Here is a 72,089-nt window from a genome sequence, read left to right as displayed (position 1 = left end):
TGTTTAACGACTCCATACTCTAACAGTTACAATTTTCAATACATCTTCTCTCTTCTCTATCTATAATAAGGAAACTTTTAATATGTCACTAATTTTTAAAAAAATTTAGCTGACATAACAAACACCTTTTAATGAAAAAGTCTTTATGTATGGATTATAAAACAGTAAAACGTTTCACTCTTTAAAACACAAGGTTTATGGTCGCTTTCTAGTCTAGCCCGAGGGACTTTTTCGTAACTTTGCACATGATGTGGTATTTAATTTCAACTATAAAGAGTTCAGACTGCGTGTTGTGGCGGTTGCATTTGAATATACATTGTTTGGTATATGTTTTTAGTATCAGACGATATTTATGTATAAACTGTCTACGCAGTTACTACTTATTACGTAGTACATACATACATAATGTTGTACATTTAAAAATTTTGAAAACGCGATATTTAAAGAAAACATGATATTTTTAAAAATAACGTTATTTTTGCTGATTTTTTTTTGAAGAAGCGAGAAAACCCTCATATGAACGAGCACATTGGCTCCCCCATAGAAGGTAAAACCTCGGGTAATCAAGTCCCCCGAGCGCGAGACCTGGTATCGGGTGAATTGCGCATTATGTGCACTCTCTAGTCATACTCTCCTTTTGAAGAATTTGGCATAGCCAAAGATTGAACCCGGGTGGTGCGCTTCATTGGGCAAATCGGTGACCACTTAGACAACTAATTTTTTCATTTCTTTATTTATATCAAAACCAAATACTAACATCATGATGCATTATAGTGTTTTATTTAACTCTCCCCAAAAAACAAATATATCTATTGGCACGCGCGTTGCATTGCAACATTTAACGTCTTTAGTGAAACGTCTTTATCCAGGTAAAAAGCTCTGTTTCGTATATAATTAATTGCGTGTTGTTCGTAAAATAATTTTGAATTCAACGGTGATGACAGGGAAACGTAACTCGTGGCGAAAAAAATCCTATCAAAAAATGTAGTGAGTCTTATTCAATAATTATTAATAATTATTATATTATATCTATATATCTAAATGAGAGAGTGTAAATGTTACATTTTAAATTTTAACCCTCAAATTACGTTATCTATATATAACTAAATATTGACTCCCACCTCCATTAATTAGTTTATTAACTCCATGAATTTAACTTTTTTTTTTACCCATCTTCACCACTTAACTCCATGGTAATTCAATTATATTAAAAAAATCTATAATACAGGTGGTAAAAGTCACTCGGTAATTGAAAAATTATTTATAATATTAATCAATTTTTTTTTTATCTATATACAAGTACATCTATATTACTTCCGGAAGTCATTAAAGGTATTTGTACTTAGGTTTGTTTTTTAAAAATCAAAATCAATTGTCATAATCTATCACTGTATAACCGCCACGTTCATCTCCTACCTTCAATGACGTGTGCCGACGCCGGCAAATGGGCTCGCAACCTACATGCAATCGGCCGCCGGGTCTCCTCCTCTAAGGATGCAATTGTAGGTTACATTCCCTTCAATTCCGGTGACGGTCCGTTCGCCTTCCTCATAGATCTGACCCGCCATTATTAATTCCGGTAATTAATACGATTCTGTTTGTAGAATTAAATTTTGATTCGTAACTCCCTTAAATTAAGTTGGGAATTTGTTATGAAAGCCCTTTCAAATGCCTTTTCAATTATGATTTTCAGGTCTGATGCTGTTCATCGTGTTCCATCTAGGCCTATAAATTGTTATCATATATAGTAGTATTATCCCTTATCAAGCACAATCCATATTGCATTATTATACATTATTAAGCACAACCCATCTTCAAATGGCACTACCTACTGAAAACTCCATTGCCCAGGCCGTTCAGCGCACTTATGTTTACCTTGATGAATTGCAGGTAGGTCAGGACGCGGTCGTTAAGGTCATGATCTGTAGGACATGGGATACGCACACAGTCTACGGCAAATATCTCAGCACTGATTTTATAGCTTCTGATGAGAAGGTGCATTTTCCCAGTTACATTGTTTATTATTTTGTATATAATCATATTTATCTATATGTATAGAATAGTTATCCTCTGGCTGTTATCTCCATGTCCCCATGTATTTGTGTTGGTTAATTTTCAAAAGCACCATATACTACATTTATACAGGCTGGTGCTGTCCATTAGTAGTGTTTCATTTTTTGCCCGCTATATAATACATCAAACATGTTTTACATATATGTGTGTCTATATATATATATATATATATATATATATATATATATATATATATATATATATATATATATATATATATATATATATATATATATATATATTTGGGTAGGTTTCTTTGTTTATAAATACATATATGTGTGCACATATACATCAGAAGTAGATGTTTATTTTAAGATACAATTGCCTGCCATTACATGTTTCACAATTCTTCCTGTTTCTAACAGTTTGTGGTTGTTGCCTATAAAAAAATATGTATTAGACAAACGCAGCTGCTAGAGTAGGGCTGTCTTATTTTTTCTTTATTTTGAAAAATGTGTCACTCTAGGCCCTCATTTTATATGTATAATGCTGACATGTATCCCATGTTGTTTAGGGGAATGTTGTTCAGTTGACTGCCAAAAACACTGTAGCCCATTGTTTTATTCCAAGGCTCAAAGAGGGCTCAGTGTATTTGTTAAAGAATTTTGAAGTGATTTCGAATAGAGACACTTACCGTATACTGAAGGACAACAAGTTCCTTATCCAGTTGCAGGGATCCACCTTTCTCAGGAGACAAGCAATCGAAGGTTTATCCGGGTTCATCCGCCATCCTTTCAAGTGCATTGCATTTGACGCCTTGGAACCTACCGAGGGAAAATACTTGATTGGTATGCCTTTTAAAGTTTCCTCACCTACTTCTGTTAAAAGTTTACTCCACAGACAGTAGACCCTAACTTATCAAATTTGACATAGATGCTGTTGGATGTGTTCTTAATGTGGGCTCACCCCAGAACCCTAAACAGGGCACCAGCGCTCTAGAATTCGAGCTTGCAAACGAACGGTACTTAACACATGCAGCTGGCTATTTGATTACTAAACATACTACTTACATATTATTCCCTAATTTGATGTTACCCCTTCTTTGGGTTTGCAGGGGTCAACGAGTAAGGGTCACATTGTGGGGAAACCTTGGGAGTTCTTTCCTGCAGAAGAAGCCACCGTCACCCGGCCAATATTGCATCATTTTGAGCTCCGTTTCCGTGAAACAAAACCACTACGGTATTCTCCACTTCTAAGTCCATTCCTCGATGTACTATTACATTGCAAATACTCATCCATTGCCGGCCTACCTCTGCAGGTACTAAGGCACTCTCAAGCACATAGTCCACTATGATTCTAGATGACGCCGAAATACCAACCCTCACTGATTTCATCAACAAAATAAGGTTTATGTCGGTTCATTACGTAACATATTGTTTGCATAACAAATCTAAAAATGCTACTAAACACAAGAAAATATTTTGTTCAGCGGAGTCCAGCTATATGATGATGAGGAAGAACCACTTGCCGGGCACCATTACTCGCCCCTCAAAGAGGATACGCTTGCTGATCTCCTCGCGCTAGCCCGGAAAGGGAAACACAATTCCGTAAGCTTACCTACAAATGCCGTCTCCCCTATTGTTATCATCCACTTTTGTTTACCCACATATAATATAAGCAAGTTGACTTCTTAAATTGTAGGCTGACGTTTTCAAGTGTAAAGTTGAACTCATGAATATTCGCATGAAGAACGGGTGGCATTACACCACCTGCAGTATTTGTCAGGCGAAAAAGGGCATAACGCAGCAGTTTGGTGGCTATTGGTGTGAATCATGCGCCAAGCTTGTCCCTGAGCCAATTACACGGTATTTAATATCTAAACCTATCCTCCTATCAACAACTCGAGCAACGCTTTCCCGCTGGTTAATTATTCAATGGTAAACGTTACATTCGGCTTCATGTAACATTTCCAGGTTCAGGGTACAATGCGAAGTCCGCGATGCGACTGCGGAAACTGTTATTGTTTTCTTCGATGAAACCGCTGAACAGTTGACTCAGACTACAGCACCATGTTTGATGGCTGAACAAGACGAAGTAAGAGCCTGCTTTTTCGCCTCTTATTTTTCTTTGTTACTAACCCCATCTTATTTTTGCATAAACATAGGAAACCTGCACAACCGTGTTACCAAATGCACTCGCAAATCTATTGGGCACCACACAGGTTGTATTGATAAAGACAGGCTCCCATTATGAGCATGGGATGTTTAAAAGTTTCAATTGCATTAAGGTTTACTTGGATGAGCCGGTACCCGAAATCCCACCTACTTTGGATGTTACAGAGGATACCATACCTGCAGTTGCTGAATCCGTTGCTGAATCGAGCACTCCACTTCATTCAACCTCAAAGGGGGTTAAGCGTGAAATCGATGTGCCTACTCCACCCAAGGATTCGGAGCGTCCAAGCGGTCGAAGGTAACCAACTACTTAATTTGGTTATGCACACCCATACACAAATCTACAGCCACGCGTCAAAAATTGTGCATGTGCTTTCCCAGTATCGGTCTCAGTGTTATACTAATTATTGTATTGACCTACAGGTTTATTGTAACGTCTAATTCGGAAGACGAGCATCCCCCCAAAATAGCAACCGGTGAAGACAAGGAGGTCCAGAAAAATGAATAAAAAGGGAGATGCACCCCTAAAATAAATGACTCCACAAACAGAGTTATAATTTGATGCTTTTACGTTTGTAAGCACAATTTCGTTTTCCGTTATGTTCTTGGCGTGTTTCGCCTGCAACAAATAACATTATCCCCCCTGGTTTTGAATGTTTTCAATAAAATTTGTATTGGTACAATTTTCCATTATGTTTGTGATGTTGTTTTTTATCTCTTTGCATTATGGTTACCTTTGTGTATCGCATGCTCATTGTTCAGTTGCCCAACTACTAATAATAAGTACCTATCTCTTTAGAATGCGAACGTGTATCCATGCATTGTACACATATTGATTTCACCATATATGGCATTTGTTTGTTTGCGGTTATTCTGATCCCGTTATCGACTCAAGGCCCTTATATAGCTGTGTATGCTCAGCTAGCTAATAAAGGCCGAAGTAAATATCAGATGTGAATCAAAACCAACTGGTTTTTATCCATGTATGCATGTTTTATAGGATTGGTTTGTTTGCGTTGGATTTAGCCATGTTTATTTTGAACATGGTTAACTTAAATATATAAATGGCCGTGTAGAGGCAACGACCCACATAACCTGACCACACGGCATTCTCATACTTCAGTTTATGATGGGCTGAACCTTTAGGGTTTCGTGTAGAACATACATCGGCGCCACACTTGACAGATCACATGATTTCTCAGATTATTAAAGAGCTAAATCTCCACTTCTCCAGCTACCAATGGCTTACATTGCCCTATTCTTCCAAGGTATGCCCTCCAACCTATATATTCAGTTAACTCGGGGCTATTTTCTAAATCTATATATATAATTCCTGAAGTGATTAAATGTATTTGTATAATTCCTAAATGTATATGTATAATATTTTTACAAAGCAGCTGGCTAATTGTGGTTTCTATGCTTACAGTTACTTTACACAACTGGACGTGGGAAGATAATATGATGCCTCATGGTCCCCTTTTCCAACCCTTGGTATCCTTTTCACCCTTTGCATTAATAACCTCCCCTCCTATTAAATGTGAAAAGGAAAATGAAAGACCATATGGAAAGGAGAAGTCTCTACTCATATTTAATTCTCACTATATATAAGTCTAAGTTTGCAGAAGTATCACCCAATGTGATGACCCGGAAATTTCTGACCAAATTTAAACTTAATCTTTGTATGATTAACATTTCCGACACGAAAAGCAAAGTCTGTAAAACTGAATCTCAAAATTTTTGAACTACTTTTATATATTTAAATACCCTTCGATTGTTTTCGATGATTCGCTAACAATTATATGTAAATAGATACATATATACTATAACTTGAAAAGGTAACAATGTATTAATTGTTTGATACCGTACATTAAACTTATTGGTTTAAATAACTATTTGAATATATATATGATAAGTTGAAATATTTATCATTAAAATTTATTTATAAATAACTTCCAATGTGTATTTAAAAACTGATTTATGTATATTAAAAAGATATATACATATATATAATTTCAAGTTATTTAGTAAACGATAGTAACATTCGTTTATTGATTCGATTGATATTTAGATAAGTTAACTAAAGCATTTAAGATGAACTAGTAAAACACTAACTTGCTACAGTATTTTCAAATTGCTACAGTACCCAAAATGCTACAGTGTTTTCGAAAATCACTATTTGCTACAGTGAAATTGACTTGCTATAGTGACTTGCTACAGTGAAAACACTATTTTAAAATGTATTTCAACAAATAGTGAGACGATGATTTATAGAAGTAAATGACCAAAACACTCAAATGTATAAGTTATATTTTGAGAGGTATAATTTAGGGATAATCTAAGTCTATATTTTGACAAGTGTACGTGTTACAAAACGTAAAATGCTAGTTTTCTAAGCGTACGAAAATGCGTTCGAAAAACCGAAACCGGGACATAAGTCACGTAATGACGTACGATTTATCGGAACAAAAATTACAAGTCAACTATGCACGTGAATTTAATATAATATATAATTAATTATTTAAATTAAATATATTATATATATTATAATATTATGTCGACAAGCAAGAAAACAAGCAACTTTGAGCTGTCACCAGGGGCCATGCGATCGCATGGGTTCCCCTCACATATGCCATGCGATCGCATGGCAAGGATTTCCAGGAGACATTATAAAGCTCGATCATTTGGCCAATATATATCCTCAATCTATCTTTTTTTTTTTACTCCGTATTATTATTATTATAATTATTATTATTATTATAATAATAATAATTATTATTATTATTATTATTAAGATTATTATTATTATTAATCTTATTATTATTAGTAGTATTATTATACATAAAATACTACGACGAGGTCTTGAGCGTGTCACTTTCAAAATGGGTTTTGAGCGGGATAGAGCTAACAAAATTATGGGTTATTGCCAAGGAGGTTATGGGTAATGTTCGGGGGTATATTTGTGAATCAAATCTAGTATTTATCATCTCCCTTACGTCTACGTACTTTTCTGCAATATTGAATCACAATATTGATACGTTGAGATCTACGGTTATTTGATACTCTGAGTTTCGATCACATTTTGGTGAACGACTTTATATGCTGCTAAGGTGAGTTTCATAAGATCCCTTTTACTCTCTACATTTTTGGGCTGAGAATACATGCAAATGCTTTATTAACCGATATACAATATTTATATGTGTGAGTTTCATTGATCCTTTTTTTAATTGCTTTCGCAATATATATTTTTGGGCTGAGAATACATGCACTTTATTTTAAACGCAATGGATACAAGTACATACTAAATTCTACACTGAGTTTGAACCAAAAATCGCTTAGCTTTGGTAACTGTTAACTGCCAGTTATAAGAACTGGTGGGCGCGAGTAGTAGTATATGGATCCATAGGGCTTGATATCCTCGTCCGAGCTAGAGCGCTAGCCTTTTAACGGACGTATGCTATTTGAGAAGCGTACACGTTGGTTGGCGTGTATTATTAAGATGATTATACAAAGGGTACAAATTATATATACGTTAAGTTTAGTTACCAGGGTGCTCAATTTCGTAGAATATTTTGATAAACGTTTCTGGATTGAACAACTGAAATCTTGTGATCCACCTTTATATACAGATTATGCGCAACATTAAAACTATGAACTCACCAACCTTTGTGTTGACACTTGTTAGCATGTTTATTCTCAGGTTTCCTAGAAGTCTTCCGCTGTTTGCTTAGATGTTAAACAAGCTATGTGCATGGAGTCTTACATGACATATTTTTCAAGGAGACGTTGCATTCACCAAATCATCACCATGTATCTTATTTTGACTGCATTGTCAACGGAAATACTGTTGTAAACTATTATTTATGGTGATTGTCTATATGTAGAAATTATCAGATGTCGAAAACCTTTGATTTAAATATTCATTTATGGTGTGCCTTTTCAAAAGAATGCAATGTTTACAAAATGTATCATATAGAGGTCAAATACCTCGCAATGAAATCAATGAATGACGTGTTTGTCCATATCGATTTGGAGCGATCGTCACACCCAATATCTCACATGGCAGGCAACCAATTTGGATCCTCCCACACACACATGACTTCAGGTACGATATACATTCCTCAAAAGGTTTAATCAATTTTCTCGCATTTGATACATATGAATTCCTCATTTGTTATTTCATTGTGATTATCAGGCTCTAGCACCCGTCTAACACATACAGGATTTGCTAATTGCTCACTATTGATTTACTCATCGGAAACCAGAACAGGAGTAGGAAAAACACAACCGTATTGCGTTCTCAAATTAACTGAACCATTCGTTCTAGAATCAGGTTACTTCTAAACATTGTAAAAATATATTTTGATGGCATATAATATGGCTCTGGTCAGCCACCATTGCTTTCAAATTAACCATTTCCCGCGCAGGGAACCCCATAGCCACCGAAGAGCTCCTATCCTTCTCCAACATTCTAGACCATTCTATCAATATAGTATCCATCAGCCCGCCTAAGCATGGTCACGTACAGAGTTTTGTTGGCCTTCGATATATTGACCCGGCAGTCCCTACGCACCCCGGTAAGTCTAAATGAAAGGAGTCCATATTCTGGGTATTTGTAAATCATGTCAAAGTATTTCAGCACACATTGTTCGCTTCTACTAACACGAACCCTGCATTTGATCTATGCATTTATCGCGTAGGACAACTAAAAGCCAACGACAGATTACTATCGTTCTCTGATTTCCTTCACCATAACCTCATTATAGAATCATCCAACACGAGGATGCATGGCCATATTCAGAGTTTTGTTGGTCTGAAAATTATTGACCGCCCTGTTCCGCCTTACGCTGGTGATTCTATATTCTAGGCTACAACTTTTAAAGTTAAAAAGTTTACACATATTGTGCATATAGGAATTATAGATATTCAGCCTTTTTATAAATGATGTTAACGTATTCCAACACACAGCATTCACTTACAACAACGCAAGCCCTACATTTGATCTGCGTATTACTCCTGCAGGAAAACTTAAGACCAACGAAAGCTTGCTATCTTTTTCCGATATCCTTCACCATAGCCTCATTATAGAAGCAGCCAACACAAAGATTGTAGCGACCCCGACAAATCGTCAAATGACGGCGTCATCTACGTATGGTCCCATTTCATGGTCGTAAGTCTTTATAACAAAGTTTGACCGAAAAGTATGTCGCATTCATTTCATAAATAAGGGTGTTTCAAAGTTTACAAAAGTAGTTTCCATAACAAGTACATAACAATGTTTAAAGTTTGTATGAAACACGTGTGACACGATTAAAAGTAGTCAAAAAGACGCTCCACGTATGCAAGTATACTCGACATCCAATGCAAGTATCAAAAAGTATGAGCGGAAGCATATATCACCTAAGTTCAAGGACCTGAGAAGAACATAGAGAATCTGTCAACGAAAACGTTGGTGAAATCATAGGTTTAAATAAGTAAGTGAGTAAAAGTAAGTTGAACCACAAGATTTGCAACATCGATAAAGTCATAGTACATTCTAAAAGTTAATATTCACGAGCACTCAATTATCAAAGCTTAACATTCCATCCGTTGAACCCCGTAATAATAGTGTTAGAACATACACTGTTTCCCGAAAATATATTTCACCCGTAGACGGTAGCGAACCGTCCGAAGTGAGGGTTTGTCAAACCCATATGGCCATATAACATAAGTTCTCGCTTACACCATTTGATGTAACTAATGATAATCGAATTGAGGATTTGTGTTCAAACTCGTATGTAGAATGTTTGTTTTCCCTGTACTTGTGTTCACGTAGTTTAAAAGAACGTTTATGTTTTCTCATCCCAAAAGTAAGTTCAAAAAGAGTAAAAGTGGGACTATGATCTCACCTTGTATGCACGAACCAAAAAGTACTTCGACAAGTAACGTGTGCAAAGAACAATGCTAGTCTTGACCTAAACAAATAGGTTGTATCAATAACGATAGTCACGAAGGGTCAAAGATGTTCAATTAGTCCTATGGCTCGTTACGACTCGATTATATTAGCATGTGAATCAACTAGTCAAGTTTCATGCAAGATACAAGTAAATAATCATGTTAGAAAGGTTGTATAAGTATTTGGTTAAGTTTGACAAAAAGTCAAACTTGGTCGGGTCAAAGTCAACGGAAAGGTCAACATGGTCGGGTCGGGTCTCGGACAAATTTTCTATGCTAGTTATTCATATATAAGCATGTTAAAACAAGTTGCACGTGAATTTGAGGTCTAGAACATGCCAAACATTTTTCGTCAAAAGACTAAGCGAACAGCCAGTTTTAGGCCATTAGGACGGCGTCCCAGATGACTGGACGGCGTCCTATATTGAAGAGTGGGACGGCGTCCTGAGAACCTAGACGGCGTCCAGGTATTAGAAGTGGGACGGCGTCCTGAGTTTCTGGACGGCGTCCTGGTTGGTTTCCAGGCCCTGTTTGCTGCAACTCTAAGTGCACGAACCAACAATCAAACCAACCCAAATTACAAACCGCAAACAATTAGAACATGTATTTTATATCACCGGAAAGGTAATTTGACGAGGAAAACACCTAGACACATTTCATCAAGCAATTCAACACTTACACACCCCAAAACCGCATTTAAACGTCCATAATCAAAGTTCAAGTTCCAAATATGCATTTCATGATTCGGGCAACCGTTTTACATGTATGATATGCCGTTTCGAAGGTGATCAAACACACATTGCAACAAAACACTTAACAACAATATCTCATAGCATTTGACGCATCAAAAGTTCATGTAAAGCATATCAAACCCTAATCCAAGTCACAAAATCACTAATCATGTTCTTGGAGTTTCCTTAATCAACCTATACATCAACATGAAGCTAATGATGCTAGTAACACTTTTAAAACATGCACTTTAACAATCTAACAACATTTGATCATCCAAAATCAAGGATTTAGCAAGCAATTTTCATAATGAACTAGTTACACCAAAAACAACAAATCGAGCATACAAATTACATACACGACATCACAATGAGCCATAGACACTAATTAACATACTTTTAAGTCAAGAACACGAATTTAAAGAAATCTAGTGTTTTAGAAATGTTACCCAAAAGTGATGAAGTTGGTATCAAATCGAAGAGGATGAAGAGAGGATCACGAATATGTATTTTGTTTTGTTGCTAGCTCCTTATTCCGGATTTAGATGATGAATTTGTGTTTGAATGTTGAGAGGATTTGAAAGTAGTAAAAAGAGGAAGAGGAGGTGAAATGAATGGATGAAAAGGGGTTGACTCTTTGACCTAGTCAAATGTTTCAACCTTTGGCAAGTTTGGTCCCTCAACTTTAAACCGGGTGCGGGAATTACCTAAACGAGATAATTCAACGCATATTAACGGGATGTGTTATAAACATATAACGGAATTTAAATAGTTAAACGGAAAAGTAAACGGAAAAAGGCGGGATGTTACATTACCTACACCTTAAAAGAAATTTCGTCCCGAAATTTAGGTAGGCGTAGTAGTCGTTGTTTCTTCCTCGGAATCTGACGTTTCCGGGACCGGGAATAGATGAGGGTGTTTCTTTCGCATTTGATCTTCCCTTTCCCAAGTAAACTCGGGTCCTCTTTTGGCGTTCCATCGGACCTTAACAATCGGGATCCGGCTTTGTTTTAATTCCTTCTCGACGTAGTCCACAATTTCAACCGGTTCCTCCACAAAATGGAGTTTGTCATTAATAGTAAGTTCCTCGAGAGGGACGACGATATCGGGCTCGGCGAGACACTTCTTCAAGTTAGATACATGAAAAGTAGGATGGACGGAGCTTAGTTGAGGCGGAAGGTTTAAACGATAAGCAACGGTTCCAATACGCTCTAAGATTTCGAAAGGACCAACGTACCGCGGATTTAGTTTCCCACGTTTCCCAAAACGGATGACACCTTTCCAAGGTGCGACTTTTAACATGACGCGGTCACCGACTTGAAATTCGAGGTCCTTGCGTCTTTTGTCGGTATAGCATTTTTGACGACTCCGGGCCGTCCGAAGCCTATCTCGGATTTGAAGAATCTTTTCGGTTGTTTCGTGAATGAGTTCGGGCCCGGAAATTTGCACGTCACCCACTTCGGCCCAACAAAGAGGAGAGCGACATTTTCGACCATATAACGCTTCAAAAGGTGCGGCCTTAATACTCGCGTGATAACTATTATTGTAAGAGAATTCGGCGAGAGGTAAGTGATTGTCCCAAGCTTTTCCAAAATCAACAACGCAGGCTCGTAACATATCCTCTAAGGTTTGTATTGTACGTTCACTTTGCCCATCGGTTTGGGGATGATATGCGGTGCTCATGTCCAAACGCGTTCCCAACGCTTCTTGTAACGTACGCCAAAATCTAGAAACGAAACGACCATCTCGGTCGGAGATAATCGATAACGGTACTCCGTGTCGGGCTACAATCTCTTTAATGTAAAGTCGTACAAGTTTCTCCATTTTGTCGGTTTCTTTCATGGCGAGAAAGTGCGCGGATTTGGTGAGACGGTCAACAATGACCCAAATTGTATCATAACCGCCCGACGTTTTCGGTAGTTTGGTGATAAAATCCATCGTGATCCTTTCCCACTTCCATTGCGGGATCTCGGGTTGTTGAAGTAACCCGGACGGTCTTTGGTGTTCGGCTTTGACTTTAGCGCAAGTCAAACAATTGGCGACGTATCTAGCAACCTCCTTTTTGATGTTCGGCCACCAATATTGTTCTTTAAGGTCATGGTACATCTTATTGGCGCCGGGATGAATCGAGTATCGTGATTTGTGGGTTTCGTCTAGGATGAGGTTTCGTAGATCGCCATATCTAGGCACCCAAATTTTTCCGGCGTAATATCGAAGTCCGGTCTCCTTAACTTCGAATCGGGAGACGAGAATGTTTAAAAGTTCGCGTGCGATGTTGTTGTCCTTAAGAGCTTCATCTTGGGCTACCCGAATTTGGCTATTAAGGTTGGAGTGGATGGTGATATTCAAAGCTCGGACACGAAGAGGCACCGCTCTTTCCTTTCGACTTAAGGCATCGGCCACTACATTTGCCTTCCCGGGGTGGTAACGAAGCTCGCAATTATAATCGTTCAAGGTCTCAATCCACCTTCGTTGTCTCATGTTTAGTTGCTTTTGATCGAAGATATGTTGGAGACTTTTGTGATCGGTAAAGATAGTACTCTTGGTACCAAGAAGATGATGTCTCCATAGCTTAAGTGCAAAGGTGACGGCACCGAGTTCAAGATCATGTGTCGTGTAGTTTCGTTCGTGAACCTTGAGTTGTCGAGAGGCATAAGCAATGACTTTCTTTCGTTGCATTAGTACACACCCATAACCGTTTTTCGAGGCATCACAATATACAACAAAATCGTCATTGCCTTCGGGAAGTGACAAGATAGGAGCGGTGGTTAGTTTAGTTTTCAAGATTTGGAAAGCGGTTTCTTGTTCGGATGTCCAAACGAATTTTCGTTCCTTGTGAGTTAACGCGGTTAAAGGACGAGCGATTAGGGAGAAGTCCTTGATGAATTTACGATAGTATCCGGCGAGACCCAAGAATTGACGAATTTGAGTAGGAGTAGTAGGAGTCTCCCATTTACTAATGGCTTCGATTTTTGCGGGATCGACTTTAATGCCTTGATCACTTACAACATGACCAAGAAATTGAACTTCCTTTAACCAAAATTCACACTTGGAGAACTTGGCATATAGTTGCTCTTTTCTCAAGAGCTCGAGCACGAGTCGGAGATGTTCTTTGTGTTCCTCTTCGTTTTTAGAATAGATCAAAATATCATCAATGAACACGATAACGAATTTGTCGAGGTAAGGTTTGCACACGCGGTTCATGAGATCCATGAACACCGCCGGTGCGTTAGTGAGACCGAAAGGCATGACAAGGAATTCATAACTACCATAACGAGTCCGGAAAGCGGTTTTGGAGACATCTTCCCCCTTAACCCTTAGTTGATGATAACCCGAGCGGAGATCGATTTTCGAATATACACAAGACCCTTGTAGTTGATCAAAGAGGTCATCGATGCGAGGAAGAGGATATCGGTTCTTAACCGTCAATTTATTTAGTTCACGATAATCAATGCACATTCGTAGGGATCCGTCTTTCTTCTTGACGAACAAAATCGGAGCGCCCCATGGTGAATGGCTAGGTTGAATGAAACCACGGTCAAGTAGCTCTTGGATTTGACTTTGCAATTCTTGTAATTCGGATGGAGCGAGTCTATACGGTGCACGCGCTACGGGTGCGGCTCCTGGAATAAGATCGATTTGAAATTCAACCGGTCGATGAGGTGGAAGACCCGGTAATTCGTCGGGAAATACATCGGAAAAGTCACTAACAATTGGCACATCTTCGATGCGCTTTTCGTCGGCCTCGACTTTCTTAACGTGAGCAAGAATCGCGAAACAACCCTTGCGAAGTAGCTTTCGAACTTTAAGGCACGAAACGAGATTGAGTCCGGTGCAATTTTTGTCGCCATAGACAATCAATGGTTCACCATTCTCGATAGGAATTCGGATTGCGTGAAGATCGCAAAGAATGTGAGATTTATTTTTGACCATCCAATTCATACCGATTATTACATCAAAACTCCCTAATTCCATGGGTATCAAGTCAATTTCAAATTCCTTACCCAAAATGTTCAAAGTACACCCCCGGTAATATGTGTCGGCACTTAAGAGTTTTCCGTCGGCCACTTCGATGGAATAAGTAGTATCTAAAGGGTGTGGTGGAGTGCAAAGGGTAGGAGCCAAAGTCTTAGACACAAAACATTTATCGGCACCCGAATCGAATAAGCAAGTAACATAAGAGTTGTTGAGAAGAAACATACCCGTGACTAGTTCATTGTCATCTCGGGCTTCCTCGGTGTTGATGTTAAAGGCTCGGCCTCCGTTGTTGGGGTTGGCTTTCTTTTTCGGGCATTCGTTCTTATAATGGCCCGTTTGGCCACATTCGTAACAAGTGACCGTTTTTGGAGGATTGGGCCCCTTTCGAGCAACGGGGGCGGCGCTTGTGCAATTGTTGGCCCTATGACCAACACCTTGGCAACGGTGACAAACTAGCTTGTTACATTCGCCGTGATGATGCTTGTGGCATTTGTTGCAAAAAGGTAAGTTTCCGACATAACCCTTCTTGCCGTCGTTGTTGAAAGGCTTTTTGGTGAAGGTGTTGTTGTAGTTGGTTGATGGAGTGGCTTCCCATTTCCTTTTGTTGCCACCCGACTTGTCCTCGGCCTTAGGAGCCGGCACTACGATTTCGTCAACCGTTTCAATTAGTTGGCGAGCCATGTTCATAGCGGCTTGATGAGTAGCGGGTTTGGATGACATCACCCCTTGTTTGATGCTTTTTGGAAGACCGAGCATGTAGAGCTCAATCCTTTGAGATTCGGGGTTAACAAGATTAGGACACATCAAGGATAGTTCGGCGAAGCGTTGATTATAAGCTTTAAGATCGTTTCCGACCGCTTTCAAAGCTCTTAGTTCTTCCTCAAGCTTTCGGGTTTCTTCGCGCGGAAAATATTCAACAATCATCTTTTCCCTTAGATCGGCCCAAGAGAGGGCATGAGCTTCATCGGTACCCACCGATTGAACATAGGTGTTCCACCATGTTAGAGCAATTCCGGAGAAAGTGTGGGTGGAGTATTTGACCTTGTCTTGATCCCGACAACCGCTTATGCTAAAGACGGCCTCGGTTTGTTCAAACCAACGAGTAAGCACAACCGGTCCCCCGGTTCCATCATAAGTGTGAGGTTTGCACCCCATGAAAGCTTTGTAGGAGCACCCTTCGCTAGAGTTACCGGCTCCTTGGTTATTGTTGTTGTGGTTGGTGTTATTGTTGTTGTTAGACGAGTGACCGGCCATGGCCGCATCCACGGCGGTGGCTATCATGCGTTGTAAGGCTTGTTCGGGAGTTTCATTGCGTCGTACACGGCGAGGAGCCATTGTTCCTTCAAAACAAAAGAATACCGTTGGTTAGTATTCTAAATAATACTAACCGTGATATGGGATAAAGATAGAGAGAAAATTATCCTTGACCCGCCTTAAATTCTTTATGTCATAATGTCGGTATGTTCATATGAGTCACCGTAATATAATTTCCGGGAATTATATTACCCTAATTCATATGTGCATTTGACATTACATCATATAGTCAAGGTGGCGTGTCAATTAAATTATATAACGCAAGATTTAGATAGAATAAGAGTAGATATGAGTAGAAGAGTTAGAGTATAAATGCACAATTTGTCAAGTAATTCCTATGTCAAGTCTATATGCCGGTTGTAGTCTAGAATCACCAATGTACCCTATGACTCGGGGTTGACACCAATGAACTCTAAATCCCTACAACCAAAGCTCTGATACCACTTGTAGCGACCCCGACAAATCGTCAAATGACGGCGTCATCTACGTATGGTCCCATTTCATGGTCGTAAGTCTTTATAACAAAGTTTGACCGAAAAGTATGTCGCATTCATTTCATAAATAAGGGTGTTTCAAAGTTTACAAAAGTAGTTTCCATAACAAGTACATAACAATGTTTAAAGTTTGTATGAAACACGTGTGACACGATTAAAAGTAGTCAAAAAGACGCTCCACGTATGCAAGTATACTCGACATCCAATGCAAGTATCAAAAAGTATGAGCGGAAGCATATATCACCTAAGTTCAAGGACCTGAGAAGAACATAGAGAATCTGTCAACGAAAACGTTGGTGAAATCATAGGTTTAAATAAGTAAGTGAGTAAAAGTAAGTTGAACCACAAGATTTGCAACATCGATAAAGTCATAGTACATTCTAAAAGTTAATATTCACGAGCACTCAATTATCAAAGCTTAACATTCCATCCGTAGAACCCCGTAATAATAGTGTTAGAACATACACTGTTTCCCGAAAATATATTTCACCCGTAGACGGTAGCGAACCTTCCGAAGTGAGGGTTTGTCAAACCCATATGGCCATATAACATAAGTTCTCGCTTACACCATCTGATGTAACTAATGATAATCGAATTGAGGATTTGTGTTCAAACTCGTATGTAGAATGTTTGTTTTCCCTGTACTTGTGTTCACGTAGTTTAAAAGAACGTTTATGTTTTCTCATCCCAAAAGTAAGTTCAAAAAGAGTAAAAGTGGGACTATGATCTCACCTTGTATGCATGAACCAAAAAGTACTTCGACAAGTAACGTGTGCAAAGAACAATGCTAGTCTTGACCTAAACAAATAGGTTGTATCAATAACGATAGTCACGAAGGGTCAAAGATGTTCAATTAGTCCTATGGCTCGTTACGACTCGATTATATTAGCATGTGAATCAACTAGTCAAGTTTCATGCAAGATACAAGTAAATAATCATGTTAGAAAGGTTGTATAAGTATTTGGTTAAGTTTGACAAAAAGTCAAACTTGGTCGGGTCAAAGTCAACGGAAAGGTCAACATGGTCGGGTCGGGTCTCGGACAAATTTTCTATGCTAGTTATTCATATATAAGCATGTTAAAACAAGTTGCACGTGAATTTGAGGTCTAGAACATGCCAAACATTTTTCGTCAAAAGACTAAGCGAACAGCCAGTTTTAGGCCATTAGGACGGCGTCCCAGATGACTGGACGGCGTCCTATATTGAAGAGTGGGACGGCGTCCTGAGAACCTAGACGGCGTCCAGGTATTAGAAGTGGGACGGCGTCCTGAGTTTCTGGACGGCGTCCTGGTTGGTTTCCAGGCCCTGTTTGCTGCAACTCTAAGTGCACGAACCAACAATCAAACCAACCCAAATTACAAACCGCAAACAATTAGAACATGTATTTTATATCACCGGAAAGGTAATTTGACGAGGAAAACACCTAGACACATTTCATCAAGCAATTCAACACTTACACACCCCAAAACCGCATTTAAACGTCCATAATCAAAGTTTAAGTTCCAAATATGCATTTCATGATTCGGGCAACCGTTTTACATGTATGATATGCCGTTTCGAAGGTGATCAAACACACATTGCAACAAAACACTTAACAACAATATCTCATAGCATTTGACGCATCAAAAGTTCATGTAAAGCATATCAAACCCTAATCCAAGTCACAAAATCACTAATCATGTTCTTGGAGTTTCCTTAATCAACCTATACATCAACATGAAGCTAATGATGCTAGTAACACTTTTAAAACATGCACTTTAACAATCTAACAACATTTGATCATCCAAAATCAAGGATTTAGCAAGCAATTTTCATAATGAACTAGTTACACCAAAAACAACAAATCGAGCATACAAATTACATACACGACATCACAATGAGCCATAGACACTAATTAACATACTTTTAAGTCAAGAACACGAATTTAAAGAAATCTAGTGTTTTAGAAATGTTACCCAAAAGTGATGAAGTTGGTATCAAATCGAAGAGGATGAAGAGAGGATCACGAATATGTATTTTGTTTTGTTGCTAGCTCCTTATTCCGGATTTAGATGATGAATTTGTGTTTGAATGTTGAGAGGATTTGAAAGTAGTAAAAAGAAGAAGAGGAGGTGAAATGAATGGATGAAAAGGGGTTGACTCTTTGACCTAGTCAAATGTTTCAACCTTTGGCAAGTTTGGTCCCTCAACTTTAAACCGGGTGCGGGAATTACCTAAACGAGATAATTCAACGCATATTAACGGGATGTGTTATAAACATATAACGGAATTTAAATAGTTAAACGGAAAAGTAAACGGAAAAAGGCGGGATGTTACAAAGATGCATGGTCAAATTCAGAGTTTTGTCGGTCTGAGGATTATTGAGCGTCCCGCTCCGCCTATCACTGGTAATTCTGCATTTTACGATACAAGTTGTCACGCAAAACAGTTTATATGTATTGTTCAAAAGTGTACATATATTGTCTATTTAGGAATTATAACCATCCCTCATGCTGAACATAATTCAATAGGCACACCCCACCCATCAGGCCCTCAAAAGACACCCTCCACAGTAACAGGTTGCTTCCATCTTTAAATTGTACCCTTTCCCCCGATCCCGATTATCATCATCTAAAATCCACTTTCTCTTAAACAGGAATAAAACATGGCGATCCCACCGCTCATCAAAGGGGCACTATAAAGCGTGCGGCTATGTCTTCAGGTAATTTGTTTTGTGTTATCACCACTAATTGCCACACTAGCTTTAAAATTAAATTACATTCGTCAAACACACCCACCCGTTATTGGCGATTACCAACACCACTGCTCAGCTTATAATACTTATTAAGCCATCTAAAAAAGTACTTAATTTATATGGCAGGTTCACAAGTGTCTTACTATAACCACGGACCACCTACATTTAAATGCATACATTGCAATGCAACAATGTGGTATGAAGAGAGGAGTAATAAACCCAAAAAAACCGCCAACCCGACTTTCTCCCTTTGTTGTCAAGATGGAAAACTGCTTCTACCCAAGCTCAAGGACCCTCCTATGTTGTTGAAGACATTGCTGGACTATACAGCCACTTCGACAGCAAAATTTAGAGAGCAAATACGCATTTACAACAGCATGTTCTCTTTTACATCGTTCGGTGCACGAATTGACCATTCAGTCAATCATGGGCAAGGCCCTTATAAATTTAGAATAAGCGGTCAAACATATCATAAAATTGGATCCCTTTTGCCCGCAGAAGGAGGACATTCACGATATGCACAACTATATTTTTTTGATACAGAACACGAGGCGAGGAACCAGATGTCTGCCTTTGTAAGTTCCGAGACCCGACACTCGCTTGACGAAAACATAACCAACAACCTAATCAACATGCTGAATCAATACAGTGCTGTTGCTCAAGCATTTCGGATGGCACGCGATTGGTCTACTAACAATAGATCATCGGAATTTCAGCTGTGGTTGCTTGCTAAGGTGACACACTCACGGCAATATAACACCCCTACCATAGCTGAGGTGGCCGCATTGATAACAAGTGACTTTGGGCAGTGTACGGCTTCAAGGGATAACATTGTGCAGGAAAAAAATTGCCCGCCGAAAAGGATATCAGAACTGTACCAACTATATATGGCGTTGCAGTACCCTTTATTATTTCCATATGGTGAAACAGGGTATCACGAAGAAATCCCCTATCGTAATAACAATGGACGACGGAAAACTAATAGAGAGTTTGTCACCATGCGCGAGTTCTATTGCTATATGATTCAGCAATGTGAAAATGAAGGCACCACCCTACTTAGAGGTGGACGTTTATTTCAACAATATTTAGTCGATGCATACACAGCTGTAGAAGAACAAAGGCTTAAATGGCTAAGGAATCACCAAAATGAGCTACGCCTCGACCTATATAATAATGTGTGTGACGCTGTTACGCGCGGCGACACGAAGGCGATGTCAATAGGAAAAAGAATCATTCTACCAGCTTCACATACCGGTAGCCCACGATATATGGTTCAGAACTACCAAGACGCAATGGCACTTTGTCGAGAGTTTGATAATCCAGATTTGTTCATCACCTTTACATCTAACCCTAAATGGCCAGAAATTGAAGGCATGCTGTCTTATATAGAAGGTCAGCGACCACCGGATCGGCCAGACATTGTTGCAAGAATGTTCAAGCAAAAGCTTGACTCGCTCATGAATGATATAATGAAAGCTCGTATATTTGGCACAACAGAAGCATGTATCACCTCTAGATCCTTACGTACACAATTAAACCTTTTTACCTTTTAAACTCCCCGTTAGGACGACATTTTGTTTACATACCCTGCTTCACAGACCTGCCATGAGCCTGTATTTAATTTAGAAGGCCTGCTAATTATTAAACATATTACAATTTTCCCCTTTATTCTTAGTTTCTGGTAAGCAGCAAAACCATCATGAAAAAATAAACTCACGAATTAACAAAACTTCTAAATAATGGAGACATTAACCAAATTGCCCTACACTTTAGTAAACGTCTGACCACCTACTATTAGCACGAAAATATACACCATACACAGTTTCTTTAACTACCTTCATTCTAATACTATTTGTGTAGTGACCCGAACTTTTCCATGTTTATATATAATAATTGAGATTGATGTTTACATGATTAAATGTTTCCAACATGTTAAGCAATCAAACTTGTTAAGACTTGATTAATTGAAATAGGTTTCATATAGACAATTGACCACCCAAGTTGACCGGTGATTCACGAACGTTAAAACTTGTAAAAAAACTATATGATGACATATATATGGTTATATATATAGTTAACATGATATTATGATAAGTAAACATATCATTAATTATATTAACAATGAACTACATATGTAAAAACAAGACTACTAACTTAATGATTTTGAAACGAGACATATATGTAACGTTTATCGTTGTAACGACATTTAATGTATATATATCATATTAAGAGATATTCGTACATCATAATATCATGATAATATAATAATTTAAAATCTCTTTTGTTATTATAAACATTGGGTTAACAACATTTAACAAGATCGTTAACCTAAAGGTTTCAAAACAACACTTACATGTAACGACTAACGATGACTTAACGACTCAGTTAAAATGTATATACATGTAGTGTTTTAATATGTATTTATACACTTTTGAAAGACTTCAATACACTTATCAAAATACTTCTACTTAACAAAAATGCTTACAATTACATTCTCGTTCAGTTTCATCAACAATTCTACTCGTATGCACCCGTATTCGTACTCGTACAATACACAGCTTTTAGATGTATGTACTATTGGTATATACACTCCAATGATCAGCTCTTAGCAGCCCATGTGAGTCACCTAACACATGTGGGAACCATCATTTGGCAACTAGCATGAAATATCTCATAAGATTACAAAAATATGAGTAATCATTCATGACTTATTTACATGAAAACAAAATTACATATCCTTTATATCTAATCCATACACCAACGACCAAAAACACCTACAAACACTTTCATTCTTCAATTTTCTTCATCTAATTGAACTCTCTCAAGTTCTATCTTCAAGTTCTAAGTGTTCTTCATAAATTCCAAAAGTTCTAGTTTCATAAAATCAAGAATACTTTCAAGTTTGCTAGCTCACTTCCAATCTTGTAAGGTGATCATCCAACCTCAAGAAATCTTTGTTTCTTACAGTAGGTTATCATTCTAATACAAGGTAATAATCATATTCAAACTTTGGTTCAATTTCTATAACTATAACAATCTTATTTCAAGTGATGATCTTACTTGAACTTGTTTTCGTGTCATGATTTTGCTTCAAGAACTTTGAGCCATCCAAGGATCCATTGAAGCTAGATCCATTTTTCTCTTTTCCAGTAGGTTCATCCAAGGAACTTAAGGTAGTAATGATGTTCATAACATCATTCGATTCATACATATAAAGCTATCTTATTCGAAGGTTTAAACTTGTAATCACTAGAACATAGTTTAGTTAATTCTAAACTTGTTCGCAAACAAAAGTTAATCCTTCTAACTTGACTTTTAAAATCAACTAAACACATGTTCTATATCTATATGATATGCTAACTTAATGATTTAAAACCTGGAAACACGAAAAATACCGTAAAACCGGATTTACGCCGTCGTAGTAACACCGCGGGCTGTTTTGGGTTAGTTAATTAAAAACTATGATAAACTTTGATTTAAAAGTTGTTATTCTGAGAAAATGATTTTTATTATGAACATGAAACTATATCCAAAAATTATGGTTAAACTCAAAGTGGAAGTATGTTTTCTAAAATGGTCACCTAGACGTCGTTCTTTCGACTGAAATGACTACCTTTACAAAAACGACTTGTAACTTATTTTTCCGACTAGAAACCTATACTTTTTTTGTTTAGATTCATAAAATAGAGTTCAATATGAAACCATAGCAATTTGATTCACTCAAAACGGATTTAAAATGAAGAAGTTATGGGTAAAACAAGATTGGATAATTTTTCTCATTTTAGCTACGTGAAAATTGGTAACAAATCTATTCCAACCATAACTTAATCAACTTGTATTATATATTATGTAATCTTGAGATACCATAGACACGTATACAATGTTTCGACCTATCATGTCGACACATCTATATATATTTCGGAACAACCATAGACACTCTATATGTGAATGTTGGAGTTAGCTATACAGGGTTGAGGTTGATTCCAAAATATATATAGTTTGAGTTGTGATCAATACTGAGATACGTATACACTGGGTCGTGGATTGATTCAAGATAATATTTATCGATTTATTTCTGTACATCTAACTGTGGACAACTAGTTGTAGGTTACTAACGAGGACAGCTGACTTAATAAACTTAAAACATCAAAATATATTAAAAGTGTTGTAAATATATTTTGAACATACTTTGATATATATGTATATATTGTTATAGGTTCGTGAATCAACCAGTGGCCAAGTCTTACTTCCCGACGAAGTAAAAATCTGTGAAAGTGAGTTATAGTCCCACTTTTAAAATCTAATATTTTTGGGATGAGAATACATGCAGGTTTTATAAATGATTTACAAAATAGACACAAGTACGTGAAACTACATTCTATGGTTGAATTATCAAAATCGAATATGCCCCTTTTTATTAAGTCTGGTAATCTAAGAATTAGGGAACAGACACCCTAATTGACGCGAATCCTAAAGATAGATCTATTGGGCCTAACAAACCCCATCCAAAGTACCGGATGCTTTAGTAATTCGAAATTTATATCATATCCGAAGGGTGTCCCGGAATGATGGGGATATTCTTATATATGCATCTTGTTAATGTCGGTTACCAGGTGTTCACCATATGAATGATTTTTATCTCTATGTATGGGATGTGTATTAAAATATGAAATCTTGTGGTCTATTATTATGATTTGATATATATAGGCTAAACCTATAACTCACCAACATTTTTGTTGACGTTTTAAGCATGTTTATTCTCAGGTGATTATTAAGAGCTTCCGCTGTCGCATACTTAAATAAGGACGAGATTTGGAGTCCATGCTTGTATGATATTGTGTAAAAACTGCATTCAAGAAACTTATTTTATTGTAACATATTTGTATTGTAAACCATTATGTAATGGTCGTGTGTAAACATGATATTTTAGATTATCATTATTTGATAATCTACGTAAAGCTTTTTAAACCTTTATTGATGAAATAAAGGTTATGGTTTGTTTTAAAATGAATGCAGTCTTTGAAAAACGTCTCATATAGAGGTCAAAACCTCGCAACGAAATCAATTAATATGGAACGTTTTTAATCAATAAGAACGGGACATTTCAGTTGGTATCAGAGCGTTGGTCTTAGAGAACCAGAAAATTTGCATTAGTGTGTCTTATCGAGTTTGTTAGGATGCATTAGTGATTTTGGACTTCGACCGTGTTTTCTTTAAAAATGATTGCTTAACATTTTTGTTGGAAACTATATATTTTTAACATATGAATATTATGTGATATATTAATCTCTTAACGTGTTTGATATTATGTGATAGATGTCTACCTCTAGAACAAGTCCCATTAACTCACCTAATAATAATGAAGAGTCAAATGTAAATTGGAATGATTCGTGGACTGATTCACAAGTTCCCGAAGAGGAACCGGAAGAAGAGTCGGAACCGGAAGAAGAATCGGAACCGGAAGAAGAATCGGAACCGGAAGAAGAATCGGAACCGGTGGGGGAAATAATAAAATGGTTAAGTAAAAGAGAATCCTCAACCAACCGACCAAGGTTAATTATGGTCAATGGTGTTTCCGCCAAGGAAGCAAAATATTGGGAGGATTACCAATTCTCCGATGAATCGGATTCCGACGAGAATTCCAATGATGTTATAGAAATTACCCCAACTGAATTTAAAAAGGCAAAAGAAAATAATAAGGGAAAGGGCATAAAAATAGAGAAATATAATTCCAACCCCGATGAACTTTATATGTATCGTCAACCCCCGAAGTCCTTAAGTTGTAACAATGACCCGGGAACCTCTAAACCACCAGGTTTTTCTAAACCAATGTGGACAACGACGGCTCGTATTAGGGGAACATCATATATCCCTAGAAACTTGGCAAAACGAACCAAAACCGAAGAAGAAGAAACGAGCGAGTCGGAATAAGATAGTTGTATTCGTGTGGTGTAATATATGTAATATAGTGTTCTTATGCTTTATGATATATGTAAAAAAAATTGCTTGTATTAATAAGTATTTTTTTATGAATCTAACTCTTGTCTATTTTACAGTTTAAAAACACAAAATGGATAGACAACCCAATATTTTAAGAGACCTACCCGGAGACATGATTGATGAAATCTTGTCTAGAGTCGGCCAGAATTCCTCGGCACAACTATTTAAGGCGAGATCAGTTTGTAAGACATTCGAAGAACGTTCCAAGAATGTCTTGGTTTATAAGAGACTTTCGTTTGAAAGATGGGGGATATCACATTGGGAAACCCATAAGTTACGATGTGTTTACTTTGACGCATATATTGCGGGGAACCCAAATGCTATTTTACGCAACGGGTTAAGAAATTATTTTGACTCAATATATCCGAATATTGGACTTCGTGATTTAGAAAAAGCGGCTAACATGCAACATAAAGAAGCATGTTATGCTTACGGATTAGTAATGTTCGCTTCTCACCAAAGTGAGAACAAGAACATCGGACTACAACTATTAAACAAAACGTTTCCACAAGTGACGGAGTCGGTAATTGGGGTAAGAAATGAGGTTTTTAGATTATTACGGGACTGTTGGACATTACGTAACCCTCGTCCCTTTGACGACGTTACAACACGCTGTCTTATCAACGGCCATAACGGTTATGTTCCACAAGACCAAGGATGGGAAGTAGTCCTAGTAAAACCAGAATGCATGACTTGTTTCTGGACGTATGAATTACGTGTCTTTATTACCTTTGCTGAACGACTTGTGTACTAGCTAGAATTATCTTCACAACTATCTTGTATCAAAGTTATTGTGTGCTATATTTCATGCTTTATGTAAAATAAGCGGTATTGTAAGTTTGTAAAATATTGTATAAAAGTTTGAACGTGAAATATTATTATAATCAGTTTTTCATATAGAATTGTAGTAGTTGAATTGTATATTAGCTACTAAGTATGAACTTAACGGGTAGGTACTACCCGAATTTAAACTTATAAAACGCTAATATGAAGAAAAAGCTTTTATAAATGAGTTCATATTATGCTACGAAATACTATTAACTACTCTTAATATTCTGTATGATTAACTTGTTCCATTTGACTATTTTGAAGGAAATGGCACCGACTACTCGACACACCGTGAATATGAATGAAGAGGAATTCCGTACTTTTCTAGCTTCAAACATAGCCGCAGTACAGGCTGCGCTACATAGCAACAATAACCTTGGATCTGGCAGTACATGAAATCGTTTAGGATGCACCTACAAAGAATTCACTGCCTGCAAACCTTTGGAATTTGATGGAACCGAAGGACCGATCGGATTGAAACGGTGGACCGAGAAGGTCGAATCGGTGTTTGCCATAAGTAAGTGTACTGAAGAGGACAAAGTGAAGTACGCTACGCATACCTTCACAGGTTCTGCGTTAACATGGTGGAATACCTATCTAGAGCAAGTGGGACAAGATGATGCGTACGCACTACCGTGGTCAGCATTCAAGCACTTGATGAACGAGAAGTACCGTCCCAGAACCGAGGTCAATAAGCTCAAGACAGAACTTAGAGGGTTACGAACCCAAGAATTTGATATTACCACGTACGAAAGACGATTCACAGAATTGTGCCTATTGTGTCCGGGAGCATTCGAAGATGAGGAAGAGAAGATCGACGCGTTTGTGAAAGGATTACCGGAAAGAATCCAAGAAGATATAAGTTCACACGAGCCCGCCTCCATACAACAGGCATGTAGAATGGCTCACAAACTAGTGAACCAGATTGAAGAAAGAATTAAAGAACAGACTGCTGAAGAGGCCAATGTGAAGCAAGTCAAAAGAAAGTGGGAGGAAAATGGTGATAAGAATCACCAATACAACAACAACAGCAATTACAACAATAATCGCAACAATTATCCCAACAATCGCAACATCAATCGCAACTACAACAAACGGCCCAACAACAACAACAACAACAACAACAACAACAACAACAACAACAGCAACTACAACAATCATCCCAATAACAATAATAACCGCAACAACAACAACAATCAGAAGCAACTATGCCAAAGGTGTGAAAAGAATCACTCGGGGTTCTGCACCAAATTTTGCAACAAGTGTAAAAGAAATGGTCATAGCGCGGCGAAGTGTGAGGTCTACGGACCAGGGGTTAATAGAACGAAAGGAACAAATGGTGTCGGAACGAGTAATGGCGGAGCAAGTAGTGTCGGAGCAAGTTATGCCAATGTAGTTTGTTATAAATGTGGAAAACCAGGCCACATTATTAGAAATTGCCCGAACCAGGAGAACACGAATGGACAAGGCCGTGGAAGAGTTTTCAATATTAATGCGGTAGAGGCACAGGAAGACCCGGAGCTTGTTACGGGTACGTTTCTTATTGACAATAAATCTGCTTACGTTTTATTTGATTCGGGTGCGGATAGAAGCTATATGAGTAGAGATTTTTGTGCTAAATTAAGTTGTCCATTGACGCCTTTGGATAGTAAATTTTTACTCGAATTAGCAAATGGTAAATTAATTTCAGCAGATAATATATGTCGGAATCGAGAAATTAAACTGGTTAGCGAAACATTTAAGATTGATTTGATACCAGTAGAGTTAGGGAGTTTTGATGTGATAATCGGTATGGACTGGTTGAAAGAAGTGAAAGCAGAGATCGTCTGTTACAAAAATGCAATTCGCATTATACGAGAAAAAGGAAAACCCTTAATGGTGTACGGAGAAAAGGGCAACACGAAGCTACATCTTATTAGTAATTTGAAGGCACAAAAACTAATAAGAAAAGGTTGCTATGCTGTTCTAGCACACGTCGAGAAAGTACAAACTGAAGAAAAGAGCATCAATGATGTTCCCATTGCAAAAGAATTTCCCGATGTATTTCCGAAAGAATTACCGGGATTACCCCCACATCGATCCGTTGAATTCCAAATAGATCTTGTACCAGGAGCTGCACCAATAGCTCGTGCTCCTTACAGACTCGCACCCAGCGAGATGAAAGAACTGCAAAGCCAATTACAAGAACTTTTAGAGCGTGGTTTCATTCGACCAAGCACATCACCGTGGGGAGCTCCTGTTTTGTTTGTCAAGAAGAAAGATGGTACATTCAGGTTGTGTATCGACTACCGAGAGTTGAACAAACTTACCATCAAGAACCGCTACCCACTACCGAGAATCGACGACTTATTTGATCAACTACAAGGCTCGTCTGTTTATTCAAAGATTGACTTACGTTCCGGGTATCATCAAATGCGGGTGAAAGAAGATGATATTCCAAAGACTGCTTTCAGAACACGTTACGGTCATTACGAGTTTATGGTCATGCCGTTTGGTTTAACTAATGCACCAGCTGTGTTCATGGACCTTATGAACCGAGTGTGTGGACCATACCTTGACAAGTTTGTCATTGTTTTCATTGATGACATACTTATTTACTCAAAGAATGACCAAGAACACGGTGAACATTTGAGAAAGGTGTTAGAAGTATTGAGGAAGGAAGAATTGTACGCTAAGTTTTCAAAGTGTGCATTTTGGTTGGAAGAAGTTCAATTCCTCGGTCACATAGTGAACAAAGAAGGTATTAAGGTGGATCCGGCAAAGATAGAAACTGTTGAAAAGTGGGAAACCCCGAAAACTCCGAAACACATACGCCAGTTTTTAGGACTAGCTGGTTACTACAGAAGGTTCATCCAAGACTTTTCCAGAATAGCAAAACCCTTGACTGCATTAACGCATAAAGGGAAGAAATTTGAATGGAATGATGAACAAGAGAAAGCGTTTCAGTTGTTGAAGAAAAAGCTAACTACGGCACCTATATTGTCATTGCCTGAAGGGAATGATGATTTTGTGATTTATTGTGATGCATCAAAGCAAGGTCTCGGTTGTGTATTAATGCAACGAACGAAGGTGATTGCTTATGCGTCTAGACAATTGAAGATTCACGAACAAAATTATACGACGCATGATTTGGAATTAGGCGCGGTTGTTTTTGCATTAAAGACTTGGAGGCACTACTTATATGGGGTCAAAAGTATTATATATACCGACCACAAAAGTCTTCAACACATATTTAATCAGAAACAACTGAATATGAGGCAGCGTAGGTGGATTGAATTATTGAATGATTACGACTTTGAGATTCGTTACCACCCGGGGAAGGCAAATGTGGTAGCCGATGCCTTGAGCAGGAAGGATAGAGAACCCATTCGAGTAAAATCTATGAATATAATGATTCATAATAACATTACTACTCAAATAAAGGAGGCGCAACAAGGAGTTTTAAAAGAGGGAAATTTAAAGGATGAAATACCCAAAGGATCGGAGAAGCATCTTAATATTCGGGAAGACGGAACCCGGTATAGGGCTGAAAGGATTTGGGTACCAAAATTTAGAGATATGAGAGAAATGGTACTTAGAGAAGCTCATAAAACCAGATACTCAATACATCCTGGAACGGGGAAGATGTACAAGGATCTCAAGAAACATTTTTGGTGGCCGGGTATGAAAGCCGATGTTGCTAAATACGTAGGAGAATGTTTGACGTGTTCTAAGGTCAAAGCTGAGCATCAGAAACCATCAGGTCTACTTCAACAACCCGAAATCCCAGAATGGAAATGGGAAAACATTACCATGGATTTCATCACTAAATTGCCAAGGACTGCAAGTGGTTTTGATACTATTTGGGTAATAGTTGATCGTCTCACCAAATCAGCACACTTCCTACCAATAAGAGAAGATGACAAGATGGAGAAGTTAGCACGACTGTATTTGAAGGAAGTCGTATCCAGACATGGAATACCAATCTCTATTATCTCTGATAGGGATGGCAGATTTATTTCAAGATTCTGGCAGACATTACAGCAAGCATTAGGAACTCGTCTAGACATGAGTACTGCCTATCATCCACAAACTGATGGGCAGAGCGAAAGGACGATACAAACGCTTGAAGACATGCTACGAGCATGTGTTATTGATTTTGGAAACAGTTGGGATCGACATCTACCGTTAGCAGAATTTTCCTACAACAACAGCTACCATTCAAGCATTGAGATGGCACCGTTTGAAGCACTTTATGGTAGAAAGTGCAGGTCTCCGATTTGTTGGAGTGATGTGGTGGATAGACAGATTACGGGTCCGGAGATTATACAAGAAACTACCGAGAAGATCATCCAAATTCAACAACGGTTGAAAACCGCCCAAAGTCGACAAAAGAGCTACGCTGACATTAAAAGAAAAGATATAGAATTTGAAATTGGAGAGATGGTCATGCTTAAAGTTGCACCTTGGAAAGGCGTTGTTCGATTTGGTAAACGAGGGAAATTAAATCCAAGGTATATTGGACCATTCAAGATTATTGATCGTGTCGGACCAGTAGCTTACCGACTTGAGTTACCTCAACAACTCGCGGCTGTACATAACACTTTCCACGTCTTGAATTTGAAGAAATGTTTTGCTAAAGAAGATCTCACTATTCCGTTAGATGAAATCCAAATCAACGAAAAACTTCAATTCATCGAAGAACCCGTCGAAATAATGGATCGTGAGGTTAAAAGACTTAAGCAAAACAAGATACCAATTGTTAAGGTTCGATGGAATGCTCGTAGAGGACCCGAGTTCACCTGGGAGCGTGAAGATCAGATGAATAAGAAATACCCGCATCTATTTCCAGAAGATTCGTCAACACCTTCAACAGCTTAAAATTTCGGGACGAAATTTATTTAACGGGTAGGTACTGTAGTGACCCGAACTTTTCCATGTTTATATATAATAATTGAGATTGATGTTTACATGATTAAATGTTTCCAACATGTTAAGCAATCAAACTTGTTAAGACTTGATTAATTGAAATAGGTTTCATATAGACAATTGACCACCCAAGTTGACCGGTGATTCACGAACGTTAAAACTTGTAAAAAAACTATATGATGACATATATATGGTTATATATATAGTTAACATGATATTATGATAAGTAAACATATCATTAATTATATTAACAATGAACTACATATGTAAAAACAAGACTACTAACTTAATGATTTTGAAACGAGACATATATGTAACGTTTATCGTTGTAACGACATTTAATGTATATATATCATATTAAGAGATATTCGTACATCATAATATCATGATAATATAATAATTTAAAATCTCTTTTGTTATTATAAACATTGGGTTAACAACATTTAACAAGATCGTTAACCTAAAGGTTTCAAAACAACACTTACATGTAACGACTAACGATGACTTAACGACTCAGTTAAAATGTATATACATGTAGTGTTTTAATATGTATTTATACACTTTTGAAAGACTTCAATACACTTATCAAAATACTTCTACTTAACAAAAATGCTTACAATTACATTCTCGTTCAGTTTCATCAACAATTCTACTCGTATGCACCCGTATTCGTACTCGTACAATACACAGCTTTTAGATGTATGTACTATTGGTATATACACTCCAATGATCAGCTCTTAGCAGCCCATGTGAGTCACCTAACACATGTGGGAACCATCATTTGGCAACTAGCATGAAATATCTCATAAGATTACAAAAATATGAGTAATCATTCATGACTTATTTACATGAAAACAAAATTACATATCCTTTATATCTAATCCATACACCAACGACCAAAAACACCTACAAACACTTTCATTCTTCAATTTTCTTCATCTAATTGAACTCTCTCAAGTTCTATCTTCAAGTTCTAAGTGTTCTTCATAAATTCCAAAAGTTCTAGTTTCATAAAATCAAGAATACTTTCAAGTTTGCTAGCTCACTTCCAATCTTGTAAGGTGATCATCCAACCTCAAGAAATCTTTGTTTCTTACAGTAGGTTATCATTCTAATACAAGGTAATAATCATATTCAAACTTTGGTTCAATTTCTATAACTATAACAATCTTATTTCAAGTGATGATCTTACTTGAACTTGTTTTCGTGTCATGATTTTGCTTCAAGAACTTTGAGCCATCCAAGGATCCATTGAAGCTAGATCCATTTTTCTCTTTTCCAGTAGGTTCATCCAAGGAACTTAAGGTAGTAATGATGTTCATAACATCATTCGATTCATACATATAAAGCTATCTTATTCGAAGGTTTAAACTTGTAATCACTAGAACATAGTTTAGTTAATTCTAAACTTGTTCGCAAACAAAAGTTAATCCTTCTAACTTGACTTTTAAAATCAACTAAACACATGTTCTATATCTATATGATATGCTAACTTAATGATTTAAAACCTGGAAACACGAAAAACACCGTAAAACCGGATTTACGCCGTCGTAGTAACACCGCGGGCTGTTTTGGGTTAGTTAATTAAAAACTATGATAAACTTTGATTTAAAAGTTGTTATTCTGAGAAAATGATTTTTATTATGAACATGAAACTATATCCAAAAATTATGGTTAAACTCAAAGTGGAAGTATGTTTTCTAAAATGGTCACCTAGACGTCGTTCTTTCGACTGAAATGACTACCTTTACAAAAACGACTTGTAACTTATTTTTCCGACTAGAAACCTATACTTTTTTTGTTTAGATTCATAAAATAGAGTTCAATATGAAACCATAGCAATTTGATTCACTCAAAACGGATTTAAAATGAAGAAGTTATGGGTAAAACAAGATTGGATAATTTTTCTCATTTTAGCTACGTGAAAATTGGTAACAAATCTATTCCAACCATAACTTAATCAACTTGTATTATATATTATGTAATCTTGAGATACCATAGACACGTATACAATGTTTCGACCTATCATGTCGACACATCTATATATATTTCGGAACAACCATAGACACTCTATATGTGAATGTTGGAGTTAGCTATACAGGGTTGAGGTTGATTCCAAAATATATATAGTTTGAGTTGTGATCAATACTGAGATACGTATACACTGGGTCGTGGATTGATTCAAGATAATATTTATCGATTTATTTCTGTACATCTAACTGTGGACAACTAGTTGTAGGTTACTAACGAGGACAGCTGACTTAATAAACTTAAAACATCAAAATATATTAAAAGTGTTGTAAATATATTTTGAACATACTTTGATATATATGTATATATTGTTATAGGTTCGTGAATCAACCAGTGGCCAAGTCTTACTTCCCGACGAAGTAAAAATCTGTGAAAGTGAGTTATAGTCCCACTTTTAAAATCTAATATTTTTGGGATGAGAATACATGCAGGTTTTATAAATGATTTACAAAATAGACACAAGTACGTGAAACTACATTCTATGGTTGAATTATCAAAATCGAATATGCCCCTTTTTATTAAGTCTGGTAATCTAAGAATTAGGGAACAGACACCCTAATTGACGCGAATCCTAAAGATAGATCTATTGGGCCTAACAAACCCCATCCAAAGTACCGGATGCTTTAGTAATTCGAAATTTATATCATATCCGAAGGGTGTCCCGGAATGATGGGGATATTCTTATATATGCATCTTGTTAATGTCGGTTACCAGGTGTTCACCATATGAATGATTTTTATCTCTATGTATGGGATGTGTATTAAAATATGAAATCTTGTGGTCTATTATTATGATTTGATATATATAGGCTAAACCTATAACTCACCAACATTTTTGTTGACGTTTTAAGCATGTTTATTCTCAGGTGATTATTAAGAGCTTCCGCTGTCGCATACTTAAATAAGGACGAGATTTGGAGTCCATGCTTGTATGATATTGTGTAAAAACTGCATTCAAGAAACTTATTTTATTGTAACATATTTGTATTGTAAACCATTATGTAATGGTCGTGTGTAAACAGGATATTTTAGATTATCATTATTTGATAATCTACGTAAAGCTTTTTAAACCTTTATTGATGAAATAAAGGTTATGGTTTGTTTTAAAATGAATGCAGTCTTTGAAAAACGTCTCATATAGAGGTCAAAACCTCGCAACGAAATCAATTAATATGGAACGTTTTTAATCAATAAGAACGGGACATTTCAATTTGAGCTCATGTTCGTTTAAAAAAGAATGCGATCATAATATCCCATGAATTATTTTGTTGCAGGTATATACATTATTGAATTTCAAAAACGCGTATTGCCCCATGTCCACATGTTAATTTGGCTAACCCGTGATTGCAAATGCAAGAGCCCATCAGACATTGACGATATCATATCCGCTGAAATTCCATCTCAGACTCATGACCCAGAAGCGTACAAAGCTGTTACCGAGTACATGTTACATGGGCCTTGCGGAGGAAAAAATACAGACGCACCTTGCATGGTTGACAGAAAATGCTCGAAAAATTTTCCTAAGCCCTATTATGCGGAAACGACAATAGATGAGGATGGATATGCAAACTACAGGCGGAGGAACAATGGAGAAAAAGTAAGCAAAGGCAAAAATACGCTTGACAATAGCTTCGTTGTGCCTTACAACAGATTCCTCCTCCTCAAATACAATGCACATATTAATGTGGAATGGTGTAATAGATCTCGGGCTATCAAGTACTTATTTAAATATTTAAACAAAGGGCCCGACCGAGCAATAATAGTGATACAAGAAAATCTAACTCCTATAGAAAACTCCTCTGTTGAAAAAGTAACCGAAGTTGATGAAATTCAAAATTACTTAGATTGTCGCTATCTATCACCATGCGAGGCTGTTTGGAGAATGTTTTCCTTTGACATCCACTTTTCACAGCCATCAGTTATCAAATTGTCCTACCATTTACCAAATCAGCAGGCTATCACCGTACACGATTCAGAAAACCTACCAGCACTGTTACATAGGGAAAGCATCAAGGAAACCATGTTCACGCAGTGGTTTGAACTAAACAACCGAGACCAGAAAGCAAGAAACTTGACATACGCAAAAATTCCTATACATTACGTATGGAATCAGGACGCAAAAGAATGGGCCCCTCGAAAACAAAGATGGTGTATTGGACGTATTGTGTACTCAAATCCTGCGTCGGGCGAGCGTTATTATCTCAGGATGTTTGTAAATATAGTCAAAGGTCCCCGATCATTTGAAGATATTCGTAGAGTCGACGGAACATTACATCCCACATTTAAAGACGCTTGCTTTGCCTACGGGTTGATAAATGATGATAAAGAATGGACAGAGGCAATATCCGAGGCAACATTGTGGGCATCTGGTTCACAACTTCGCGATTTGTTTGTCACCATTTTTCTTTTTTGCAACGTTAGTAAACCGCTCAACCTATGGGAAAAGCACTGGGAAGCGTTAGCAGATGACATTTTGCGTAAAAAAAGAAAGTTGTACAACTACCCAGAATTAATCCTAAGTGAGGCCCAGGTCAGAAATTATTGCTTGGTGGAAATACAAGCAATCTTAAATAAAAATGGTAAATCTTTATCGGATTACCCGGATCTCCCACAGCCCGACCAATCCCTCCTGAACCACCTGGATAACCGTCTTATTCGAGAAGAATTAAACTACAATCTTAAAGAAATGGAAACCCTTCATAACAACTTGTATACCTCCCTCAACCCGGAACAACTTATTATTTATCAGGTGCAGCTGTAACAGAAAAAAAGGGAGGTCTATTTTTCCTCTATGGCCCTGGGGGTACAGGAAAAACCTTCGTTTACAACACCATTCTGACCAAACTAAGATCCGAGAAGATGATCGTTCTTGCAGTGGCTTCGTCAGGTACACTTCCTCTTAAAAATTACTATCTATACACATATACATCATGTTCATATTAAATCTATACAACACAACCTCAGCAGGCCAAATTTCCTACTGTCATCCTGAAATGATTTTACATGCCTCTTATATTACTGTCTAATTTACTCTCAAAGATTAAATAATTTTTCCCATTTTTAATTGTAATAATTATGGAATTGGCTATCACATATGCATCAGATCTTATTGTCAACAGTGAAACTATTAGTAGTTTAGGAAGAATTTGCCATTTTCATCATATCAGTTATATATACTATTAACATAAAAGTTAAAGATTCATGCACTATTATTTATTTTCAGTCTATATACTTTAGCAAACATGGTATTTTATTTTTAGTATTATTTTTACCCTTAAAACTTTCTTCATTATTATTTTTAGGTTACCAGATAGTTGAGAACCCTAACGTGCCCAAAACCATTATCATATACTTATATCATTATATTTATTTCATGGAAACTGATAGGGGCAGTTTGTCACCAGCAAACATAACACAACAACCGAATACCCTTTTAAAGAAATTTAACTACCCTAACAATCTTAATATGCAGGAATTGCTTCATTGCTTTTGCCAGGGGGTCGGACTGCCCACAGTCGATTTGTCATCCCGTTAGAACTCATGGAAAATAGCACATGTGGTATAAAACAAAAGACACACCTTGCAGACCTGATGCAACAAGCAAGGTTAATAATATGGGATGAAGCTCCCATGACTCAACGATTCGCATTTGAGGCGTTAGATAAAACATTGCGGGATATTTTAGCCGCAAAGGACGAGGCAAACAGAGGCAGGCTCTTTGGAGGTATGCCTATTCTACTAGGAGGTGATTTCAGGCAGATATTACCAGTGATACCAAAGGGCAAAAGACAGGAGGTGATCCAGGCTTGCATTAACCGATCAGATTTATGGAACCATTGTCAACTACACAGGTTGTCGCGAATCATGCGGGTAAATGAATACACTGTAGATGGCCGCGTTGATGCTCGGAAACGGGAATTCAATAAATGGGTCCTAGAAATTGGAGATGGCAAAGTCCCCGCCTTATGTCAAGATGGAGAAGATGAACCAACATGGATAAACATTCCAGAAGAGTTTATTGTTAAATCTGAGAAGCCCCCCATTGAGGCTATCGTAGACACCGTTTTTCCAGATTTCATTCAGAGACATAGAGATGAAGACTATTTACGTGAGAGGGCAATTTTGACCCCAAGAAATGATGACGCTGACCAGATTAATAAACATATGTTTAAGAAGCTAGAATCTCAAACAATGACCTTTCAAAGCTCGGATGAAATATGCAAGGGATCAACAGATGCGCTTGACCAACAACAATCATACCCAGTTGAATTTTTAAATAAGCTCAATTTTCCCGGTGTGCCTCCTCACAAGTTGAAGCTAAAAATAGGCCAACCAATAATGTTGCTACGCAATTTGAACCCCAGCAAAGGCATGTGTAATGGAACCCGGCTTATCATAACGGACTTTCAAAAATTCGTTATTCAGGCTCGCATCATTACTGGCTCCCATATTGGCAACATGGTTATAATACACCGAATAATCCTAACGTCTACCCAATCCAAGTGGCCTTTTGTTATGCAACGCACTCAATTTCCCGTGAAACCATGTTACGCGATGACGATCAACAAAAGCCAGGGGAAATCACTCGAATTGGTCGGCCTATACTTGCCAAAACCAGTATTCAGTCACGGGCAACTATACGTCGCAATGTCGAGAGTAACCGACCCCGCCGGTCTGAAAATAGTCATGGTCAACAAAAACAAGGACGGATTGCATAACCATACAAGGAACGTGGTTTACAAGGAAATTTTCACAAACCTAAATTAGATTATATCCAGGTACATCTTCCGTCTACCTAATCCCATATTTATTTCATGTTTGTACTTATTTTAAAGTTACACCATTTTACTGTTACCTGTAATGAACACATACTTTGTGGCCCCACGTTCACCGTTGGCCGTCGATAGCAGTTTTGTAAATTGCAGAAACCTATTATTCGTCCAGTGTTTTATGCAAAAAAAAAAAAAATCTTTATTTCTCACTGTATTGTCACTTTTATAAATTGATCTTCCTTATTGTCACACTTTCTGTGAAATGTCCCGTTCTTATTGATTAAAAATGTTCCATATTAATTGATTTCGTTGCGAGGTTTTGACCTCTATATGAGACGTTTTTCAAAGACTGCATTCATTTTAAAACAAACCATAACCTTTATTTCATAAATAAAGGTTTAAAAAGCTTTACGTAGATTATCAAATAATGATAATCTAAAATATCCTGTTTACACACGACCATTACATAATGGTTTACAATACAAATATGTTACATCGAAATCAGTTTCTTGAATGCAGTTTTTACACAATATCATTCAAACATGGACTCCAAATCTTGTCCTTATTTTAGTATGCAACAGCGGAAGCTCTTAGTATTTACCTGAGAATAAACATGCTTTAAACGTCAACAAAAATGTTGGTGAGTTATAGGTTTAACCTATATATATCAAATCGTAATAATAGACCACAAGATTTCATATTTCAATACACATCCCATACATAGAGATAAAAATCATTCATATGGTGAACACCTGGTAACCGACATTAACAAGATGCATATATAAGAATATCCCCATCATTTCGGGACACCCTTCGGATATGATATAAATTTCGAAGTACTAAAGCATCCGGTACTTTGGATGGGGCTTGTTGGGCCCGATAGATCTATCTTTAGGATTCGCGTCAATTAGGGTGTCTGTTCCCTAATTCTTAGATTACCAGACTTAATAAAAAGGGGCATATTCGATTTCGATAATTCAACCATAGAATGTAGTTTCACGTACTTGTGTCTATTTTGTAAATCATTTATAAAACCTGCATGTATTCTCATCCCAAAAATATTAGATTTTAAAAGTGGGACTATAACTCACTTTCACAGATTTTTACTTCGTCGGGAAGTAAGACTTGGCCACTGGTTGATTCACGAACCTATAACAATATATACATATATATCAAAGTATGTTCAAAATATATTTACAACACTTTTAATATATTTTGATGTTTTAAGTTTATTAAGTCAGCTGTCCTCGTTAGTAACCTACAACTAGTTGTCCACAGTTAGATGTACAGAAATAAATCGATAAATATTATCTTGAATCAATCCACGACCCAGTGTATACGTATCTCAGTATTGATCACAACTCAAACTATATATATTTTGGAATCAACCTCAACCCTGTATAGCTAACTCCAACATTCACATATAGAGTGTCTATGGTTGTTCCGAAATATATATATAGATGTGTCGACATGATAGGTCGAAACATTGTATACGTGTCTATGGTATCTCAAGATTACATAATATACAATACAAGTTGATTAAGTTATGGTTGGAATAGATTTGTTACCAATTTTCACGTAGCTAAAATGAGAAAAATTATCCAATCTTGTTTTACCCATAACTTCTTCATTTTAAATCCGTTTTGAGTGAATCAAATTGCTATGGTTTCATATTGAACTCTATTTTATGAATCTAAACAGAAAAAGTATAGGTTTATAGTCGGAAAAATAAGTTACAAGTCGTTTTTGTAAAGGTAGTCATTTCAGTCGAAAGAACGACGTCTAGATGACCATTTTAGAAAACATACTTCCACTTTGAGTTTAACCATAATTTTTGGATATAGTTTTATGTTCATAATAAAAATCATTTTCTCAGAATAACAACTTTTAAATCAAAGTTTATCATAGTTTTTAATTAACTAACCCAAAACAGCCCGCAGTGTTACTACGACGGCGTAAATCTGGTTTTACGGTGTTTTTCGTGTTTACAGGTTTTAAATCATTAAGTTAGCATATCATATAGATATAGAACATGTGTTAAGTTGATTTTAAAAGTCAAGTTAGAAGGATTAACTTTTGTTTGCGAACAAGTTTAGAATTAACTAAACTATGTTCTAGTGATTACAAGTTTAAACCTTCGAATAAGATAGCTTTATATGTATGAATCGAATGATGTTATGAACATCATTACTACCTTAAGTTCCTTGGATAAACCTACTGGAAAAGAGAAAAATGGATCTAGCTTCAACGGATCCTTGGATGGCTCGAAGTTCTTGAAGCAGAATCATGACACGAAAACAAGTTCAATTAAGATCATCACTTGAAATAAGATTGTTATAGTTATAGAAATTGAACCAAAGTTTGAATATGATTATTACCTTGTATTAGAATGATAATCTACTGTAAGAAACAAAGATTTCTTGAGGTTGGATGATCACCTTACAAGATTGGAAGTGAGCTAGCAAACTTGAAAGTATTCTTGATTTTATGAAACTAGAACTTTTGGAATTTATGAAGAACACTTAGAACTTGAAGATAGAACTTGAGAGAGATCAATTAGATGAAGAAAATTGAAGAATGAAAGTATTTGTAGGTGTTTGGTCGTTGGTGTATGGATTAGATATAAAGGATATGTAATTTTGTTTTCATGTAAATAAGTCATGAATGATTACTCATATTTTTGTAATTTTATGAGATATTTCATGCTAGTTGCCAAATGATGGTTCCCACATGTGTTAGGTGACTCACATGGGCTGCTAAGATCTGATCATTGGAGTGTATATACCAATAGTACATACATCTAAAAGCTGTGTATTGTACGAGTACGAATACGGGTGCATACGAGTAGAATTGTTGATGAAACTGAACGAGGATGTAATTGTAAGCATTTTTGTTAAGTAGAAGTATTTTGATAAGTGTCTTGAAGTCTTTCAAAAGTGTATGAATACATATTAAAACACTACGTGTATATACATTTTAACTGAGTCGTTAAGTCATCGTTAGTCGTTACATGTAAATGTTGTTTTGAAACCTTTAGGTTAACGATCTTGTTAAATGTTGTTAACCCAATGTTTATAATATCAAAAGAGATTTTAAATTATTATATTATCATGATATTATGATGTACGAATATCTCTTAATATGATATATATACATTAAATGTCGTTACAACGATAATCGTTACATATATGTCTCGTTTCAAAATCATTAAGTTAGTAGTCTTGTTTTTACATATGTAGTTCATTGTTAATATACTTAATGATATGTTTACTTATCATAATATCATGTTAACTATATATATAACCATATATATGTCATCATATAGTTTTTACAAGTTTTAACGTTCGTGAATCACCGGTCAACTTGGGTGGTCAATTGTCTATATGAAACATATTTCAATTAATCAAGTCTTAACAAGTTTGATTGCTTAACATGTTGGAAACATTTAATCATGTAAATATCAATCTCAATTAATATATATAAACATGGAAAAGTTCGGGTCACTACAGTACCTACCCGTTAAATAAATTTCGTCCTGAAATTTTAAGCTGTTGAAGGTGTTGACGAATCTTCTGGAAATAGATGCGGGTATTTCTTCTTCATCTGATCTTCACGCTCCCAGGTGAACTCGGGTCCTCTACGAGCATTCCATCGAACCTTAACAATTGGTATCTTGTTTTGCTTAAGTCTTTTAACCTCACGATCCATTATTTCGACGGGTTCTTCGATGAATTGAAGTTTTTCGTTGATTTGGATTTCATCTAACGGAATAGTGAGATCTTCTTTAGCAAAACATTTCTTCAAATTCGAGACGTGGAAAGTGTTATGTACAGCCGCGAGTTGTTGAGGTAACTCAAGTCGGTAAGCTACTGGTCCGACACGATCAATAATCTTGAATGGTCCAATATACCTTGGATTTAATTTCCCTCGTTTACCAAATCGAACAACGCCTTTCCAAGGTGCAACTTTAAGCATGACCATCTCTCCAATTTCAAATTCTATATCTTTTCTTTTAATGTCAGCGTAGCTCTTTTGTTGACTTTGGGCGGTTTTCAACCGTTGTTGAATTTGGATGATCTTCTCGGTAGTTTCTTGTATAATCTCCGGACCCGTAATCTGTATATCCCCCACTTCACTCCAACAAATCGGAGACCTGCACTTTCTACCATAAAGTACTTCAAACGGCGCCATCTCAATGCTTGAATGGTAGCTGTTGTTGTAGGAAAATTCTGCTAACGGTAGATGTCGATCCCAACTGTTTCCGAAATCAATAACACATGCTCGTAGCATGTCTTCAAGCGTTTGTATCGTCCTTTCGCTCTGCCCATCAGTTTGTGGATGATAGGCAGTACTCATGTCTAGACGAGTTCCTAATGCTTGCTGTAATGTCTGCCAGAATCTTGAAATAAATCTGCCATCCCTATCAGAGATAATAGAGATTGGTATTCCATGTCTGGAGACGACTTCCTTCAAATACAGTCGCGCTAACTTCTCCATCTTGTCATCTTCTCTTATTGGCAGGAAGTGTGCTGATTTGGTGAGACGATCAACTATTACCCAAATAGTATCAAAACCACTTGCAGTCCTTGGCAATTTAGTGATGAAATCCATGGTAATGTTTTCCCATTTCCATTCTGGGATTTCGGGTTGTTGAAGTAGACCTGATGGTTTCTGATGCTCAGCTTTGACCTTATAACACGTCAAACATTCTCCTACGTATTTAGCAACATCGGCTTTCATACCCGGCCACCAAAAATGTTTCTTGAGATCCTTGTACATCTTCCCCGTTCCAGGATGTATTGAGTATCTGGTTTTATGAGCTTCTCTAAGTACCATTTCTCTTTCCGAATCCTTTGGGTATTTCATCCTTTGGGTATTTCATCCTTTAAATATTAAGATGCTGCTCCGATCCTTTGGGTATTTCATCCTTTAAATTTCCTTCTTTTAAAACTCCTTGTTGCGCCTCCTTTATTTGAGTAGTAAGGTTATTATGAATCATTATATTCATAGATTTTACTCGAATGGGTTCTCTGTCCTTCCTGCTCAAGGCATCGGCTACCACATTTTCCTTCCCCGGGTGGTAACGAATATCAAAGTCGTAATCATTCAATAATTCAATCCACCTACGCTGCCTCATATTCAGTTGTTTCTGATTAAATATGTGTTGAAGACTTTTGTGGTCGGTATATATAATACTTTTGACCCCATATAAGTAGTGCCTCCAAGTCTTTAATGCAAAAACAACCGTGCCTAATTCCAAATCATGCGTCGTATAATTTTTCTCGTGAATCTTCAATTGTCTAGACGCATAAGCAATCACCTTCGTTCATTGCATTAATACACAACCGAGACCTTGCTTTGATGCGTCACAATAAATCACAAAATCATCATTCCCTTCAGGCAATGACAATATAGGTGCCGTAGTTAGCTTTTTCTTCAATAACTGAAACGCTTTCTCTTGCTCATCCTTCCATTCAAATTTCTTCCCTTTATGCGTTAATGCAGTCAAGGGTTTTGCTATTCTGGAAAAGTCTTGGATGAACCTTCTGTAGTAACCAGCTAGTCCTAAAAACTGGCGTATGTGTTTCGGAGTTTTCGGGGTTTCCCACTTTTCAACAGTTTTTATCTTTGTCGGATCCACCTTAATACCTTCTTTGTTCACTATGTGACCGAGGAATTGAACTTCTTCCAACCAAAATGCACACTTTGAAAACTTAGCGTACAATTCTTCCTTCCTCAATACTTCTAACACATTTCTCAAATGTTCACAGTGTTCTTGGTCATTCTTTGAGTAAATAAGTATGTCATCAATGAAAACAATGACAAACTTGTCAAGGTATGGTCCACACACTCGGTTCATAAGGTCCATGAACACAGCTGGTGCATTAGTTAAACCAAACGGCATGACCATAAACTCGTAATGACCGTAACGTGTTCTGAAAGCAGTCTTTGGAATATCATCTTCTTTCACCCGCATTTGATGATACCCGGAACGTAAGTCAATCTTTGAATAAACAGACGAGCCTTGTAGTTGATCAAATAAGTCGTCGATTCTCGGTAGTGGGTAGTGGTTCTTGATGGTAAGTTTGTTCAACTCTCGGTAGTCGATACACAACCTGAATGTACCATCTTTCTTCTTGACAAACAAAACAGGAGCTCCCCACGGTGATGTGCTTGGTCGAATGAAACCACGCTCTAAAAGTTCTTGTAATTGGCTTTGCAGTTCTTTCATCTCGCTGGGTGCGAGTCTGTAAGGAGCACGAGCTATTGGTGCAGCTCCTGGTACAAGATCTATTTGAAATTCAACGGATCGATGTGGGGGTAATCCCGGTAATTCTTTCGGAAATACATCGGGAAATTCTTTTGCGACGGGAACATCATTGATGCTCTTTTCTTTAGTTTGTACTTCCTCGACGTGTGCTAGAACAGCATAGCAACCTTTTCTTATTAGTTTTTGTGCCTTCAAATTACTAATAAGATGTAGCTTCGTGTTGCCCTTTTCTCCGTACACCATTAAGGGTTTTCCTTTTTCTCGTATAATGCGAATTGCATTTTTGTAACAAACGATCTCTGCTTTCACTTCTTTCAACCAGTCCATACCGATTATCACATCAAAACTCCCTAACTCTACTGGTATCAAATCAATCTTAAATGTTTCGCTAACCAGTTTAATTTCTCGATTCCGACATATATTATCTGCTGAAATTATTTTACCATTTGCTAATTCGAGTAAAAATTTACTATCCAAAGGCATCAATGGACAACTTAATTTAGCACAAAAATCTCTACTCATATAGCTTCTATCTGCACCCGAATCAAATAAAACGTAAGCAGATTTATTGTCAATAAGAAACGTACCCGTAACAAGCTCCGGGTCTTCCTGTGCCTCTGCCGCATTAATATTGAAAACTCTTCCGCGGCCTTGTCCATTCGTGTTCTCCTGGTTCAGGCAATTTCTAATAATGTGGCCCGGTTTTCCACATTTATAACAAACTACATTGGCATAACTTGCTCCGACACTACTTGCTCCGCCATTACTCGTTCCGACACCATTTGTTCCTTTCGTTCTATTAACCCCTGGTCCGTAGACCTCACACTTCACTGCGCTATGACAATTTCTTTTACACTTGTTGCAAAATTTGGTGCAGAACCCCGAGTGATACTTTTCACACCTTTGGCATAGCTGCTTCTGATTGTTGTTGTTGTTGCGGTTATTATTGTTGTTGGGATGATTGTTGTAGTTGCTGTTGTTGTTGTTGTTGTTGTTGTTGGGCCGTTTGTTGTAGTTGCGATTGATGTTGCGATTGTTGGGATAATTGTTGCGATTATTGTTGTAATTGCTGTTGTTGTTGTATTGGTGATTCTTATCACCGTTTTCCTCCCACTTTCTTTTGACTTGCTTCACATTGGCCTCTTCAGCAGTCTGTTCTTTAATTCTTTCTTCAATCTGGTTCACTAGTTTGTGAGCCATTCTACATGCCTGTTGTATGGAGGCGGGCTCGTGTGAACTTATATCTTCTTGGATTCTTTCCGGTAATCCTTTCACAAACGCGTCGATCTTCTCTTCCTCATCTTCGAATGCTCCCGGACACAATAGGCACAATTCTGTGAATCGTCTTTCGTACGTGGTAATATCAAATCCTTGGGTTCGTAACCCTCTAAGTTCTGTCTTGAGCTTATTGACCTCGGTTCTGGGACGGTACTTCTCGTTCATAGAGTGCTTGAATGCTGACCACGGTAGTGCGTACGCATCGTCTTGTCCCACTTGCGCTAGATAGGTATTCCACCATGTTAACGCAGAACCTGTGAAGGTATGCGTAGCGTACTTCACTTTGTCCTCTTCAGTACACTTACTTATGGCAAACACCGATTCGACCTTCTCGGTCCACCGTTTCAATCCGATCGGTCCTTCGGTTCCATCAAATTCCAAAGGTTTGCAAGCAGTGAATTCTTTGTAGGTGCATCCTACACGATTTCCTGTACTGCTAGATCCAAGGTTATTATTGGTATGTAGCGCAGCCTGTACTGCGGCTATGTTTGAAGCTAGAAAAGTACGGAATTCCTCTTCATTCATATTCACGATGTGTCGAGTAGTCGGTGCCATTTCCTTCAAAATAGTCAAATGGAACAAGTTAATCATACAGAATATTAAGAGTAGTTAATAGTATTTCGTAGCATAATATGAACTCATTTATAAAAGCTTTTTCTTCATATTAGCATTTTATAAGTTTAAATTCGGGTAGTACCTACCCGTTAAGTTCATACTTAGTAGCTAATATACAATTCAACTACTACAATTCTATATGAAAAACTGATTATAATAATATTTCGCGTTCAAACTTTTACACAATATTTTACAAACTTACAATACCGCTTATTTTACATATAGCATGAAATATAGCACACAATAAATTTGATACAAGATGGTTGTGAAGATAATTCTAGCTAGTACACAAGTCGTTCAGCAAAGGCAATAAAGACACGTAATTCATACGTCCATAAACAAGTCATGCATTCTGGTTTTACTAGGACTACTTCCCATCTTTGGTCTTGTGGAACATAACCGTTATGGCCGTTGATAAGACAGCGTGTTGTAACGTCGTCAAAGGGACGAGGGTTACGTAATGTCCAACAGTCCCGTAACAATCTAAAAACCTCATTTCTTACCCCAATTACCGACTCCGTCACTTGTGGGAACGTTTTGTTTAATAGTTGTAGGCCGATGTTCTTGTTCTCACTTTGGTGAGAAGCGAACATTACTAATCCGTAAGCATAACATGCTTCTTTATGTTGCATGTTAGCCGCTTTTTCTAAATCACGAAGTCCAATATTCGGATATATTGAGTCAAAATAATTTCTTAACCCATTGCGTAAAATAGCATTTGGGTTCCCCGCAATATATGCGTCAAAGTAAACACATCGTAACTTATGGATTTCCCAATGTGATATCCCCCATCTTTCGAACGAAAGCCTTTTATAAACCAAGGCATTCTTGGAACGTTCTTCGAATGTCTTACAAACTGATCTCGCCTTAAATAGTTGTGCCGAAGAATTCTGACCGACTCTAGACAAGATTTCATCAATCATGTCTCCGGGTAGGTCTCCTAAAATATTGGATTGTCTATCCATTTTGTGTTTTTATACTGTAAAATAGACAAGAGTTAGATTCATAAAAAAAAAATACTTATTAATACAAGCAATTTTTACATATATCATAAAGCATAAGCACACTATATTACATATATTACACCACACGAATACAACTATCTTATTCCGACTCGCTTGTTTCTTCTTCTTCGATTTTGGTTCGTTTTGCCAAGTTTCTAGGGATATATGATGTTCCCCTAATACGAGCAATCGTTTTCCACATTGGTTTAGAAAAACCTGGTGGTTTAGAGGTTCCCGGGTCATTGTTACAACTTAAGGACTTCGGGGGTTGACGATACATATAAAGTTCATCGGGGTTGGAATTAGATTTCTCTATTTTTATGCCCTTTCCCTTATTATTTTCTTTTGCCTTTTTAAATTCAGTTGGGGTAATTTCTATAACATCATCGGAATTCTCGTCGGAATCCGATTCATCGGAGAATTGGTAATCCTCCCAATATTTTGCTTCCTTGGCGGAAACACCATTGACCATAATTAACCTTGGTTGGTTGGTTGAGGATTTTCTTTTACTTAACCGTTTTATTATTTCCCCCACCGGTTCTATTTCTTCATCTGGTTCCGATTCTTCTTCCGGTTCCGATTCTTCTTCCGGTTCCGACTCTTCTTCCGGTTCCTCTTCGGGAACTTGTGAATCAGTCCACGAATCATTCCAATTTACATTTGACTCTTCATTATTATTAGGTGAGTCAATGAGACTTGTTCTAGAGGTAGACATCTATCACATAATATCAAACGCGTTAAGAGATTAATATATCACATAATATTCACATGTTAAAAATATATAGTTTCCAACAAAATTTGTTAAGCAATCATTTTTTCAAGTAAACACGGTCGAAGTCCAGACTCACTAATGCATCCTAACAAACTCGATAAGACACACTAATGCAAAATTCTGGTTCTCTAAGACCAACGCTCGGATACCAACTGAAATGTCCCGTTCTTATTGATTAAAAACGTTCCATATTAATTGATTTCGTTGCGAGGTTTTGACCTCTATATGAGACGTTTTTCAAAGACTGCATTCATTTTAAAACAAACCATAACCTTTATTTCATAAATAAAGGTTTAAAAAGCTTTACGTAGATTATCAAATAATGATAATCTAAAATATCCTGTTTACACACGACCATTACATAATGGTTTACAATACAAATATGTTACATCGAAATCAGTTTCTTGAATGCAGTTTTTACACAATATCATTCAAACATGGACTCCAAATCTTGTCCTTATTTTAGTATGCAACAGCGGAAGCTCTTAGTATTTACCTGAGAATAAACATGCTTTAAACGTCAACAAAAATGTTGGTGAGTTATAGGTTTAACCTATATATATCAAATCGTAACAATAGACCACAAGATTTCGTATTTCAATACACATCCCATACATAGAGATAAAAATCATTCATATGGTGAACACCTGGTAACCGACATTAACAAGATGCATATATAAGAATATCCCCATCATTCTGGGACACCCTTCGGATATGATATAAATTTCGAAGTACTAAAGCATCCGGTACTTTGGATGGGGCTTGTTGGGCCCGATAGATCTATCTTTAGGATTCGCGTCAATTAGGGTGTCTGTTCCCTAATTCTTAGATTACCAGACTTAATAAAAAGGGGCATATTCGATTTCGATAATTCAACCATAGAATGTAGTTTCACGTACTTGTGTCTATTTTGTAAATCATTTATAAAACCTGCATGTATTCTCATCCCAAAAATATTAGATTTTAAAAGTGGGACTATAACTCACTTTCACAGATTTTTACTTCGTCGGGAAGTAAGACTTAGCCACTGGTTGATTCACGAACCTATAACAATATATACATATATATCAAAGTATGTTCAAAATATATTTACAACACTTTTAATATATTTTGATGTTTTAAGTTTATTAAGTCAGCTGTCCTCGTTAGTAACCTACAACTAGTTGTCCACAGTTAGATGTACAGAAATAAATCAATAAATATTATCTTGAATCAATCCACGACCCAGTGTATACGTATCTCAGTATTGATCACAACTCAAACTATATATATTTTGGAATCAACCTCAACCCTTTATAGCTAACTCCAACATTCACATATAGAGTGTCTATGGTTGTTCCGAAATATATATAGATGTGTCGACATGATAGGTCGAAACATTTTATACGTGTCTATGGTATCTCAAGATTACATAATATACAATACAAGTTGATTAAGTTATGGTTGGAATAGATTTGTTACCAATTTTCACGTAGCTAAAATGAGAAAAATTATCCAATCTTGTTTTACCCATAACTTCTTCATTTTAAATCCGTTTTGAGTGAATCAAATTGCTATGGTTTCATATTGAACTCTATTTTATGAATCTAAACAGAAAAAGTATAGGTTTATAGTCGGAAAAATAAGTTACAAGTCGTTTTTATAAAGGTAGTCATTTCAGTCGAAAGAACGACGTCTAGATGACCATTTTAGAAAACATACTTCCACTTTGAGTTTAACCATAATTTTTGGATATAGTTTTATGTTCATAATAAAAATCATTTTCTCAGAATAACAACTTTTAAATCAAAGTTTATCATAGTTTTTAATTAACTAACCCAAAACAGCCCGCAGTGTTACTACGACGGCGTAAATCTGGTTTTACGGTGTTTTTCGTGTTTACAGGTTTTAAATCATTAAGTTAGCATATCATATAGATATAGAACATGTGTTAAGTTGATTTTAAAAGTCAAGTTAGAAGGATTAACTTTTGTTTGCGAACAAGTTTAGAATTAACTAAACTATGTTCTAGTGATTACAAGTTTAAACCTTCGAATAAGATAGCTTTATATGTATGAATCGAATGATGTTATGAACATCATTACTACCTTAAGTTCCTTGGATAAACCTACTGGAAAAGAAAAAAATGGATCTAGCTTCAACGGATCCTTGGATGGCTCGAAGTTCTTGAAGCAGAATCATGACACGAAAACAAGTTCAAGTAAGATCATCACTTGAAATAAGATTGTTATAGTTATAGAAATTGAACCAAAGTTTGAATATGATTATTACCTTGTATTAGAATGATAATCTAATGTAAGAAACAAAGATTTCTTGAGGTTGGATGATCACCTTACAAGATTGGAAGTGAGCTAGCAAACTTGAAAGTATTCTTGATTTTATGAAACTAGAACTTTTGGAATTTATGAAGAACACTTAGAACTTGAAGATAGAACTTGAGAGAGATCAATTAGATGAAGAAAATTGAAGAATGAAAGTGTTTGTAGGTGTTTTTGGTCGTTGGTGTATGGATTAGATATAAAGGATATGTAATTTTGTTTTCATGTAAATAAGTCATGAATGATTACTCATATTTTTGTAATTTTATGAGATATTTCATGCTAGTTGCCAAATGATGGTTCCCACATGTGTTAGGTGACTCACATGGGCTGCTAAGATCTGATCATTGGAGTGTATATACCAATAGTACATACATCTAAAAGCTTTGTATTGTACGAGTACGAATACGGGTGCATACGAGTAGAATTGTTGATGAAACTGAACGAGGATGTAATTGTAAGCATTTTTGTTAAGTAGAAGTATTTTGATAAGTGTCTTGAAGTCTTTCAAAAGTGTATGAATACATATTAAAACACTACATGTATATACATTTTAACTGAGTCGTTAAGTCATCGTTAGTCGTTACATGTAAATGTTGTTTTGAAACCTTTAGGTTAACGATCTTGTTAAATGTTGTTAACCCAATGTTTATAATATCAAAAGAGATTTTAAATTATTATATTATCATGATATTATGATGTACGAATATCTCTTAATATGATATATATACATTAAATGTCGTTACAACGATAATCGTTACATATATTTCTCGTTTCAAAATCATTAAGTTAGTAGTCTTGTTTTTACATATGTAGTTCATTGTTAATATACTTAATGATATGTTTACTTATCATAATATCATGTTAACTATATATATAACCATATATATGTCATCATATAGTTTTTACAAGTTTTAACGTTCGTGAATCACCGGTCAACTTGGGTGGTCAATTGTCTATATGAAACATATTTCAATTAATCAAGTCTTAACAAGTTTGATTGCTTAACATGTTGGAAATATTTAATCATGTAAATATCAATCTCAATTAATATATATAAACATGGAAAAGTTCGGGTCACTACATTCTGGGCCTGGCATTTTGAAATAAATTTAAGGGGTAAACTATTTTCTCCATGTTTTGGCGTACATGCACTTTCAGTCATTTAAACTCGACCTGACATGGATTTGTAGCCAGCTTATATTACACAAGTTTCTTTAACTGTCTTTCAGGTTTGCAAGCAAATTTTGAGCCTGTTATGATGGAAGGCAATAGGGGTCAGCCTCTAAGTTCCTCAGCACCAGGACATTCCTGCAGCGAACATTTATTTTGATTACAAAACACATAGACATATTCAATTGTTTTATCATGTGTTCAAGAAGTTTGTAATTGTCAGCAACTTTTCTGTATTGAGATAACAAATGACGAAAATTACAAATCTGTTATTATGGGGAAATCATGCTTCACATGTATTGTAGTCTTTAAACTGGATTCTGCAAATGCCTAGGAGAATAGCCATCTATTTGATCTAAATGTGTTCAACCACAAACACAAACCGTGCTTTACTGAAACAAACACCCCGACCGACCTACAACTGAGGCCAACGTTCACGTGCAACGCACGGGCATTGACCACTAGTATAGTTACAACTTTTATAATTTCATAATGGGCCTGACTTAACAAACCTATACATACATACCTTTATAATCCCTACACTCGTGAGTCGTGACTTGACCGAGCCTTACAATTCTTAAAATTGCGTTGAAAGTAACCGTAAACGATCGCTGCAGAATCATAAGGTATCGATTCAATCATATACGGAGTATATTATTTGTGTTAAATATTATATTACATATATATAAATGATTTTCATGTCAGTTTTTTCTTTTAGTTTGTAATGGGTTTTTCTAAAATTTAATGTATTTTAATTGAACAACACCATCCAAAACCGGCGCCGGTGAACTAAAAGATCGGTTACTATTTTGAGTTAGGTTCTTTGATATTCAAATCTAATTCATATGATCGTAGGCAAAGATTAGGTTTTTTTTCGATCGAATTAAGATCACTTTTATTGTTTTTAAAATTGATATATTCAATTTTAGTATATCTGATTTTTGCTTGCTCATGCCTATTTGGATCTTATCATCATTCTGCACTTTTTAAATGTTCTAAAATAGTGTGATAGGTTATAAGATACAACTCGTGTATGTTGTACATCTAATCTGTTCGATTGAGATGTCACACACACCAACTGTTTGTGTTAGGATATTAGGACCAAACAACGCTAGTAATTCTACAAGATTACTAGCCGAGTAGTGATACTATCAAGATCACTCAACCCACTTAATGAACGAAAGATTAAAATGCAAGAAATGTAAGAACGACACAAGATATAACGTGGTTATATGCAATCGTTGTGATTGCTTTAGTTCACGGACTAACTAGAGAGTGTTTATTACTGAGAATCTGTATGTGGTGTGTTACAATGACTAAGAATGAGTTCTATATATAGAGAAATAAGAACACCAAGACAACTAGCAAGGAATCTTTAACATGCTTCAAGTAATCATCATGCTAGCCAACTAGTAAGCTTTCCACCCTTGCAATGGCATGATCACAGCCCTAATTTTAGGTGTAAAGTATCTAATTTTGCACCAAAAGTGAAAGGTAGACAAAGCATGCTCGTATACCACTTGTGCAAGTTGCCAAATTGCTGCCAGACAGACGATGCGCCGCATCACCAAGTAATGCGCCGCATCCCTTTTGTTTTCCACGTTTCAGGCACAAGTAACAGCACCAGATGCGCCGCATCAGTTGAGGATGCACCGCATCCCACCTCTTTGATGCGCCATATCCTTCGAAAACGCCGCATCTAAAACCTTCGGACTATTTTGCTCGATGAATGCGCCGCATCCACCCTTGGATGCGCCGCATCTATGCTCAGAATCAGTTTCTTGTTGTTTAAACGTCCCCATACTCCAACAAATCTCCCACTTGGAGACTTTGAACAAAACTCCAATCATATCAATGAATTAACCAAGAACATTAAACCACCTTCGATTACCGCCAAATACCATTTGGAACACGCACGCTCAACACATACTTCGGATGAGTAGACTTTCGATAAAAGGTCTTCAATACTACTTGTTAAACTTGTAACACAATTCAAATCTCTAGTTGGGGTCTTCTCTCATCAATTCGTGAGAAGACCAATTGAGGTAATGCAAAACCTCAATTTCTCTGTCGTAACCACCTTAGTAAACATATCGGCAGAATTCTTCGTACAAAGGATTTTCTCCAAGAATAAAGTGCCATCATTTATATGTTATCGAATAAAATGATACCTTATCTTGATGTGTTTCGTACGACTATGAAACACCGGATTCTTCCCAAGATGAACCGCACTTTAATTATCACAATACAAGACGCAATAGTCTTGTCTTTTACCCAACTCGCCTAAGAAGTTCTTCAACCACACTAGCTCTTTAGAAGCTTCCACAATAGCCATGTATTTTGCTTCAATGGTTGACAAAGCAACACTCTTTTGTAATCGAGATAACCAACTAATCGCCGTCTTCCCCATTGTGAAAACATATCCCGTTGTGCTTTTCCCCGAATCATCACATCCACCCAAATTAGCATCTGCATAACCTCTAAGTATGAGATTGTTTTTGGAGAAACACAATCCCATATTAGAAGTACCTTTCAAATAAGGAAGCAACCATTTGACCACTTCCCAATGCTCTTTCCCCGGATTAGACATATAAAGACTTACAACTCCCACTGCTTGAGCAATATCGGGTCTTGTACAAACCATGGCATACATAATACTACCCACGGCTGATGCATATGGAACCTTTTCCATATCCTTCTTGTCTCTTTCTGTTTTTGGTGATTGACTTTTCGATAGTTTTAAGGTGCTTCCCAAAGGCATAGAACGAGCCTTTGAATCTTTCATGTTGAACCTCTCTACTACTTTCTCAATATATTTGGATTGAGACAAGTATAGAGTACCCTTCACACGATCGCGCACAATGCTCATACCAAGTATTTGCCTAGCACCGCCAAGATCTTTCATCTCGAATTCTCGGGAAAGGAATCCCTTCAACTTGTTAATTTCAGACATGTTTGAACCTGCAAGTAACATGTCATCAACATACAACAATAAGATTATGTAAGAAGATTTGAATTTCTTCAAGTAGCAACAGTGATCTGCTTCACATCTTAAGAAACCAATCTTCTTCATAAACTCGTCAAACTTCAAGTACCATTGCTGAGGTGCTTGCTTCAATCCATACAAACTTTTATTTAGCTTACAAACCCACTTTTCTTTTCCCTTTACCTCAAAGCCCTCGGGTTGCCTCATGTAGATCTCTTCAACAAGATCACCATGTAAGAATGCAGTTTTTACATCTAGTTGCTTAAGATGTAAGTCTTCGGATGCGACTATAGAAAGTACCAAACGGATAGTAGTCATTTTAACTACCGGTGAAAATATCTCTTTGTAGTCAACCCCTTCCTTTTGTTGAAAGCCTTTGACTATCAAATGAGCCTTGTACCTTTTCTTGCCATCCGACTCATTCTTGATTCGATACACCCATTTGTTTTGCAACCCCCTTTTATCATGTGGTAATTTCACTAGTGAACAAGTTTTATTCTTCTCAAGTGACCCCATCTCTTCTTTCATGGCAAGCTCCCATTGTATGGATTCTTTTGTTTTTCTTGCCTCAAAGTAACTTTCGGGTTCACCATTCTCGGTATAGAGCAAGTAGTTTGCTGATGGAGAATACCTAGGATTAGGTTTGGGCACTCTAGTCGAGCGTCTTGGTGTAGGAGTAACCGGAATGGTTGGACCAGTTTCATTTGTGTCCTCCTCATCACTAGAACTCGTATTATGTTCGGAATCATCACCGCTTTCCGAATCATCCCCATCATTAGCATTTTCCGACACCTCACCGTCATTCGGCAATTCATTGTTTCCCAAACTCCCACTAGAACCTGCAAGATCATCAATAGAAACATCGTCAAAAGTAACTTGACTCAGTTTATGACTCCCCGTTTCCGGTTTGCCATAGACCGAATCTTCATCAAAAGTAACATCTCGCGAACGAATTACTTTTCTAGCCTCGTTGTCCCAACAACGATAGCCCATTTCATCAGAACCGTACCCTATGAAAATACACTTCTTTGACTTAGTTTCAAGTTTGTCTTTATCCGCATCTTTGGTCTTCACATATGCATTACACCCAAAGATCCTAAGGTGACCATAACTCACCTTCTTACCTTGCCATTCTTCGTCGGGAATTCGGAAACCCAACGGTGTTGAGGGTCCCCTATTTATCAAATAAGCCGCCGTATTAACCGCATCCACCCAAAACATTTTAGGCAAACCGGCATGTAGTCTCACACTCTTAGCCCTTTCATTTAACGTACGATTCATACGTTCAGCGACCCCATTGTGTTGCGGTGTCTCCGGTACCATTTTCAACATTCGAATACCGAGCTTTACACAATGGTCTTTAAACTCAAGACTACCATATTCCCCTCCATTATCCGACTTCAAGCACTTGAATTTCAAGTTAGTTTCATTTTCTACCATAGCTTTCCACTTTACGAAAGTATTAAATACATCGGATTTAGCTTTAAGAAAATAAACCCATACCTTTCGAGTGGAGTCGTCAATGAAGGTGACATAATAGCGAGAACCTCCATGTGATTCTACATTGGTTGGACCAAACACATCCGTATGAACGAGCTCCAATTTCTCCAACTTAGGTGCATTCCCCGATTTCCCAAAAGTCACCTTCTTTTGCTTCCCATAAACACATGGTTCGCAAAACCCAAGTTCTACTTTCTTCAAATCTGGAATCCTCCCACTCGATACAAGCATCTTCATACCCTTCTCACTCATATGCCCGAGTCTTCAGTGCCATAGAGTTGATTCGGACTCAACATTAACCGTAGCAACCACCGTGTCTTCATCAAACACTTCAACCATATAAAGTGTTCCCCTTAACCACCTTCCATTGGTGGTTTTCAAAAGTAACCGCGTTACCTTCATCATCTAATTGACTAACCGAAATAAGTTTCCTTTTCAATTTAGGAATGTACCTTACGTTCTTCAAAGTCCAATTAGAACCAAGAGTAGTCTTCAAAACAACATCTCCAATGCCTTCTATGTTGAGTTGCTTGTTGTCCGCCAATCTCACCTTGCCTTGATATGAACAAAAATTCTTCATCATGCTTTTGACATGAGTAGCATGAAACGAAGCTCCCGAATCCAAAATCCAAGACTCCATAGAATTTTCAACACTACACAAAAGTGCATCATCACTATCCCCTTCGGCCAAGTTTACACCTTTCGCGGAACCATTTTTGCAATTCCTTTGAAAGTGCCCCTTTTGATTGCAACCCCAACAAACGACTTCACTTCTATCCTTTGATGGATACCTCTTCTTAGACTTCTTCCTACCCTTCTTCTCACCGCGTTCAAATTTCATACCGCGGTTGTCGGTACTTAAAAAAGAACCGGACGTTGATTCTCCCGAGTTTCTCCTACGAGTATCTTCACCAAGAATCAAATCCCTTATTGCTTCAAACGCTAGCTTAGTAGTTCCCGTAGAGCTACTAACCGCGGTAACCGTACCCGACCAACTTTGCGGTAATGATGAAAGCAAGATAAGTGCTTTTAGTTCATCATCAAACTTAATCTCTACCGATTCAAGTCTTGAAACGTTATTATTAAAATCATTGATATGATCCGTTGCACTCATACCTTCCTTCATCTTAGTATTGAACAATTGACGCATGAGAAATACCTTATTTGCAGCTGTAGGTTTCTCATACATGTTAGAGAGTGGTTTCAAGCAGGCAAACATCGTCTTCTCATTCACAACGTTGTATGCAACGTTCTTAGCAAGTGAAAGACGAATAGCACCCAAAGCTTGACGATCCAAAAGCGTCCAATCGGCATCGTCCATGCTTTCGAGCTTGGTCTCTAACAAAGGTTGGTGTAGCTTCTTTTGATACAAGTAATCTTCAATTTGTATCTTCCAAAAGCCAAAGTCTCTCCCATAGAATCGGTCGATTCTAAACTTCCCATCTTTCGACATCGTTCCCTTAACGAAACCTTGTGCTCTAGATACCAGTTGTTAGGATATTAGGACCCAAACAACGCTAGTAATTCTACAAGATTACTAGCCGAGTAGTGATACTATCAAGATCACTCAACCCACTTAATGAACGAAAGATTAAAATGCAAGAAATGTAAGAACGACACAAGATATAACGTGGTTATATGCAATCGTTGTGATTGCTTTAGTCCACGGACCAACTAGAGAGTGTTTATTACTGAGAATCTGTATGTGGTGTGTTACAATGACTAAGAATGAGTTCTATTTATAGAGAAATAAGAACACCAAGACAACTAGCAAGGAATCTTCAACATGCTTCAAGTAATCATCATGCTAGTCAACTAGTAAGCTTTCCACCCTTGCAATGGCATGATCACAGCCCTAATTTTAGGTGTAAAGTATCCAACTTTGCACCAAAAGTGAAAGGTAGACAAAGCATGCTCGTATACCACTTGTGCAAGTTGCCAAATTGCTGCCAGACAGGCGATGCGCCGCATCACCAAGTAATGCGCCGCATCCCTTTTGTTTTCCACGTTTCAGGCACAAGTAACAGCACCAGATGCGCCGCATCCCACCTCTTTGATGTGCCATATCCTTCGAAAACGCCGCATCTAAAACCTTCGGACTATTTTGCTCGATGAATGCGCCGCATCCACCCTTGGATGCGCCGCATCTATGCTCAGAATCAGTTTCTTGTTGTTTAAACGTCTCCATAATCCAACAGTTTGATCAAATGTAATGGATTGATAAACCATTTAATTAGACTCTTATGTTATATTGTTAGGTTCAGTTCACATTATTATTATTCAAATATAGCAGATTGTTATTATCTGTTTTAGGTGATCAAATCAACGTACAGGATGATTTCGATGTCAACTATTATATAAGTTTATATTAAATATTACATAAATGATTATCCATTGACGTTGATTTTAATAGCTTTTCTACTATCTTAATTCAGATTCAGGTCGGTATAAAAAGGCGATCTTTTTTTTTATTAATCAATGACGCTGGTAAGTATCTTGTCTTTGATGTTAATCTTTATTTTGTATTTGTATAGTTTGAGTTCCTATATGCATGGTTATGTAATTCTAAAATCGTATAATTTAGATACTAATTAAATAACATAATAATCTTAAGTTATAATGATTAGTTGTTTTACATAGTTGTAATGTATATTGTTTTTATGTATTTGTTTACTAGGTTTCTTCATTATTTTATCTGTACCATCACATGTTTGCAGATTATGCACGCCGGAAGGCGAAACAGGAATGTGTATAAAGCGCTAATTGTTGCAGAATATGTTGGTGTTGAAGTCAAAATGTGTGATAATTTTAAGGTTGGCGTGTCAAACAGGTCTTCCGAGTTTATCAAGATGAACCCCCTTGGACATGTATGTTTTTTTAGCATTATTGTGGTCTACTATAAAAATATAAAATCAACAACTTTATCATGTCTGTGTGTGTGGGGGGTTATAATTAGAAAGGCAACCCAGAAGCCCCAATACAAACGTTTTTCAACAAAATATATACATATCACATGTAGGTAGGTCAATGTCCCTTTGGTTTATCATGTGGTTTTGAAAAACTTAAATATTCACATCGTTGATGCAGTTTCCTGTCCTCGAGACGCCATATGGACCTATATTTGAGAGTAATGCAATTGCTCGCTATGGTGAGTAAGAAATTAGGTTTTATCTTTTTTATTTTTGGTTGTGGCGCTTTCTTTGTCGTTTTGGTTGTTGCAGTTGCCCATGGAAGCCCTCTCCTTGGATCTTCACCTATAGAATATGCAAGTTTTTTCCTCTCTTTATCTCTCACGTGATGAAGGAATATTGGTAATTACAAATGAAGCTTTTGTTTTGTCTTAAAAACCAACAGGGCCAAATTGAGCAATGGATTGATTTTTCTTCATCTAAGCTTGATGTAAATTTGAAACGTCTGCTCTTACCAAGAGTTGGATATGGTCCCCTCATCAAACCTGTTAGTCACTTATCCTATCTGTTGACTCTTCATTCTTGCTTGGATTATACCTTCCTTTATTTTTTAGTAGAACATACTTAATCAACAAACTGTAATTAATTATAAATTTGTGTTTGATTCGAAGGCGGAGGATATTTTTATTGCTGAGGTTAAGAGAGGTCTTGGTACTCTGAACAAACATCTTGCTTCACGTACTTTCTTAGTTGGTGATTCAGTGACATTGGCTGATATCATTACCACGTGCAACTTGCTATTGGGGTTTCAGTTGTTGATGCCTAAGAGTTTTACGTCCGAGTATCCACATGTTGAGACATACTTTGGAACATGGTCAATCAAACAAAGTTTAGTAAGATAACTGTTAGATTTAGTTTAATTAAAATGGATTTAATAAAGTAGTGATAGAATTTTATTATTTGTTATAATAGAAGGGGTGTTTTTAATATTGTAAAATGAGAAGAGGACTTGTTTTGTAAAGTGTTGATCTTTTATTAACTCAAATGTGCAACTTGCCATCAACTTGCCTATTTATAGGCTCATATGTCGGTTGTGGACTTTTCATGAAGTCCTTAACTAGCTAATTCTAGTATCTACTACTTAAATATCTACATATAAATATCTTTTACCACTAGTAAATTATAGATAAATCTAGAAATACATTACTTATATATTTTAACACTCCTCCTTAATGTATTTCGGTGTTACTCCGAGCATGTTGCGTAAGATCTCGAACTTTGGTCTTGGTAGTGCTTTGGTGAATATGTCTGCAATCTGCTCTTCGGTCTTGCAGTATTTTAATTCAATATCTTTCTTGGCGGAGACTTCTCGCAAAAAATGATATTTGATATCAATGTGTTTTGTTCTACCATGGAACACTGGATTCTTTGCCATCGCGATTGCAGACTTGTTGTCGCAATATATCTTTGTAGCTTAATCTTGTTTCTCGCCCATATCTTCTAGTATTCTTCTTAGCCATATAGCTTGATTAGCTGAGTTTGAGGCTGCGACGTACTCGGCTTCTGCTGATGATTGTGCCACCGTTTCTTGTTTCTTTGATGCCCATGAGAAGACACCAGATCCAAGTGTGAATGTGTATCCTGAAGTACTTGTCATGTCATCTACCGATCCGGCCCAGTCACAGTCTGTGTATCCATGAAGCTTCGAGTCTATAGTGGGATTGTACCATATTCCATAGTCCATGGTACCTTGCAAGTATCTTAGTACTCTTTTAGAAGCTCCGTAATGTATTTGAGTAGGGTTTTTCATGTACCTGGATAGCAAACTCGTTGCGTACATGATGTCTGGTCTTGTTGCTGTTAGATATAGTAGACTTCCAATGAGACTTCTGAATCTTGAATCATCCGCTTTCTCCGATCCATCTTCTTGTCTCATCTTCTCATTGGCAACTAGTGGCGTGGCTACGGTTTTGCAACCATATAGTTAAAACTTTTTCAGGAGGTTTTCTATGTATTTCTTTTGACAAATGAAGATACCTTCATTTTCTTGACTAATTTCGATGCCAAGAAAATAGCGCATCAATCCAAGGTCGCTCATCTCGAACGTTTTCATCATGTCTTCTTTAAACTCTTGTATCATTCTCTCATTGTTTCCCGTATATATAAGATCATCGACATACAAAGAAATAATGAGAGTGTCGGAGTTACCTTGGGTTTTGATGTAGAGTGTGGGCTCACTTTGACTCCTCCTGAATCCTGAACTTGTGAAATAGCTGTCAATGCGGCTATACCATGCGCGTGATGCTTGTTTAAGTCCATATAAGGCTTTCTTTAGTTTTAGGACTTGATTTTCTTTTCCTTTCTTAATGAACCCTTGTGGTTGCTCGACGTATATTTCTTCTTCTAGAAACCCATTTAGAAAGGTTGATTTCACATCTAGTTGGTGAATCTTCCATCTACGTTGAGCTGCTAATGCAACAAGTGCTCGTATAGTATCCAGTCGTGCTACGGGTGCGAAAGTTTCGTTGTAGTCGACTCCTGGTTATTGTGAGTAACCTTTAGCGTCTTGCTTTATGTTTTTGTATAGAACCATCGGTGTTGAGCTTTGTTTTGTAAACCCACTTTACTCCAATGATTTCTTTATTTTCTGGAGGATCAACTAACTCCCATGTGTTGTTTTTCTCTATCATTCTGATTTCTTCGTTCATAGCAGTCACCCATTTTTCATCTTTGGATGCAACTTCATAGCTTTCAGGTTCTATGGTTGTAAAGTTACATGCCTCGTATACCTCTGCTAACGCTTTGACTCTTCCAGGTGTGGACTCTGGGCTTGACTCGTCTTGCGCCAAAGGTAATCTTGTCGATGGAGAAGTTGGTGTAGCAGGGCTTGTTTCACCGTTACTTTCTTGTTGTTCAGAATGCTCAACTTGTAGTGGTTGTTGAGCTGAAGTTTCTATAGATATCCGTGGCAGATATTGTGATGCCCCGTACAAAACCATCGTGTACGAATCATCAACAACAGGATCATTACAAGTTTAAGAACTATATGCGATTTCAAAAAGAGTTTTCATTCATAAATAAAGTGATGTCTAAACCAACATCGAATGTTTTACAATCCAAAAGCATGCTTCACTAAGTAGAAGCAAATAATAAGTGTATGTGACCACAATGGTCGTTACAAGTCATAGTTCAAAAGTAGTAAAGTTTAAATGCAAGGTATAGTAGTTCATGCGATGACAACTCTAAGCAGTGGGTGTCTACAGCACGACTAGTACACAGCGAAAGCTAACCTCAAGCACCTGAGAAAAACATGCTTAAAAACGTCAACACAAAGGTTGGTGAGCTATAGTTTAAGTATAACAGTATGTAAGGTAGGCCACGAGATTTCAGTGCTACAAAGAGCGTTTCAAAACAGTATGATAAAGTATGTGTTAACCGTGGGCACTTGGTAACTAACTTAACGTTTATACCCCCTGAAAGTACACTTGGCAAGTGCGTATGTCTACGAAGTATTAAACACTCGTTAAATGCTAGCGCGACTAGCCCGAGTGGGGATGTCAAACCCTATGGATCCATATCTAAGATTCGCGTTCACCGGTTCAAAAACTAATGACTAAACGTTACCGAGCTAAAGGGAATGTTTCTGCCGTTGTATAACCCACACATATATAAGTTTAAGTACTCGTGCCTAGTATGTAAAACATAAAATCCGCATGTATTCTCAGTTCCCAAAATAAGTTAAAGTAAAAAGGGAATGCTATAACTCACAATGATAAAGTAGCGGTAAAAGTCGAGTCGGGAAAAGGTGCAAGTAATCGGTCCGAAAGGTCCAACGAGTCCTCAACCTAAGTCAAATAGTACTAAGTCAGTAAATCGTCTCAATAGGTTTAAAAGTATGTAAATAAGGTCTTAAAGGTCATCATCATTCATCATCAAACATAAGGCGTAAAGTAAGTTTCGTTTATGAAAGTAGTTTAAAACAAAGGCTGACTTCAGTCAGTCACCACGGCCTCTACCCTTACTGAAACAAGGTAAGACCAATGGCCATGTGTGATGACCCGGAAATTTCTGACCAAATTTAAACTTAATCTTTGTATGATTAACATTTCCGACACGATAAGCAAAGTCTGTAAAACTGAATCTCAAAATTTTTAAACTATTCAAATACCTTTCGGTTGTTCTCGACGATTCGCGAACAATTATATGTAAATAGATACATATATACTATAACTTAAAAAGGTAACAATGTATTAATTGTTTGATACCGTACATTAAATGTAACATCCCGCGTTTTTTCGTTAAATTTATTTTAACACCGTCTTTTCTTTTTTTAATGACATCTCTCGTCACCTATATTTGTACACTTCGTTAACTAGTGTTCTTGATAATCCCGTTACTCGATTACAACATCTCTCGTTAACTTGCGTTTTAAAAATATTCGATCGGTTAAATTCCGCACCCGCTTTGAAACTCGAGGGACCGGAGTTGCCAAATGGGCAAACTAGTTGACTAGGTCAACTAGTCAACCCATTTTTCCACCATTCATTCATTCCATCATCTCCCTCATCTCTTTTCTCTCCATCTCAAGAACACACACATAAACCCATTCCATTCATTCATCATCTAAATTCAATCTTGGAAGCTCACAACAAATCCGACTACATATTCTTGATCCTCTCATCATTCTCTACGATTTGATACTAACCACACCGATTTTGGGTAACTTTCTAAAAACTCTAGATTTCTATAAATTCGTGTTTTTGACTTGAAATTGTGTTAGTTAGTGTCTATGGCTCGTGTCTAGCATGAATATATGTTTTGTTTGCTCGATTCGTTGTTTTGAGTAACTAGTTTGAACATTTGAAATGGGTGTGCTAAATCTTTGATTTTGGATGAGTTAATGTTGTTAAATTGTTAAAGTTCATGTTTTAATTGTGTTACTAGTATCACTAGCTTCGTTTTGATGCGTAGGTTGATTAAGGAAACTTCAAAAAAAAACATGAATATTGATTTTTGCGGATTTTGGTTAGGGTTTGATAGACTTAAAACGAGCTTTTGATGTTTCGAATGCCATGAAATGTTATTAGTAAGTGTTTAGTTGTAATGTATGCTTAATTACCTTCGAAACGGCATATCGTATGTGTAAATTGGATTCCCGAATCATAAAATACGTTTTACGAACTTGAAACTTTGAAAATAAACCTTTCTTGATCAATTGACGAGTTTTCGGTTATTGTAAATGATGTTTTTGATTGATGATATGTGGTTAGTTGTATTCCTCGTCAAAATACCTTTTCGACGATATATGATAGGCATTATAAGTGTTTGCGGGTCAAGAGTTGGGTTGGAAAATGTTTTGGTTCGTGCATACTTTGAAAAATTGACCAGAAATCTCTGCCCAGATGGTGGCGCGGCGCGCCCCATCCCCGCGCGGCGCGCGGATTGGCCTGGCCAGATTCTGCTCACTTTGTCACATTTCACGCGAAATGTTTGACTAGCTACCGACCTCCGATTCACATGAAACTTGTTTTAATATACTTGTATATGAATATTTAGCATAGAAAAATAGTTCGGGACCCGACCCGAACGCGTTGACTTTTTCGTTGACTTTGACCAAGTTTGACTTTTAGTCAAACTTAACCAAACTTTTATACAATCATTCTAACATGCTTTTATACTTGTTTCTTGTATGAAACTTGACAACGTGATTCACATGCTATACTTAATCGAGTCGTAACGAGCCATAGGACTAATTGAACACATTTCACCCGACCTTGTATCGTAAACGGTTAATTGACATAACTTACTTGTTTAGGTCAAGGCTAAGCAACTTTCATGCACACGTTTACTTGTTGAAGTACATTTATACTCGTGCACTCGAGGTGAGATCATAGTCCCACTTTTACTCTTTTAAACTTACTTTTGGGATGAGAAAACATAAACGATTCTTTTGAACTAAGTGAACACAAGAACGGGAAAACAAACATTCTACATACGAGTTTAGAACGAAAATCCTCAATCTGATTATCATTAGTTACATCAGATGGTGTAAGCGAGAACTTATGTTATATGGCCATATGGGTTGACAACCCTCATCCTTGACGGTTCGCTACCGTCTACGGATGAAATATATTTTCGGGAACAGTGTTGTTCTAGCACTAATTGATGGGGTATTCAACGGACGGAATGTTAAGCTTTGATAATTGGGTGCTCGTGAATATTAAATTTTAGAATGTACTACTATTATTTCAACTTTGCAAATCTTGTGGTTCGACTTACTTTACTTTTACTCACTTACTCAAACCTATGATTTCACCAACGTTTTTGCGTTGACAGATTCTTCTATGTTTTCTCAGGTTTTCACATGGCATTTTGTTACACGCTTCCGCACTCTTTGATTACTTGATTGGAGTCTACCATGCATGCATACGCTAGGGATAGCATTTTTGGATTCAAACTTTTGTCTACTTACTTACGCTATTTATAGCAACTGTGGTTTCAAACTAATTATGTCGCAAGTTATTTCATTCATACTTTATAACTTTGTAAACTTAAACTTATTGTCGATCCATTTGCTAAACTAAACTTTGTACCTTTCAAATGAACGCGACATAATTTTGGTCAAACGAGTCTCATATAGGGACTACGACCACGCAACGGGACCTAAGTTAACGACGCCGTCAATAACGGTTTTGGTCGGGTCGTTACAAGTGGTATCAGAGCGTTGGTTGTAGGGAACTAGGACGTGCATTAGTGTGTCTAACAGAGTCGTTAGGACGCATTAGTGAGTCTAGACTACAACCGGATAGTTAGCATTTGCATTCTGACATACATTTGCTATAGATAGCACTTACTTGACTACTTGTGCATTATACTTGAATCATTCTTAGGCAAACTTTTTAATGGTACCCAACCTTCATCATACGAACTCGTATTCCGCCACTTTTTGGTAACACACGTAAATTCATGATTCATACACGTATGGATGACGACGACTTCATTAGTCACACTTGTTCGAGAACTCTGTCTCCCGGATTGTTATTTGCCACCGTTTCAACTTACTATCGGTTTCCCACTGGTGTTTCTTACTATCTACTTTTTGGTGTTACTACCATCACTACTCTAGGTGAGTATCGTCATCAACATTTATCGCTACGGTTGCGTATTACTTGTTATCATGACTCGTTACTCTTTTCATACCTAAATACGATATTGTTTGAATCGAACCGATTTGACGTGAACAATCATTTATACACTTCCCACGGGGAAACGCTTCCTTAGATTTGCAGAAATTCTTTCGATTTAATATGAGTCACGTTTGAGACGTCGTTACATTTTGTTCATTTTAGGTCTTCACGATGACACGAACTTGAATCTATGGAGTGATGTGGGAATGGAGGTATGAGTTAGCGTAATATAACGACACTCGATCAACGTGGTTATATTACGGTAAGACATACCAAAGTTCTAGTGACGCGTGATGGTGGTTAGACTCGATCAACCTAAACACCACCATGTGCCATGTACATGACCTCATCTTTTCAGGTTTGGACATCCGAAAACTCCGAGAATATTTATAACAACCATACCGGGGACACACCTTCAATTATTGTCAAATTATATTTATGCTTCCGAATGAATTACCGATTCCATTCGACTTCAACCGTATGTCACACGGGTATACTAGCTCGTCCTCGCGCAGTCTTATTGACTAACTACAATTTACTCGTTATGCTCACATCGGGGCGGAAACTTCTCTTGCATCACCCTCGTACTTCCGGTTCAGGAGGTCCTTATTCTAAATTCTCAATGGAGAGCGACTCTTCACGTCATACAAGTATTCGCCGCGAGGGTGGATAGTCCTAACAATCGTTTTCAAAACCCGATAAGAACTTGCCCCGACGAACGTTTTTGGAAACCGATAAATCTTCCGCGACGCGAATTTTCTTGAGAAACTTGTCCTAGCTAACGTTTTCAATTCCTAGCAAACTTGTTCAATATGCCTTAGGGAAATGTACCCCGTTTCGGATCGAGATCCTCGTTTCACTTCTAGATTTTGGAGTACCTTACAAAAAGCCTCGGGACCGCATTTAGACATGAGTACCGCGTACCTTCCACAACCAGACGGGCCGAACAAACATGCGATTTAAACCTTGGAAACCATAATACAAGTTTGTATTACCAACTTCAAATTTACTTGAGAAAAGTATTTTCCTTTAACCGAATCCTCGTACTACAATGATTTTCATTCGAGTTTTAACGTCACTCCTTTTGAAACCACATGTGACCGGAAACGTCATTCTCCTTTGTCGAACCAAGTAAACGATGATCAATTCACCGGGGTCGAGGTTATTCGTGAGCAACCGAGAAAATTTATTCATATTCAGGTAAAACCTACGCGACTCATAATCACCAAGAGCTATGCCGATGTTAGACGTAAACATTTCAAATTCCACGTGGGAAACCGCATCACGTTAAGAGTCGCACCTTGGAAAGGTGCAATCCGTTTCGGGAAAACGTAGGAAGCTAAATCCGCGATATTTTGATCCTTTAAATTCTTGGGGTGTTTTGGACCCGTCGCTAGCCGCTTAGACATTTCCGACTCATTTTGGGTCTCCGTTTATCCTACATTCGATGTATCAACTCAAAGACGTGTTTTGCAAAACGAGAACTTGTTATCTCCTTTGATGAACTCACTACCGACGATAACCCTCACTTCCTAGGAGGACCGGTTGAAACCATAAATCTTGAAGCCAAACCTTAAAACAACATATGATCCCGACCGTCAAAGTTCGTTGAAATACCCTAGAACGTACTTCTCCCTCATTCGTAGAATTGGCAACACAAGATCTCGAGGAAGATTCAACAACTACTACTTCCAACTAAATTTCGGGACGAAATTTCTTTTGAGGTGTGGATAATGTAACATCCCGCGTTTTTTCGTTAAATTTATTTTAACACCGTCTTTTCTTTTTTTAATGACATCTCTCGTCACCTATATTTGTACACTTCATTAACTAGTGTTCTTGATAATCCCGTTACTCGATTACAACATCTCTCGTTAACTTGCGTTTTAAAAATATTCGATCGGTTAAATTCCGCACCCGCTTTGAAACTCGAGGGACCGGAGTTGCCAAATGGGCAAACTAGTTGACTAGGTCAACTAGTCAACCCATTTTTCCACCATTCATTCATTCCATCATCTCCCTCATCTCTTTTCTCTCCATCTCAAGAACACACACATAAACCCATTCCATTCATTCATCATCTAAATTCAATCTTGGAAGCTCACAACAAATCCGACTACATATTCTTGATCCTCTCATCATTCTCTACGATTTGATACTAACCACACCGATTTTGGGTAACTTTCTAAAAACTCTAGATTTCTATAAATTCGTGTTTTTGACTTGAAATTGTGTTAGTTAGTGTCTATGGCTCGTGTCTAGCATGAATATATGTTTTGTTTGCTCGATTCGTTGTTTTGAGTAACTAGTTTGAACATTTGAAATGGGTGTGCTAAATCTTTGATTTTGGATGAGTTAATGTTGTTAAATTGTTAAAGTTCATGTTTTAATTGTGTTACTAGTATCACTAGCTTCGTTTTGATGCGTAGGTTGATTAAGGAAACTTCAAAAAAACATGAATATTGATTTTTGCGGATTTTGGTTAGGGTTTGATAGACTTAAAACGAGCTTTTGATGTTTCGAATGCCATGAAATGTTATTAGTAAGTGTTTAGTTGTAATGTATGCTTAATTACCTTCGAAACGGCATATCGTATGTGTAAATTGGATTCCCGAATCATAAAATACGTTTTACGAACTTGAAACTTTGAAAATAAACCTTTCTTGATCAATTGACGAGTTTTCGGTTATTGTAAATGATGTTTTTGATTGATGATATGTGGTTAGTTGTATTCCTCGTCAAAATACCTTTTCGACGATATATGATAGGCATTATAAGTGTTTGCGGGTCAAGAGTTGGGTTGGAAAATGTTTTGGTTCGTGCATACTTTGAAAAACTGACCAGAAATCTCTGCCCAGATGGTGGCGCGGCGCGCGGATTGGCCTGGCCAGATTCTGCTCACTTTGTCACATTTCACGCGAAATGTTTGACTAGCTACCGACCTCCGATTCACATGAAACTTGTTTTAATATACTTGTATATGAATATTTAGCATAGAAAAATAGTTCGGGACCCGACCCGAACGCGTTGACTTTTTCGTTGACTTTGACCAAGTTTGACTTTTAGTCAAACTTAACCAAACTTTTATACAATCATTCTAACATGCTTTTATACTTGTTTCTTGTATGAAACTTGACAACGTGATTCACATGCTATACTTAATCGAGTCGTAACGAGCCATAGGACTAATTGAACACATTTCACCCGACCTTGTATCGTAAACGGTTAATTGACATAACTTACTTGTTTAGGTCAAGGCTAAGCAACTTTCATGCACACGTTTACTTGTTGAAGTACATTTATACTCGTGCACTCGAGGTGAGATCATAGTCCCACTTTTACTCTTTTAAACTTACTTTTGGGATGAGAAAACATAAACGATTCTTTTGAACTAAGTGAACACAAGAACGGGAAAACAAACATTCTACATACGAGTTTAGAACGAAAATCCTCAATCCGATTATCATTAGTTACATCAGATGGTGTAAGCGAGAACTTATGTTATATGGCCATATGGGTTGACAACCCTCATCCTTGACGGTTCGCTACCGTCTACGGATGAAATATATTTTCGGGAACAGTGTTGTTCTAGCACTAATTGATGGGGTATTCAACGGACGGAATGTTAAGCTTTGATAATTGGGTGCTCGTGAATATTAACTTTTAGAATGTACTACTATTATTTCAACTTTGCAAATCTTGTGGTTCGACTTACTTTACTTTTACTCACTTACTCAAACCTATGATTTCACCAACGTTTTTGCGTTGACAGATTCTTCTATGTTTTCTCAGGTTTTCACATGGCATTTTGTTACACGCTTCCGCACTCTTTGATTACTTGATTGGAGTCTACCATGCATGCATACGCTAGGGATAGCATTTTTGGATTCAAACTTTTGTCTTCTTACTTACGCTATTTATAGCAACTGTGGTTTCAAACTAATTATGTCGCAAGTTATTTCATTCATACTTTATAACTTTGTAAACTTAAACTTATTGTCGATCCGTTTGCTAAACTAAACTTTGTACCTTTCAAATGAACGCGACATAATTTTGGTCAAACGAGTCTCATATAGGGACTACGACCACGCAACGGGACCTAAGTTAACGACGCCGTCAATAACGGTTTTGGTCGGGTCGTTACATTAAACTTATTGGTTTAAATATCTATTTGAACATATATGATAAGTTGGAATTGTAATTGTATGAATAACTTGCGATGTTGTCATAACCCGTCCTTAACCATAAGAACGTGTTAGATAACGTATGATTTCATTGCGAGGTATTGACCTCTATATGCGACATTTTTAAAAGAGAAACTGCATATATTATACATTACAAACCATAACCATTATTTTTGTTACAAACTTTAGACAATAAAAAGATGATTATCGTTTAGCGATAATCTTCGACTTACAAACTTTACATATAATGATAACAACATGATTTCGAGCATATTTTACAACACAAATCCTTGGGTATGCAGTTTTATTTTTGACACAAATATGCGTACGCAAGATCCTGCTCAAATTCAACATAATGCAGCGGAAGCTTTAGTAATCACCTGAGAATAGACATGTTTTAAAAGGTCAACATAAAGTTGGTGAGATATAGGTTTAATGCCGGCAGCAATATATATATATAGACCACAAGATTTCGTATATAAACAGTTTAATAAAAATATTCTAAGTGGTTGAGCACTTGGTAACCATACTTAACATTTAATCACGTCGCATATTCCCTTTATTATGAAATCTTACTACACCGTACCAAGTGTAGTCACGAAACGAAGTACTGTGCAACCGTTGAATACTGGTCGTCCAGTCCGGTTGGGGTTGTCAGGCCCGATAGATCTATCAACAGGATTCGCGTTTACAATACCGCTGTAAATAACAGTTACCAAGCTACAGGGAAGTATGCCAGTGGTACAACTCAACGTAGAATATATTTTTCAGTTACTTGTGTCCATAACGTAAAACATAAAATACATGTATTCTCATCCCGAAATATTTAGAGTTTAAAAGTGGGACTATATACTCACTTTCGTCTTGAAGATATATATATAATTTGACTTGGTCTCCGGTTGATATCACGAACCTATCCATATATAATATATCAATACCTTTTCTTTTTAAACAAACGTCACATATATATACTTGTTATACTTTTAATACTTTGAATAATTCCTTAGTCCGTAGTTAGCAGTTCGTTGTTAGTAATTCAATTTTAATGGTTCATTTTTAGATGTTTAATATACCCGCAATGAAATAAATAAAACCCCCAACGAAATAAATAAAACCCCATCGTATATGTATTGGTCGAGATTAATCTTGACCCATGGTACCGGTGTTGTCAAATGACGTGTTGCGTACATAAAGTACCGGTGTTGTCAAATGACGTGTTGCGTACAAACATGGGATCTTATGATTAATCTTCTCGTGTTGTTTGCGGGTGATCCTGAACCATATAAAATTGAATTATAAGTACATATATATAAAATATCATGTTATCTTAGAAATATGTGATTTTATTTAATTTTTCCCAATTAATCCCGAAGTTAAACAAGTCTTAGATATCCGATCTCGTTTTGGTCATAGTTTCTTCGTTACAACTCCGTTTTTGTTGATTCAACTTGTCACTTCCTTGGATCGAGTCCCTCTTTAAGACTATGAACTGTAAATACCTTAGTTTGTATTTGAAATCACAGGTCATAGGTCAAACTTTAGTGAAACTTATGAAGTTAATCATTTTCCATCATGTAAACAACCTCAAATGATTATTTTTCTAAAAATACTTATACTTTGAGTTAAATCATGAAATTTTTATGTGTTATCATATTCATAGTAAAAATCATTTTTCCAGAAAATAAACCTCCAATTCAAAGTTTAAGATGGTTTTTAATTATCCAACCCAAAACAGCCCCCGGTTGCACTCCGACGTCGTAAATTCAGTTTTTAAGGTGTTCTTTGAAAAACCAAGTTATACCTTGTTAAGTTAGCATATAATTAAGATATGTTACAGGTCTTGAAGTATTTTAAAAGTTAAGTTAGAAGGATCTATTTAGTTTGCGAACAAGTTTGAAATCATTCAAACTATGTTCTAGTTTATAAACTCTTATATATATAGCTTTAAATATATGAATTGAAAAAGAGTTGAAGTAGAGTTTTTACCT

At 37.0% G+C, this 72,089-nt stretch overlaps 4 protein-coding genes across 4 annotated transcripts; all 4 read left to right on the top strand.

The window, feature by feature from the left end:
- The first annotated feature begins 1,818 nt into the window (after window positions 1–1,818).
- Window positions 1,819–4,695, top strand: LOC139859115 (uncharacterized). Its single transcript, XM_071847921.1, has 9 exons — window positions 1,819–1,995; window positions 2,588–2,861; window positions 2,947–3,023; window positions 3,128–3,252; window positions 3,503–3,620; window positions 3,715–3,878; window positions 3,987–4,107; window positions 4,178–4,485; window positions 4,611–4,695. The coding sequence occupies exons 1-9, from the start codon at window positions 1,819–1,821 to the stop codon at window positions 4,693–4,695; spliced, it is 1,449 nt and encodes a 482-aa protein (XP_071704022.1).
- A 14,257-nt stretch (window positions 4,696–18,952) lies between these two features.
- LOC139859114 (uncharacterized) lies at window positions 18,953–37,850 on the top strand. Its single transcript, XM_071847920.1, has 8 exons — window positions 18,953–19,019; window positions 19,104–19,190; window positions 19,268–19,333; window positions 19,493–20,869; window positions 34,407–35,711; window positions 35,882–36,019; window positions 36,605–37,501; window positions 37,558–37,850. Exons 1-8 carry the CDS (start codon window positions 18,953–18,955, stop codon window positions 37,848–37,850), a joined length of 4,230 nt encoding a protein of 1,409 aa, XP_071704021.1.
- A 13,989-nt stretch (window positions 37,851–51,839) lies between these two features.
- LOC139858464 (elongation factor 1-gamma 2-like) lies at window positions 51,840–59,774 on the top strand. The gene is made up of 6 exons (XM_071847317.1): window positions 51,840–51,961; window positions 58,257–58,308; window positions 58,539–58,688; window positions 58,909–58,969; window positions 59,043–59,277; window positions 59,402–59,774. Exons 2-5 carry the CDS (start codon window positions 58,300–58,302, stop codon window positions 59,117–59,119), a joined length of 297 nt encoding a protein of 98 aa, XP_071703418.1. The 5' UTR covers window positions 51,840–51,961; window positions 58,257–58,299; the 3' UTR covers window positions 59,120–59,277; window positions 59,402–59,774.
- LOC139859112 (probable elongation factor 1-gamma 2) lies at window positions 59,143–59,632 on the top strand. Its single transcript, XM_071847919.1, has 2 exons — window positions 59,143–59,277; window positions 59,402–59,632. The coding sequence occupies exons 1-2, from the start codon at window positions 59,143–59,145 to the stop codon at window positions 59,630–59,632; spliced, it is 366 nt and encodes a 121-aa protein (XP_071704020.1).
- Window positions 59,775–72,089: the final 12,315 nt, after the last annotated feature.

Source organism: Rutidosis leptorrhynchoides, chromosome 7, assembly GCF_046630445.1.
Source record: "Rutidosis leptorrhynchoides isolate AG116_Rl617_1_P2 chromosome 7, CSIRO_AGI_Rlap_v1, whole genome shotgun sequence".
NCBI lineage: Eukaryota > Viridiplantae > Streptophyta > Magnoliopsida > Asterales > Asteraceae > Rutidosis > Rutidosis leptorrhynchoides.
This window is presented reverse-complemented; position numbering and strand designations above follow the sequence as displayed.

Coding starts and splice junctions, on each gene's coding strand:
- LOC139859114 (XM_071847920.1), top strand. CDS start 18,953: ATGCATGGTCAAATTCAGAGTTTTGTCGGTCTGAGGATTATTGAGCGT. Junction 19,191..19,267: donor GACACCCTCCACAGTAACAG/GTTGCTTCCATC, acceptor TCTCTTAAACAG/GAATAAAACATGGCGATCCC. Junction 36,020..36,604: donor TCTTGCAGTGGCTTCGTCAG/GTACACTTCCTC, acceptor CTTAATATGCAG/GAATTGCTTCATTGCTTTTG.
- LOC139859115 (XM_071847921.1), top strand. CDS start 1,819: ATGGCACTACCTACTGAAAACTCCATTGCCCAGGCCGTTCAGCGCACT. Junction 3,621..3,714: donor GGAAAGGGAAACACAATTCC/GTAAGCTTACCT, acceptor CTTAAATTGTAG/GCTGACGTTTTCAAGTGTAA. Junction 4,108..4,177: donor TGATGGCTGAACAAGACGAA/GTAAGAGCCTGC, acceptor GCATAAACATAG/GAAACCTGCACAACCGTGTT.
- LOC139858464 (XM_071847317.1), top strand. Junction 58,689..58,908: donor AGATGAACCCCCTTGGACAT/GTATGTTTTTTT, acceptor TCGTTGATGCAG/TTTCCTGTCCTCGAGACGCC. Junction 58,970..59,042: donor TAATGCAATTGCTCGCTATG/GTGAGTAAGAAA, acceptor TGGTTGTTGCAG/TTGCCCATGGAAGCCCTCTC.
- LOC139859112 (XM_071847919.1), top strand. CDS start 59,143: ATGAAGCTTTTGTTTTGTCTTAAAAACCAACAGGGCCAAATTGAGCAA. Junction 59,278..59,401: donor ATGGTCCCCTCATCAAACCT/GTTAGTCACTTA, acceptor TTTGATTCGAAG/GCGGAGGATATTTTTATTGC.